Here is a 72089-nt window from a genome sequence, read left to right as displayed (position 1 = left end):
ATAGAGACAATTTACAATTGATTTTAAAGCTTAACTGTTCCCCAGCGGAGTCGCCAAGCTGTCGTAACCGGTTTTCGTCCGGGCACGAATTTATTTGTTTGGCGGGAAAAGTGATGTGAATAAATAGTTTTGAAAATAATTTGGGAGTCGCCATCGGCCTTTTGGGTCAGGTAGGTCGAATACCTAAAAATTATTTTTTTAAAAGAGTTTTAATAAAACACCAATAAAAAAAATAAACCGATCTGCGTTTATAACCAAAAATTCATTCTTTTTAATAATAAAAAGGGATTCGTGGTCGGTTACGTTTAGGGAAGGATTAGCACCCCTACAACGCCCAAAATTGGTACTTTTTAATTATAAATTGTCTCTATTATTAAAATTTTAAAAATTCAAAAATATATTTAATTTATAATTCTATTATTATAAAATATATTTATTTATTTAAAAATATCTGAAAAGAACTTCTAGGTGCCTTAAGACAGCTCTTTTCTTTGATATTGATAAATTTTAAATTATATTGTTTACTTTTTAATTTTAAAATATCAGAATAGGACATCCAGTTGTATTAAGACTGTCCTTTTCTTCGATATTAAAAATAAATATTTAAAAATTACTATTTATTATATATTTATGGATATAAAAATATTTAACAAAATAATAAAATAAAAATACAAATACTACTAAAACAATATATTTAAAAACAATAAATGAAAACATATAAAATAATTGACTAAATTATAATAAAAATAAAATTAAAAATCTAATTCATAATTAATCAAAATTATAGGGATTTAATATGTTATTTCCTTATTTTATGTATTTGGTGACTAAAATAAAATTATCTAAAATTCGGATATTTAGAAACAAATAAATTAAAAATATAAACTAGGGATTAAAATATTATTTATTAAAATTAAGGGATTAAATCTGTAATTTATCCTAAATATATTATTTTAATATGAAGGACTAAAATAAAAGAAATTAAAATTCGAAGACTGAATTAAAAATATTATAAATTTAATTTAGTGACTAAAATGGAATTCTACAAAACCTGAAGGGTCACGGACGGGGTTTACTAAAACGCACAGTTTCACTATAAAACGGTGTCGTTTCATCTCGGGTATAAATACCCTATAACCGGCTTCTCCCTTAAGCCATTTTCTCATTTCTTCATTTCTTTTTCTCTCTCTAATAGAGAGAAAATTTTTCTCTCCTCTCTCTCTTCAAACTCCGCCTGGAGGGAGCCTGATTACAGGCCGGTCGTCGTATCCCGGTGTCGACGACCACCGCCGGCCACCGTGAATGGTGGCCGGAATTTGGAAAATAGCTTAAGCGAAGCCCTATTTCTCCTTAAGCACAAATCTAACTTCTATTTCTCTAAAATCCCTCTCAATAGCAGTAGATCTAAACAAAACCGAAGGGTTCTACCTTCGCTTAAACGGCGGTTTGGCAACGTTTGGCTTCCGAGGGCAACAAAGGCTTCAAGGGTAAGTCTCCTTCTTCTCTTTTTCTTTGGTTTGCTGCTGTGGTTGCTATTCGTTGTTGTTGTATCTCTCCCTCTGTTTTTTTTCTTGTTGTTGGCTGTCTGTTTTGGTTATCTCCGATTCTTCCTCCTTTTTCTTCCTTTTTGTTGCAGGTGTGATCGATGGCTTTTATAGCCATCGATGATGTGGCTCTCGGACTGGTCAGAGGAATGAAGTTTGGTGAGTCACCGAGCTACATGGTGACTCACCATAGAGCTCGACATGTGGAGGGGCAGTTGGCTTCTAGAGGCTTCTGGCGAAGCGGCGACTTCGTGGCATGGCACTGGCAGCTGGCTGAGACGCCGACGTGGGGCGGCTGGACTGCATCAGGGCCTTTGGATCTACGGCGGCTGGGACTTAGATACAAACCCTAAATGGGTTTAGGGTTATATATTTGGGCTTTTGGGTTGGGCCGGATTTGGCCCGTTTGTAATAATAATTAATAATAATATTAGTAATAAATAATAAAATTAGTAATTATAATAATAATAATAATAATAATAATAATAATAATAATAATAATAATATTTAAATGAAAAAATGAGTATCTTCATTTCTGTTTTTAGTTTTAACTCAATTCAATCTTCCAATAAAGGCAGCGCAGAGTGACTGGGGGGTAAGTTTCGAAGCTTGTCCGAGGTTTTGTGCAAGGAAAGTATTGTCCATAGAGTAACTTGTCCCCATACCTCGAAGCAAAACGACGTAGTTGAGAGGAAGCATCACCATATTATTGAGCTTGCCCTTGTTTTGTTAGCACAAATGTCTATGCTTATGCGGTTTTGGGCATATGCTATAGTCACGACTGTTCATCTTATCAACATACTGCCTACAAGAGTATTATAGGGCATCCACGATTTGAGAAGTTATTTGCTCGGAAACCTGACTATACTATGCTGTGATTTTTTGGGTGTAGGTGTTTTCTCTATCTACGGTTATTCCAGAAGCATAAGCTCGAGTTTCTATCGCAGGCGTATGTATCTCTTGGGTTTAGTCCTCAGAATAAAGGGTTTTCAGTGTCTGGCACGTGATGGAGGAGTATATATCTTATGACATGTGGTGTTTAACGAGACAATATTCCTATTTGCTGTTGAAAATACTAGGATGTTAGTCATATAACATCGTGCTCCGCAATCGTCCTCTATTGATGTTGTTACTGACATTGCGAGGTTATGAGTGTTATGTTTGACTTGAAATCAAATTTGGCAAGTTGAAAAATTCATCTTTGGCAGGTGGCCAACTTTGCACATGGGAATTTCATCTTGGTTGGTGGCCAACTTATTGGAAAATTCATCTTGGTTGGTGGCCAACTTATTGGAAAATTCATCTTTGGCAGGTGGCCAACTTTGCATATGGGAATTTCATCTTTGGTCCCTAAAATATTAGGTTATTTATAAGTTTAGTCCTTAAAACTCAACTATAAATAGGCTTAAGTATTTCATTAGAAATCATCCCAACAACAAGTTCCCTCTTCCTCTTGTTTTCTTTATTTTCTCACTTTGGGAATTCTAAATAATTTCATTTGTTGTAATATTTTGTTGATAGTGAAGTTATCATCCGGTGTGGTACCTGAGGAGTAGGCGATATTCTCATCAAACCTCATAAATTTGGTGTGTTCTCTCCTTTATTATTTTTTATTCGGTTTTTATATTGTGTTTCAATATTCAATAGTTTGACAGGTTTATCCACTATGCAACATTTGGTGGTTTTGATCTTGACATTTTAGTTCAATTTTGAAACTACGTTCGTGTGAGAAATAACCCGGTTTCCTCAATAATTGGTATCAGAGCTTCGGTTGAGGTTATCCTGGTGGTCCCGTTGCTGAAAAAGTACAGTTCGTGCTATTGAATATTGTTCGTTAAAATTAAAATGCCAAAATACGGATCAGTTGAGATATCAAGCTCTTCATCTGGACCGGTGAGGAGGGTAATGTCAAATACAAACTTTTTGATGGAGTTGTTCGATGGATCCGGTCATTTTAGCATGTGGCAAGGTGAGGTGTTAGACGCTTTATTCCAACAAGGTCTAGACATCGCCATTGAGGAAGAAAAGCCCGAATATATGGAGGAGAAAGAATGGGGAACAATCAATCATTTGGCGTGCAACACGATTCAATCTTGTCTTTCCAGGGAGTAGAAGTATGGCTACAAGAACGAGACTTCTGCAAGTAAGATGTGGAAAGCATTGGAGGAAAAATTCTTAAAGAAAAGCTCTCAGAATCATCTCCACATGAAGAAAATATTGTTTAGATTTGATTATCAACCAGGCACCAATATGAATGAACACATCACTGCGTTTAATGAGCTAGTGGCAGACTTATTGGGCATGGATGAAACCTTCAAAGATGAAGATTTGGCTTTGATGTTGTTGTCATCTCTTCCATATGAATTTGAGCACCTTGAGACAATGTTACTTCATGGTAAGGATAATGTTGCCCTTAAAGATGTAACTATTGTTTTGTATAGTTATGAGCTCAGGAAGAAAACCAAGAAGGAGAGCAAGTACGAAGTAGCGGAGGCCATGGTGATAAGAGGTCGCTCAAAAAGTCAAAAGCCAAAGTGGAGAGGGAGATCAAAGTCAAAGTCCAGACTGGGAAAAGATGAATGTGCCTTTTGTCATGAGAAAGGCCATTGGAAGAAAGATTGTCCGAAGCTGAATAAGAAAGCAAAAGCTGCTCCAGATGCATGTGTTGTAGAGCATGATGCAAATGACTCTGATATATCATTGGTTGCTTCATCAACAACATTCCATTCAGATGAGTGGATATTAGATTCAGGTTCTACCTATCATATGTCCCCTAATCGGGAGTGGTTCTCTGATTTAGTAGAACTAAATGCATGAGTTGTTTATATGGGCAATGATAATGCCTGTAAAACTATTGGGATAGGTTCAATTCGATTGAAGAATCAAGATGGATCAACCAGAGTTCTAACTGATGTCTGGTACGTGCCCAATTTAAAGAAAAATCTCATCTCGTTGGGAGCCTTGGAATCTAAAGGCTCAGTAGTCACTATGAGAGATGGAGTTTTAAAAGTCACATCTGGTACACTTGTGATGATGAAGGGCATCGGGAAAAATAATTTGTATTACTACCAAGGTAGTACAATTATTGGAGCAGTTGCAGCAGCTTCCGGAGGTGATAATTTGGACACAACCCAGTTGTGGCATATGCAGTTGGGACATGCTGGAGAGAAATCCTTGCAAATTCTGGCAAAAAAATGATTGATGAAAGGTGCAAATGCTTGTAAATTGAACTTTTACGAGCATTGTGTTATGGGAAAGCATAAGAGAGTGAGGTTTGGCACCACTATACATAATACAAAAGGTATTGTGGATTATATTCACTCAGATGTATGGGGTCCTTCAAAGACACCGTCTTTGGGAGGAAACCATTATTTTGTAACTTTTGTAGATGACTTTTCCATAAGAGTTTGGGTGTATCCGATGAAGTCTAAAGATGAAGTGCTCGAAAAATATGATCGAGAACCAGACTGGTAGAAAGATCAAATTTCTTAGGACGAACAATGGAGGGGAATATAAAAGTGACCCATTCTTTGACGTTTACCATGAGTATGGTATTGTTCGACACTTCATTATTAGAAATACACTACAACAAAATGGGGTGACAGAGCGTATGAATCGAACACTATTGGAGAAAGTTCGATGTATGTTGTCTAATGCTGGGTTAAATGAGACATTTTGGGCTGAGGCTATGACATATGCTGGCCATCTCATCAATCATCTACCATCATCAGTAATAGGAGGAAAAACACCATTGGAGGTATGGTCTTAAAAATCTGCTACTGGTTATGATTCCTTACATGTATTTGGATCCACTGTTTATTATTATGTGAATGAATCCAACCTTGATCCGAGAGCAAAGAAGGCTCTCTTTATGGGAATCATCCATAGAGTGAAGGGAATCCGCCTTTGGTGTTTAGACACTAAGAAGATAATTTGTAGCAGAGATGTTACATTTGATGAATCTGCCCTAGTAAAGAAGGAAACAAATAAAGTTGTCCAGACAAGTAGCACTTCGCAGCAGGTGGAACATACTCCAAAATAGGTGGAGTTTCAGTAAAAAATGATCCCATAAATTGATGCAGCTGATTCTTCAAATACAATAGAAGAATCAGAATATGAAGAGGTTCAAACCCAAGAACCATTGAAGACACCAAAACCACTAGCAGTTACAAGGCCAATGACAGAAATTCATAGACCTGCTCGATTTGTTGATATGGTGGCCTATGCTCTTCCAGTTGTTGATTATAATATCCCTATCACTTACCAAGATGCAATACAAAGCTTGGAAAGTGATAAGTGGAAAAGTGCCATGGATGAAGAAATGTAATCTCTCCAAAAGAACAAAACTTGGAAACTAGCACAATTACCGAAAGATAAAAGAGCAATTGGATGCAAGTGGATATTTGCAAAGAAAGATGGATCTCATAGCAAGAAAGATGTTCGCTACAAGGCAAGGTTAGTAGCTAAAGGCTACGCTCAAAAGGAGGGAATCGACTACAATGAAGTATTTTCCCCTGTTGTGAAACATTCCTCTATTAGAATATTGTTGGCCTTGGTAGCATAGTTGAATTTGGAGCTAGCTCAACTTGATGTAAAGACGGCTTTCTTGCACGGTGATTTAGAAGAGGATATCTATATGACTCAGCTAGAAGGATACAAAGATGGTGGTTGTGAGAAATGGGTTTGTAAGCTGAACAAATCACTATATGGATTGAAGCAATCTCTGAGGCAGTGGTACAAGTGATTTGTTACCTTTATGAGGAGGAAAAAGTACACTAGAAGCAAATATGATCATTGTTTGTATTTGAAAAAGCTCAAAGATGGATCTTTCATTTATCTTCTCTTGTACGTTGATGATATATTGATCGTTTCGAAGAGTCAAAAGGAGATAGATAAATTAAAGGCTCAGTTGAATCATGAGTTTGAGATGAAAGATTCAGGTGAGGCCAAGAAGATTCTTGGTATGGAGATAAGTAGAGATAAACAGAGAGGGAAGCTTTGTTTAACTCAGAAGCAGTATCTGAGAAAGATATTACAATGTTTTGGCATGAATGAAAATACCAAACATGTAAGTATCCCACTAGCTTCTCATTTGAAACTTAGTTCTCAGTTATCTCCTAAAACTAATGAAGAACGAGAGTATATGGAAAAAGTTCCATATGGTAATGCAGTTGGGAGCTTGATGTATGCAATGGTGTGTACGCGTCCTGACATTTCACAAGCAATTGGAGTTGTGAGCAGGTACATGCATGATCCTGGAAAAGGATATTGGCAAGCTCTGAAATGGATTCTACGGTATCTCTAGTAAACCATGGATGTTGGTTTAGTGTTTGAACATGATGAAACAGTTGGTCAGTGTGTGGTTGGATATGTTAATTCCGACTATACTGGTGATTTGGATAAGCGTCGATCAACTATTGGGTATTTGTTTACTCTTACTAAAGCCCTAGTAAGTTGGAAGTCTACTTTGCAATCTACGGTGATTTTGTCTACTACAGAGGCAGAATACATGGCAGTTTCAGAGGCTGTGAAGGAAGCAATTTGGCTTAACGAGTTGATAGAAGACTTGGGAGTTGTTCAAAGTCACATTAGTCTCTATTGTGACAGTCAGAGCATTATTCACTTAGCAAAAAATCAAGTCTAGCATTCAAGGACTAAGCACATCGACGTGAGGTATCACTTTGTGTGGGAGATATTTGAAGAAGGAAATATTCTACTTCAAAAAATTACGACAGCTGAAAATCCTGCAGATATGATGACCAAGGTAGTAACAATAATCAAGTTCAATCATTGTTTGAACTTGATTAACATCCTGAAAGTATGAACACCTTCGGGTTTGTGGCGCTTGTGAGTTCAATTAGAGGCATAAAATCAAATTTGGGGAGTTGAAGAAGTTGAGTAAGCTTGGTAATTTCAATCCAAAGTGGAGATTTGTTATGTTTGTCTTGAAATCAAATTTGACAAGTTGGAAAATTCATATTTGGTAGGTGGCCAACTTTGCACATGGGAATTTCATCTTGGTTGGTGGCCAACTTATTGGAAAATTCATCTTGGTTGGTGGCCAACTTATTGGAAAATTCATCTTTAGTAGGTGGCCAACTTTGCATATGGGAATTTCATCTTTGGTCCCTAAAATATTAGGTTATTTATAAGTTTAGTCCTTAAAACTCAACTATAAATAGGCCTAATTATTTCATTAGAAATCATCCCAAAAACAAGTTCTCTCTTCCTTTTGTTTTCTTCATTCTCTCACTTTGGGAATTCTAAAGAATTCCATTTGTTGTAATATTGTGTTGATAGTGAAGTTATCATCTGGTGTGGTGCCTGAGGAGTAGGCGATATTCTCTTCGAACCTCGTAAATTTGGTGTGTTCTCTCCTTTATTATTTTTTATTCGGTTTTTACATTGTGTTTCAATATTCAATAGTTTGCCGGGTTTATTCACTGTGCAACCTTTGGTGGTTTTGATCTTGACATTTCAGATCAATTTTGAAATTACGTTCGTGTGGGAAATATCCCGGTTTCCCCAACAATGAGCACATTGTTGTCTAATGAAAAATCATCAGGAGAAGTCAATACCCACTATTGGTTTATGCAATGGTTCTCGGACGTCGGGTCAGGAGGATAATGAGGTGTTACTTGAAAACATGGAGCCTGTTGATGTTAATTTACCTGTTGAAGTAAATAATCAACCCTCCAATACATTTGATCATATGGTTCCTACGATGAAAGCTTCTCAAGAAAGTTGATGTTGCACACTGCCAACGTTGATGCTGGGAGTTCGGCTACGAACTGCCATCCTATGATGACAAGGAGTAAATGTGGCATGCACAAGCTGAAGTTGTACACATTCTACTTTGATGATAAGCTACTTGCGAACATCCATGAGACTTTAAAGTCTGAAAATTAGAGGGCTACTGTTCAGGCAGAGATTGATGCTTTGGAAGAAAACGATATTTGGGAGCTTGTTAAACCACCAGAAAGAAGGACCATAGTTGGTTGTAGGTGGCTCTTCAAGTTAAAAAGGAATCATGATGGTTCCATTCTTAAACACAAGGCCCGCTTTGTTGCAAAGGGCTATTCTTAAGTGCCAGACCATGATTTTAGTGAAACATTCATTCTAGTGGTGTGGTTCACAATGCTAAGTGTTATATTGGCTCAAAAGAAGTGGTCTTTGAGGCAGGTCGATGTGAACAATGCATTTCTCAATTGGTGTCTCGACGAGAATGCTTATATGCAGCAGTCGCCTAGCTTTGTGCGGTGTGCGAATGACGGTTCTAGGCTTGTGTGCAAGCTAAAAAGGGCAATAGATGGGTTACATCAAGCACCCAGGAATTGGAATGACAAGCTAAGAGAAACTCTTGTTCAGCTAGGGTTTAAGGAATCTTGAGCTGATACTTCATTGTTTGTAAAGAATGACAATGGTGTATACATGTATATGTTAGTATACGTTGACGATATTGTCATCACATGACAATCTGATGAAATAATCGGCACTGCAATTCGGTTTCTCAAGGACCTTGGTGAGTTAAGTTACTTCCTTGGCATTGAAGTGAAACGAAATGAAGATGCTATTGTGCTCAGTTAGAGGAAGTTCATTATGGAACTTTTAGAGAAAACCAACATGTTGCATGCAGCTTCGACTCTAACACTTATGGTAGCAGTAGTGAGACTATTTCAGAACTCAAGGAAGCCGTAGTAGGATGCTTATACCTATCAAAGCATTGTAGGTAGCTTGCTTTACCTTTTCCAAACACACCTGAATATTACGTTTAGCGTTAACAAGGTTGCACAATTCATGCATGCACCTTGTGAAGAGCATTTTGTAGTTGTAAAACGAATCCTACATTACCTAGCTAGCAGGGACAGTGGATTATGGTCTTGTCTTCTCGTCGCGTACACCTAGATTTCAGGTCACAACCTTTTCTGATGAGTATTAAGGTATTAACTTGGACGATCAGCAGTCAATCTCATGCTACGGCGTGTTCGTTGGTGGATGTTTAGTTTCATGGGCTTCCAAGAAGCAGAAAATAGTCTCTCAGTCGACTATAAAGGCTGAATATTGATGCATACCAGATGCAATTGCTGAGGTAATGTGGGTGGATGCTATTTTGGCTGATCTTGGGTTACAAATGTAGTCTACTTCGATCGTGTGGTGTGATAATACAAGTGTGGTTGCTCTCTCTACAAATCTAATGTACCATGCTCACACTAAGCATGTTGATTTGGATGTCCATTTCATCAGAGAAAAGGTCGTGGCTAAGCAGCTTCAAGTGAATTATATTCTGGCTGATCAACAGCTGGCAGACTGGTTAACCAAGCCTTTATCTAAGGCGTCCTTTGAAAAGTTACGTGAGAAAGTTTGTGTGATGCCTTGTTAAAAAAAGAAGAATTAGACAATATATCGACATTGTGTAGCTTCAGTTAATCCAACATATAAGAAAACACAGGACGGTCGATGCTTGAACTATATCTTAACTTGTATGGAGCAAATATGATTGAGAAATTGTGTCCGCCAAACTCGAAACAATTAGACAATACTATCTCAACATCAGGTCTTTCTTTCTTTGGTCCAACAGGCACATTTGTGTCTTGCATTAGCTATGTTTGTTGGCATACATAGGATATTGATATTAATAAATCAAGGGGAGAAGAGAAAGGAAAAGACAAAAAGTTTGATTTAAAAAGATCAACAAGTGAAGGGTCATCGAGAATGAATTTGTCAGAATGGTCTTAAGTTTTTATTGTGGGGAGTGATACAATTTAATTTAAAAGATCGGATTTGAAAAACAAATAAATTTGAAGTCGCCTTCAACTAAAATTTTAAAAGTCCAATTCACCTCTGGTGATGTATTTCAGTTGATCGTAAGAGCTAACAGAATGGGTGAGCCCACTCTACTCTGTCAAGTGCACCAAATAACCCAATGATTTGGCCAATCAGTCAACCTGCTTTGAAGCCTAATCGGTGGCTCGTTTTGATTGTCCCTTAAATGAGTTCAACCGAGCCATTGATTTGAACCATAGAGTCGTCTAGTCAAGCCATTGAGCTGAGACACTAAGCCATATAATCGAGTCATTGCATCGAGTCCCTGAACTGTCTAGTTGAGCTATTGAGCTGACACTAAGTTCTCTAGACAAGTCCTTGAGCTATTGAGCCAAGTTGAACTGTACATCACATTGACTTTAACTATTTAGTACGTTAATTTTTATAGATAAGTTGACTTTTCACTTTAACTTCTCTTATTTGACTCGTTTTATTTGAATATCATATGGATTATCACGTTATTAATGTATAAAATTATTTTTATCTATTTGAGGATATCCAATCAGGGATTTGTATCAATAGAAGTGTGTTATTGTCTCAAAATTGAAGGTGAATAATGTTAAGTCATGTGATTAAAGTCAGTCCACCTTGAACTTTAAAGTGTTTCATGACTTTCATAAGTGTGATACTTTACTGGTCTGACTATTACATGATATAATATTGGAGTAATGGATAATTAATTGGTATGATAACATTGTTAGAATAAGTTAGCACTAGTGGTTAGTTTGTTAATTAGTTAGGCTATTGCTGATTACTTTGGGTATGGGTTATAAATATTCATCAATGTAATAGGTTTGAGAACTCAAGATATTCATTTTCATTCTATCAATAAAAAAAATTTAATGTGTTTGGCTAACATCACTTAACTCTAGTTGCTCTTCAATTTGATTAAATACTCAGGCCATTGACCGTTCACCATCCGACCACCTATGTCTCTTTTCTCATATAGTATGATTCGCTAGTGATACTGGCATTGAGGTTTTTGTCACAATCCTTATCCACGCTGTTGTTTTTTTACTCTCTTTGCATGTTGTCGTCGTTTTGCTTCAAACGTTGCTTTTCCTCTCCATTTTTTTATTGCCGCTGCTACCGTTCTTTTCAATTGACGATTGAGTTATTTTCTCTCACGCCATCCTTGGCATAAATTTTTTCAGATCGGTGGAGATTCTTCAATGTTGTTTGTTCAAGTTTCGGTGACAATGCAAATTTTTTGTCATTTTTGTGAGGTTATCCATTGTTCATTAATCTTTATATCTTTTCTTCAATTTTGGCGTATTTTACTACTAATTTGTAGTTGAGGTTGGATTTTCGATTGCTTATGTTATTGCAGTTTTCTAGTTGGTTGTTAGTTTTGGTTGTTAGTTTTTCCCTCTACGTGTTCTTCTATTCATGTTTTCTATCCCTGGTTTCAATTTTGTTTGTTGTGGTCGTCTCTTCTTGAATGTGATTCAATCAAGCTTTAACTTGTTGAGGGCTATTGGATTAATGTAGTTATTGGATGGGAATTGAACTGGTCTCGTGTTTCCCTTTAGTTCTTTCGTTGAAGATTAGTTTTGCTAGTGGTTATTAATGGAATCTGTTGTGGAAATCAATTTTTTAGTCATAGTTTTAGTTTATATTTGATTACTTTGGTTCTCTACTACTCGTGTTAATCGTTCATATGTTGAGTCTGGCATCAAATGAGGCTTTTGCTTTGTTGGATTGTATCAGTGTTGATTTCTTATGCTAGTTGGTGTTCATATTTGTTTGTTGATGCTGGAAACAAAACTGTGTTGGTTCTTCACTCAAGAGAAGATAGTTTAAAAGGCTTCTTACATTGTCTGTTTTCTTCCACTAGTTAACATGGAACTTGATACTTCACAGCCAAGCATCCATTGTAAAGGAGAAAAACTCTAGGAAGAGTATAGTGTTTAACAGCCTAAATATTCATTAACCAGACAAAATAGGGTGATTTCTTGCCCAAATGAGGCTTCAGATTAAACCCAGGAACATGTAGCTTAACCGCCCTTCTTCTACCAAAAAGAAAATCTGAATAAGTAAGAAGATGAATAGTTTTGATTCATTCCGAATGAAGAATGAGAAAAAATGGTAAGTGAAGAAGAACAAAAGAAAGAACACCTTTGATCCTCGGTAAATCACCTAGAATGTATATAAAAGATTTTTTGGTTCAAGATTCAACTCCAAAGAAGATCAAGAACTTGAAGAAGGAAGGAGAATGTTAGAAATGGAATATTTTCTCTTCTTGTTTATGAAGGTCAAGCAGATTGAGAAAGCAGGGAGAATGTTAGAATAATTAGTGTAGACATCAATTTTTTCATTATTATTATATATTATTATTATTATTATTATTATTATTATTAAATAAAAAATTACATAGCCCAATTACATTCAAATCCCAGACCCAACCAGAATCGGCCCAGACCCAAATGGAAACCCTAAACTGATTTAGGGTTTTAGCTAGGGTTTCTAAACCCCTAGCACTGATGTCGCCGCCTCAAGTTTCCAGAAGATCCCAGTTGCTGCCTCCAGATGCTTCCAGCCGCCCCACGTCCTGCTGCCGACGCTACCACTGCCACGATGCTTCACCAAAGACTCCAGAAATAGCCCCACGTTGAAGCTATATGGTAAGTCACCGCATAGCCATGGTGACTCACCGAAGTTTCCACTCTTTAACCAGTCCGAGAGGAGCGCCGTGGTGGCTATAAAAGCCACCGTTACCTGCAAAATAAAGGGGGCAGAAAATCTGAAAGAGGACAGCAAGAACAGAGAACAAAAAACAGAGAGGAGACCAACAGTCACGGAGCAACCAAACAGAAAGCAGAATACGAGAACAAATCAACACCCAATAACCAGAAAGAAGAGGAAAATGAGCATCTTACCATCATAAAAGCCTCCAAACCGTTTGGAACCACCGGAATCATTGTAAAACCGAAGGTAAAACCTTCGATTTATTTTAGATCTAGAACGATCTAAAGCGTTTTAGGACAAGCGAAGGCCATATTCGGCCTTAGGAGGTCGAGATCTACACTCTAGGGTAATTTGGGAATTCCGACCACCGTTGGTGGCGGCCGGCAGTGTTGATCGACGCCGTTGGTGGTGGCCGGTGACAGAAAACTAGAGAGAGGCGAGAGAATTTTTCATTCTCACTCAGTTAGAGAGAGAAAGTGAAAGAGGAGAATGAAGAGAATGGCCCTTAGGGCCGGTCATTTGGGTCTTATATACCCCTCCCAAACGGCGTCGTTTTGGGTAGGGGTACATGCGTAATTTTTCACGCATGGACAAACCCTTCCCGTAGCCATTTGAGTTTTGTAACTTTTATTTTAGTCACTGAATCAGATATTAGACTCTTTTTAATTCGGTTTCTTAATTTTAATTCTTATTTATTTTAGTCCTTTATATAAAATAATAGATATTTTAAGTAAAATAACCGACTTAGCCCTCATAATTTTATTAATAAATATTTTAAACACCGAATAACATGTTTTAATTTCTTTTAATTTGATATACGAATTTTATATAATATTATTTTAGTCCTGAAAATAATTAATAGATAAAATAGTATGATTAATCCTTGTAATTTTAAATAATTAATAATTAATTAGGTATTTAATTTTATTATGTTATAATTTAGTCACTAATTTTAATTGTAAGTTTTTATTATTTTTTATATTTAGTTTTAATTTTATTTATTTTACTCATTATTTATTTATATTTTAATTTTATATGTTTAAATTATTATTTTCATAATTATTTTATTATTGTTATCTTAGTCATGTAAATATATACTTATATTCTTTTAAATAATAATGTTTATTTATTTTCAATATCAAAGAAAATGGCAGTCTTAATACAACTGGATGTCCTATTCTGTTATTTTAAATAATTAAACATTATAAAAATTATAATTTAGTTTTATTTAAATTATTACAATTTTAATATTTATTTTTATTTATTAATATCGAAGAAAAGAGCTGTCTTAAGGCACCTAGAAGTCATTTTCTGATATTTCTAAATAAATAAATATTTTATTTATATTTTAATAGATTTTCTTAAAAATTATAGTAATAAATTTGAAAAAACAGAATTATAAATTAAATATATTTGAATTCTTAAATTCTATTATTAGAGACAATTTATAATTAAAAAGTACCAATTTTGGGCGTTGTAGGGGTGCTAATCCTTCCCTAAACGTAACCGACCACGAATCCTTTTTTATTATTAAAAAGAACGAATTTTTGGCTAAAACGCAGATCAGTTTATCTTTTAATCGATGTTTTGTTAAAAACTCTTTTAAAGGATGATTTTTAGGTATTCGACCTACCTGATCCAAAAGGCCGATGGCGACTCCCAAATTATTTTAAAAAACCATTTATTCACATCACTTTTCCCGCCAAGTAAAAAATTCGTATTTATTTAATTTTTAATTCTTTTATTTCAAAATTTTTATTACTTATTATTTTCATAATATTTATTATATTTTTAATTATTTTATTTTCAAATATTAAATTTCATTATTTATTTATTTGTCTGAGGTTTGAACATTTCTCCTCACACACAAAACTTGCATTGCATAACATAAGCTTTCTAATCAAGCTTGTCCCTTTTAAGTGGGAGTGAAAGCGACGTCTTCGTGAGAATTTATTCTCCGTGTCAGACCTAGCAAGTAACTTTCGGGGTTCATATGCTTTATGTCTTCGTGAGAATTTATTCTCCGTGTCAGGTATAGAGAAATGTGTCCCCTCGAATTGAACTCGATCCGCTTAAGTCTGTAATGGACTAGGATTGAGGGTTGATAACCCAAGGGGGCATCAACAAGGACAGTTCGAGTACCTTTACTCTTAGAACCAAAACCCTGCATATAATGAACCCTAGAAATTCTCCTAATCTAAGACAGTACTGAACCTCTGTCTGTAGGTATACACAAAGGAGAAATAAGCTCTAGCTTTTAATTTATTTTATTTCCTTTTCTTTTTCCTGAATAAATGCATGCGAACTAGAAATCATGCGGTTAGATTAAATTTTCCAAACAAAGCATGGAACTAGAAAGCATGAGATTAAGATTTATACCTTGATAGATATATTTTTTCATTAGTTGGTACTAACTATTCTATTTTTTCATGCATGTTACTTTGCTCTAAACTTGTTTATATTGATTTCTTTTATTTACATTGTATGATCATGGCATAACCAAAAGGTGTTTCCTTGAAAGACTGTTCATCATATTGGAAAGAAATCGTAAATGGACAAAAAGTTTTATGATCAAACAAAAATATGATGCAACAATGGAATGGCATCCTGAGGGAACTCCGAAGATAGAGGAGAGCTATGCACCTAAAGATCATGTGTCCATTAAGAAGCAAGAGGAGATACGAGAAATAAGAGAGCAGATGTCCAAGATGATGGATAGAATATCTGTTTTGGCCAAAAGAGAAGAGATTCCTACACAGAAAGAAAGAGAGAGAGCTCAATGAACCTAACTCTGCAATGTCAGATGCATAAGGGACTTCTGATCTTAACCAGTTTGAGAAATTACAAACAATCATCATTCGTATTCACAAGTCATCTGGAAATACCAAAGAAATGATGACAACTGTAAAAGCTCCTAGAGAAGAGAAGAAATCATGTAACCTGAAATCATCAAAGTTTAGTCTGCTCCTGGCATCTAAAACTCAAGTTTAATCTAAGACAAAAGGCGGTTCTCATGTTGATGCTATACCTATATCATATAAAGAGTTGTATGAGAAGCTACTGGAAGCACGAGAAGTGGATCCATATTATATAAAACCGTTCCAACCTCCATATCCGAATTGGTATAACATCAACGTTTATTGTAAATATCATGTCGGAGCTCAAGGACATACCATTGAGAATTGTCTTGCCTTCAAACGTCGAGTCCAAAGTCTTTTGGATCTGGGAATCTTGCAGTTTATGATAAATGATCAACCTAGTTTGGTAATTGAAGATCCTGCCAGATCAACACCAAATGTATTCAAAGGTAATAGCATTAGTAGGGATGTCCAGAAGGAAGAAGATTTGCTGAGATTCGAAGCCCAAATACGTCATTTGAAGATTGAAAATGATAAATTGAGCACCAAAATGGAAACCATACATGAAGATTTCCATAAGGTTAGTCAAGCCTTTCAAAATGCTGGCATAGGAAACACCCCAGAAGAGTGGATAACAGGGGTCACCAAACTGAAAAAGAATTGCAATATAAATGAATGAGGAGCCAAGAAGTTTTCTCATGATTTACGAGTTGCAGAAGAAAGACTCAATACAACTGTCATGGAATCGAGAAAATATCAAGTCAACAATCAAAGGTTGAATAGTGCTATTACCAATAGGGAAACATCATATCAGATCCATCAGCATGAGATTGATACTGAATTAAAAGCCACTATCGACAAGAACAAGACATTGAAGAAATGCTTAGATGATTATGGAGATCTTGTACGAGAACTCTGTAACCATAAAGATTCCCTTACAAGGGAAAATGAGCAACATTGCCTACAACTCTGGGAATTAACACAGAAGATGAATGAAAAAGACATTGTCATAAAGGAATCTGCTGTTCAAGCAAACAATGTGGCTCATAAGCTGGTGGACATAGCTGGCTTCGCAAGAGAATTAAAGCAGATTGAGAACTCCACACCTGAGCATGAGTGGAAGTTAGTTTGGCTTTTAAGGGAAATAGAGAAGTTAGGAGTGAAAGCTATCCCCTACATGTAAAAGTTTTGTTTGATGTACCGAAGCTTTTGTGTTCAATGAATTCTGTTCTAAGATGATCACTCTTGAATAACATCTTTTCATACATGTATTTACATTTTGTATCTGTGCATTTTCATTTTGTATTCTTACTTTTTATATCTTTGAATTGCACATTTTGCATTTTTATTTTTGGAATTTATGCATTTTCGCATTTACATTACATTTTTTATTTAAAGTATTGTTATATACATTAAATATAAAAACATGTAAGTAATTAATGAAAGGTTTTGTAATAGTAAAACCAAGGTCATTCATTCATTTTATTTTACCATCATCATGAAAACAATGGAGCAATCGTATGAGGGACTACAAGATCAGTGGCCAGAACAATTGATAGGGTTACCTCAGGATATAAGGAAAGAAACATCAGATTCAGTACCAGATGGATCAAATCAAATTAGTTAGAGGATGACATCTAATAAAGAAGAGATAACTGCTAAAGAGCAACCATGCTATCAGAATGAAGAGTCAAGAAAGATAACATACATTGGGGCACCCCACTCAAACCCAAAGAATAGCCTCATTAATTATTCACAATATGAGGAGAGATTCGAGAGGATGGATGAAGGAATCAAAAATATGAAATGTGTTGATACTTCCCACAAAGAACTAGAAGCAAGAGAGATCAGCTTGGTTCCACACTTGGTTATTCCCCATGATTTCAAAATGCCAAATTCTGAAAAATATGATGGCACTAGTTGTCCCTTAATCCATTTGAGAATGTTTTGTAGAAAAATGGAAGGATATTTAAGTTCTGATGATTTGTTAATTCACTCTTTCCATGATAGCCTCGTTGGCCCAACAATAGTCTGGTACAATCAGTTGACCCAAGAACAGATCAAGAGATGGGTAGATCTAGCTGATGCATTTTTGGGACAATATCGGTATGTTAAAGGCTTAGCTCCAACACGTATGGATCTTCGAAGAGTAAAAAATAAAACCAATGAAAGATTTCAAGAATATGCCTTAAGATAGAGAGGAGTGGCAGTACAAGTTCAACCTCTCATGTTAGAAGAAGAGATATCACATATGTTTCGGGATTCCATTCCCGCTCCTTTCTGCGAGTTAATGCTGGCAAATCCGACGAAGAAATACAAGAATCTTATGACAAGTGGAGATTTAATTGAGAATGTAATCAGTGAAGGAAACTCAAAATTCACATCCAATAGCCCGATTGATCAGAGAGCTAAAGTTGGTAATATGAATTAGTATCACATCCAAAGTCCCCGCAATTGCAAAAGAAAATGAGCAAATAATTGTGAACCTGAAAGGGGTAATACTTTGCAAAATTCTTTCATTCTTCAATAAAGAAAGGAGAAAAAACATTTTCAAGCAGAATAGTCTCAAATGAGGAAGGTCCTTGAAGCAATTGTTGCTTATTCTACCTCTGTTGTAGAAAAGGAATGAACGAGGCCAGAATAATGAAGCACTTCACATTTTTGAAGGCCAATAGTCCAAGAAGCCAGAAAGTCTGGAGAATTGAATTTGTGACACTCTCCTATGACATTATTAGTAGCTCCTCAAGAAATATTATCGTTTATCTCATGCTGAAGGCGATAAGCATCACCAGACAGATTATTTTCCCCAACCATCAATTCATGTTCTCTAGAAGATTACATCATAGAACCATGAACAAGTCACTACCTGCACTCTGGTTATACCGTGATACTGGTTCAAGTCTTGATGTATCATTGCTGCCTCTTCCATGCCGATTATTTTCCTTGATAGGATTATATCCATTATGTCCTTCAGAAGATTACTGAATTTGAAATTGAGAACTTATGGCACATAATAAGACATTGGAACAGGTTATACACTTGTATGCTGTATAGGATTCCAAAAGTTAAGATAACCAGTTTTACCATCAACTAAACCTTTCCATGGTTAAGGAAGAGTGGGATATGGCAGTGTGTATTTTGGAGCAGCAGAAGAGACAGTCATTTTGGCAGTCATTGCAAGGAAATGCACCAACAAAAATCCTCGAGTCCATGTTGATGGTGTTTAGTGCTTCCATTAAGGTTGTTACACGGGATGCTACCAACAACAAGGTCGAATCCGCCAAATCTACTCATCAATTGCTCCAACCGAACATCATTCAGTTCTTGCACATCTGTTTTCAAAGATATGCTAAGATAGTAGAATGCGACCTCTGCATCACTGATCCCAGAAAAAAAAAAAGACAGGACATTGATATCACCGGAAAACATGTCTCTAATAGCTCCTAATGTATGGTTTTTAGGGAAGCCTAGAAGCATTTACACCTCATCAGGTTCAAGTGGAGTAACTTTATTCCTTCCAACCCATACCAGATTCCATTTTCAGCACTCATCAAGAACATACTTATTAACACTCGAAGATGGCTCATCGTCATAAGCTTCAAGAGTCTTACGTATCCTTTCTGTCAATTTGGCACTTCCTATACATGTTTGTAAACAGTTCAACTTTGTTCTTGGATCCCAAGAAGGCCATTATTTCTTTTTCAATGGAAAAATATCATGTATAGTGCGTGGAGAAAACAAGATAAGAGGAAATTTGTTCTCAATTGGCAGATTATGAATATAGCCCCTTTTCAGTGTAGCAGCATGAAAATACTTCGAATCTATAAATTCTGGCTCTACATCGAATAAGTAATATGATATTCCAGTCCAAACATTAACTGGAGCAAGTGCCACGTTCTCGTAGTAGAAATAAGGAGACCCAATAGCATCTTCTGGAAGTGTTCTTTGAGTTATCTGATCTAATTTGGTATGAACCCCAAAACCAATTATTGGATTTGAAAGATGAATTTGCTCATAGTAGAAATAAGGAGACCCAATAGCATCTTTTGGAAGTGTTCTTTGAGTTATCTGATCTGGTTCGGTAGGAACCCCAGAACCAATCATTGGAATTGAAAGATGAACTGCATGATCGTCTTCATTAAGAAGCTTCTTTTCGAGCTTCCTCTACTTCTTCCTTTTCAAAAATAATATCCCAAGTTTCGCCTTTGCTTGTAATTGGGATCATTGCATAATGACTTCTTATCTTCTACCATAAGAAGTGCGTCAGTAGCCTTAGCCATTTGATCAACACATATAAAATCTGTCAATTCTGCAATTGATGAATTTGGACCACATCTCTCCATGGTTATGGAAGCCTCAACCTCTGAATATCTTGTTTTTGTCAAGTATAACAGTTTATTCTCCTCATCAGAATTCAGGATTTCCTCGATATCAGAAGTGTCGAAACGATTTTTTCCTTAAAGCGGCGCTAAACAGAGCCCACAGTTCCTCCACGTTCAGCAGGCCGCCATGTTGATGGTTTTCTTCACTCCGACCACTATAGGATCGACCAGGTTTCCCGAGCAACTCTCAATGTTTCGGTCTCAACCCGGTGACTCAAATCGGACTCCAACTTAATCCCAGATAAACCGAGTATCTACAAGAAGAACTATCAATATCTGTGAAATCATCCTGAAAGATCGCTTCATAATCAGATGAGTTGTTATCAGAAACAACATGTTGCATGGGTGTGGATTTTTGATGAGCATGTACCATTGTATATATAGTTTTTCCAGTACATCATATTACTGTTCGCATAAATTAGTTTCTCTCCCACATAAAAGTATATTTCAGAGATGGTCTTCACTGAAAGATGATAAGCCACTGTGTCAGCCTGGAACGGATTACCAAGCTATTTTTACTGCTCTGTCTGATTAAATCCCTCCAGATACAGAAAATGGTCACCTCATTCAGAAGATACATATCTCAGACGTTTTTTGTCAGAATGATTAAGTACTTCTTAAGTTTATGACAACAGGAAGAGAATTTCTCCAGTTACTTGACAACGCTACTGTTCAACAACACCAGAATGAGAATATTCAAGATAAATAGATTTGGGGCACGAATAAAGCCACAAATACCCATAACAGTGCATTGTCAAAATTGGACCTCATGAGGATCATGATATTCCAGTCAAACATACATTGAGAGTGAATCGGAAGCAAAATATTGAGGCATCTCAAAAGCCCAATTCAGACAGATCCAGAGGGACATCTTGAGGGCCCATTTCAACTAGAAATAAAATATTGGGGCATTTTGAAGGCTCACAGCAATATGAATATTTGGGCATTTTGAAGGCTCATCTCAACAAGAAATAATGTGAACACACTTTTAACATCTGTATCAACAAATGTTGGGGCATTTTGAAGGCTCAGATCAGCAAGAAGCAAATGCTGGGGCATGCTGAAAGCTCATTTCAATCAAAATTAGGACTGTTGATCCATTTTGAACACTTGTATTAGCTAATGTTGGGGCATGCTGAAGACCCATATCATCCTGTGTCAAGATCATTGACTTGAACAAATATTTCCAAAAAGACATAAAGATATGAAGAATGAAAATAGTGAAACAGTGACAGTCGAGCTGATTACACATAATTGCTTCGTTCATCAGGCAGTTGTATTAGGGTCCTGTTGTTGAACAAATATTTATGCAGCAAGTATAGTTTCAAATACCCAATCTTCTTAAAACCATATGTCACCTGATAGCGCGATCTTTGCTACATCATAGTTGCATGAATAAAAATGATCCCCAGGAGACTACTCGATCCAGGGTTTAGTTCCTCGAGATCTCAGCTTTGAATTTGGCCTTTTGTGTGTCGTTGATAATTGAAAATATTTCTTTGAGATTCCTGGCAGTTAGTTTCAACCATACTGTTGGGATTATGAAACTATTTTACACATCAGTTTTTGCTTACTTGATGACATTGAAAAGGGAGACTCAACTCACTTATATTACTGTTATTCCCGTTGTTACTGGGGTTATCATTACCAGCCAGACTGAACTGAATTTTTATCTATTTTGGGTTTTATCATGTGCGTTTCATCCCCAGCAGCAAGAATTCCATGGATATCTTTCTATACATGGATCCTATAGCTGAAGTATTTCTACTTTCTACAATACTCATTACAGAATAAAACGTGATCAGTATTACACTTGCCCTTGCCCGAGATGATATCAAGATCAATTAGTGTCTCCTATTCAATTCGACACCAGCACATTTTGTGAATTTGACCAACTTTTTTTGGTCATACCAGTATTTCACTTGTATTCCCATTGATTTTTGTTCTCAAGTGGTTTTGTGACATCATACAAAAACTTTGAACACCATGCAAAGAGCTTTATTGACCAGCAATTCGAGCAGAAGCCTCAGGAGATGAAGAATGTGTTGTCAAATGTTTTATGAACCAGTGATTATGGTGCTGAACCAATGTTGCAATCATATGGTTTCCATTCATTGATCCAAGATGAAGTTTGTCTTCTTCAACCCCAAGATTAGAAGTGAGATATGATGAAGATTTCTTTCCACAGAAGGAGAGCTGAAATTTTGACAACAAGAAACTAGTGGAGCCAACTAAGGTTTAACGACAAGTTGTTGTTAAACATCTCGACATGATATGGTCCAAGTTGCCTTATTCGAGATCTGATTATATGTGGAGACATGAAAGGAATTGGAATAAATTTTCCTTGTGATGTGTTTCAAGAGTTAAATTAGAATAGACTCTACTCTCCTAATTAATCCCTGCTGAGTCAGATATATCTACATCTACACTCTTCAAAGATGATAGATTCTCTTTTCAAAGATGATAGATTCTGTTTTTAAAGATGATAGGTTCTGTTTTCAAAGATGAAAGCTTTATTGGATTTCTACACAAGTCCAGACAAAGAAAACCGGTGTTACCAAAGACAAAATAGGGCATCAAAATCCTAGTTCTGATTACAGCAAGAGTTCCACAAATGAAACATTTCTTTTAAGACTTACATGAAGCAAAGAAGGCACCAAGATACAAGTTGATCAGATGATTCTGTAGAAATGCAAGCTTGATAGCATAAGTTTCTACACTGATATCCAGAGGTAACCCTGGCAATAAATGATGAAGTGAAGGAAGACCAAGTTCACCACTTTGAAGTCAAATGAAGATTGCATCAACATTCATGCATTCATAAGAATATCATTTACACAATAGACAATGCATTACATTGATACATCTGAGTGCATTTAAACATGAAGTTTTACAGATCTTCGGAAGAACAAGAAGATTCATGGTAAAAAATACCTTACACGAAGAAGGTATTCAAAACCACAAATACATGAATCATGCAAACATCTGAAGAAGAGATGGACGCAATCCACAAAAATGAGCATTATCTTGAGATTGGGGCATGTTACCCAATCAACATGTTATTTTGAAAAATAATGAGAAAACGATTTCCATAGTTTCTCATTCAATCTTTTCTAAAAGTGAAATTGTTGAAAAGTAAGAAAACGATTTCCTTAGTTTTTTTACTTAGTAAACTATTTCCCACATCTGTAAGTCCTGCAGTGCATGATGCTTCCAAAAACCCTTCGGGAGCTTTTTGATGTTGTTATTTTGAAAAATAATGAGAAAACGATTTCCATAGTTTCTCATTTTATCTTTTCTAAAATGAAATTGTTGAAAAGTAAGAAAACGATTTCCTTAGTTTTTTTACTTATTAAACTATTTCCTACATCTGTAAGTCCTGCAGTGCATGATGTTTCCAAAAAGCCTTCGGGAGCTTTTTGATGTTTTCAAAACCTTAGGGTCATCTGTAAGTCCTACAGTGCATGATGTTTCCAAAAAGCCTTCGGGAGCTTTTTGATGTTTTCAAAGCCTTAGGGTCATCTGTAAGTCATGCAGTGCATGATGTTTCCAAAAAGCCTTCGGAAGCTTTTTGATGTTTTCAAAGCCTTAGGGTCATCTGTAAATCCTGCAGTGCATGATGTTTCCAAAAAGCCTTCGGGAGCTTTTTGATGTTTTCAAAACCTTAGGGTCATCTGTAAGTCCTACAGTGCATGATGTTTCCAAAAAGCCTTCGGGAGCTTTTTGATGTTTTCAAAGCCTTAGGGTCATCTGTAAGTCCTACAGTGCATGATGTTTCCAAAAAGCCTTCGGGAGCTTTTTGATGTTTTCAAAACCTTCGGGTCGTCTATAAGCCCTTCAGTGCATGATGTTTTCAAACATTTACATCCTACTCAAAAGAGGCCAAATGAAAAAATTATTGTCTTTTTCATCTTTGCTCTATTCTTGTTAACACAAGAATGAGCAAAGAGGGGTAGCTGTAGACATCAATTTTTTTCATTATTATTATTATTATTATTATTATTATTATTATTATTATTAAATAAAAAATTACATAGCCCAATTACATTCAAATCCCAGACCCAACCAGAATCGGCCCAGACCCAAATGGAAACCCTAAATTGATTTAGGATTTCAACTAGGGTTTCTAAACCCTAGCACTGATGTCGCCGCCTCAAGTTTCCAGAAGATCCCAGCTGCCGCCTCCAGATGCTTCCAGTCGCCCCACGTCCTGCTGCCGATGCTACCACTGCCACGATGCTTCACCAAAGACTCCAGAAATAGCCCCACGTTGAAGCTATATGGTGAGTCACCGCATAGCCATGGTGACTCACCGAAGTTTCCACTCTTTAACCAGTCCGAGAGGAGAGCGCCGTGGTGGCTATAAAAGCCACCGTTACCTGCAAAATAAAAGGGGGCAGAAAATCTGGAAGAGGACAGCAAGAACAGAGAACAGAAAACAGAGAGGAGACCAACAGCCACGGAGCAACCAAATAGAGAGCAGAATACGAGAACAAATCAACACCCAATAACCAGAAAGAAGAGGAAAATGAGCATCTTACCATCATAAAAGCCTCCAAACCGTTTGGAACCACCGGAATCATTGTAAAACCGAAGGTAAAACCTTCGATTTATTTTAGATCTAGAACGATCTAAAGCGTTTTAGGACAAGCGAAGGCCATATTCGGCCTTAGGAGGTCGAGATCTACACTCTAGGGTAATTTGGGAATTCCGGCCACCGTTGGTGGCGGCCGACAGTGGTGATCGGCGCCGTTGGTGGTGGCCGGCCGGTGACAGAAAGCTAGAGAGAGGCGAGAGAATTTTTCATTCTCTCTCAGTTAGAAAGAGAAAGTGAAAGAGGAGAATGAAGAGAATGGCCCTTAGGGCCGGTCATTTGGGTCTTATATACCCTTCCCAAACGGCGTCGTTTTGGGTAGGGGTACATGCGTAATTTTTCACGCATGGACAAACCCTTCCCGTAGCCATCTGAGTTTTGTAACTTTTATTTTAGTCACTGAATCAGATATTAGACTCTTTTAATTCGGTTTCTTAATTTTAATTCTTATTTATTTTAGTCCTTTATATAAAATAATAGATATTTTAAGTAAAATAACCGACTTAGCCCTCATAATTTTATTAATAAATATTTTAAACACCGAATAACATGTTTTAATTTCTTTTAATTTGATATACGAATTTTATATAATATTATTTTAGTCCTGAAAATAATTAATAGATAAAATAGTATGATTAATCCTTGTAATTTTAAATAATTAATAATTAATTAGGTATTTAATTTTATTACGTTATAATTTAGTCACTAATTTTAATTGTAAGTTTTTATTATTTTTTATATTTAGTTTTAATTTTATTTATTTTACTCATTATTTATTTATATTTTAATTTTATATGTTTAAATTATTATTTTCATAATTATTTTATTATTGTTATCTTAGTCATGTAAATATATACTTATATTCTTTTAAATAATAATGTTTATTTATTTTCAATATCAAAGAAAATGGCAGTCTTAATACAACTGGATGTCCTATTCTGTTATTTTAAATAATTAAACATTATAAAAATTATAATTTAGTTTTATTTAAATTATTACAATTTTAATATTTATTTTTATTTATTAATATCGAAGAAAAGAGCTGTGTTAAGGCACCTAGAAGTCCTTTTCTGATATTTCTAAATAAATAAATATTTTATTTATATTTTAATAGATTTTCTTAAAAATTATAGTAATAAATTTGAAATAACAGAATTATAAATTAAATATATTTGAATTCTTAAATTCTATTATTAGAGACAATTTATAATTAAAAAGTACCAATTTTGGGCGTTGTAGGGGTGCTAATCCTTCCCTAAACGTAACCGACCACGAATCCCTTTTTATTATTAAAAAGAACGAATTTTTTGTTAAAACACAGATCAGTTTATCTTTTAATCGATGTTTTGTTAAAAACTCTTTTAAATGATGATTTTTAGGTATTCGACCTACCTGATCCAAAAGGCCGATGGCGACTCCCAAATTATTTTTAAAAACCATTTATTCACATCACTTTTCCCGCCAAGTAAAAAATACAAAAACCGGTTACGACAATTAGTACTAGTGGTTAGTTTGTTAATTAGTTAGGTCATATTCTGTGGGGCATTGCTGATTACTTTGGGTATGGGTTATAAATAAACATCAATGTAATAGTTTGATAACTCAGGATATTCATTTTCATTCTATCAATAATAAAATTCCTTCTATGTGTTTGGTTAACATCACTTAACTCTAGCCGCTCTTCACTTTGATTAAACAATCAGGTCATCAGTTATTCACCATTCGACCACCTATGTCTCCTTTCTCACAAACATGATATGTTATTTGAATAATTGATAGTAAATTACTAAATATCCCTAACTAGTGAAAAAAAATTAAAAGCTAAAAACACTGGATGGATAAATTATAGGTCTGCATGCTTAATAATTTTCTTATTCTTGACCTATAGATATCTAGTGTGCCCTTGAGCCAAGGAAAATGATTAAATCGTCCTTATGGATCAAAATTATATAAAAAATACATTTATTAATACCTTACCATAAGTATCTATACTCCCAATAATGTATTAATATCTACCTTTTGGTTTACACCTTTTGCTCAAAGATTTAGCCCCTTTGACAATCTAATCCTTCATTCTTTGCATTTGCGCAACCAAAGTCCTGATTCTTGGCATTTCTTCATGGTTCTATTTCAAAATTCAACCAATTAAAAAGTGATATTGGACAAGAACACGCCTTATACCAAAAGTTAAGTGCCTATTAGGTAGAAGTAACTTTACATTGTTTATATAAAGAACTTTTGTGTTAAGCCGATTTCATAATCCTACTCTAGAACTTTTGTATTTATTTAGAACTCATCAACTGTTTTAGTAGTTAAATAGAGTATTGTTTTTTCTAGAGGTCTTGACTTCAAGCAGTTACGTCTGCAGGGTGTGTGTGTGCATTATCGATATTTAAGAAAAAATTTAAATATATATAATCTTTTAATTATCTCGTACTATTAAAGAAACTTTATTATATCATAAAAGAGTAATAAATCCCTCATGAAAATGTCTCACAAACTCTATCATGCCTGCTATATTAATAAATCTAGTTCAAAGATAAAAAAAAATGATTGAAACATAAAAAATATTGCCTTACGTTTGAGTAAACATTCTGAAATTAGTCAATATAGATGGAGTTTGAAGGATGGATCCGAGACGAAGAAAAACTACTACAAAGCTTTGCTTTACGTTTCTTGGATATTATTCATATATTACATTAACAGAAAGTATATGGGACGTACAAAAATTGCCCCTCCAAATATATATTTGGATAATAAATTGCCTAGAATTAGGTTCAAGTTTGGAAATTCCAAAGAAAATATTCTGGATTTAAAATCTCATCCTCTTCACAGTCGATGCTAGGAATCAATAATCCCAGAAAATCACTTGAAAAGTCATCCAATTCAGGGAATATCCCATAACCCGAATCCTTTTTCAAAACATCCAGAAACGACCCGTCAACAGCCAACTCACCGTCCAACCTTGCGGTCTCGATTGAAACCGACGACGAAGGGGATTCTGTTTGAAACCCACAGTTGTACTGCTCCGAGTGGGTCATCGGAGGCTCCGAGTTGGCAAAGCGTGCAGCGACGGCTTGGATTTCCGACGTCGTCAAAGACCTTCCACCGGCTATATCCGGTGGGTTATCTGGGAAGTTGAACTTAGCAGAACGGCCGCGTAAACAGAAAAGAGCAGCGTCGAAAGCACGCGCCGCCTTCTCGGCGGTGTTATAAGATCCCAACCAAATCCTTTCCCGACTGTTGGGTAGTCTGATCTCCGACACCCATTTCCCCCATTTTCGCATTCTAGCTCCCTTGAATCGGGAACTGCTTCTCTCGGTCTCGGTCGCATGGCTCTGGCTTAAGTGTTGTTTCACCATTGTTGTTTTTTCTTTCTTTCTATCTTCGAAATTGCTTAAGATACTACTGTAAGAGATTTGATGGGTTTGGTCTGAGAAAATATGGGAATTTGCGGCTCAAATTTATACATGGAGCAGCGGAGGTTGGGGAAGAAGTGATGATAGATACTCTGACTGGAGAGTGGTCAGTCAAAGAAAGTGAAGCGCGTTCGATTTGGATTTTAGAAGCCGTAAAAACGCTAAATGACCGACACGTGGCGAACGATTGTAACTATTACGTTTGAAATTTGCACCACGTGGGCATTGTATTACTCGTGCCCAAATTCATCTACAGCCGTTTTATTTCTTTCTTTAGGATTACTTACTTTAGAGTCCCTAAACTATGACTAAATTTTAAATGTCTAAACTTTAAAATATGTCCATTGAATCTTAAATTAAAATATCGTCACAGCTAAATCTATCTTTAACCTTTTTATGATAAGTTAATGAATTATCCAAAGAAGGAAATAAACTGCTACAAATAAACTTGTCGATAGTCGTTTTCGTCCGAGTGTTGTTTCTATATAATATAATAATATTATTATTATATAATATATAGTAGCATTATTATTATTATTATATTTACAAAACCCGAAGGCCCAATATTACAAATCCGGTACCCGTTTACAAGTCAAAACCCTGAGGCCCAAATTCAAAGAAAAGCCCAACAGTAGATCCAGGCCCAACAGAACCTGATCCGGCCCAAAGAGCCCAAAATCAGCTGCTAGGGTTTCATCACATTCTCCTCCAGCCGCCAGCTCATCTCCACCGTTCGATCAAGAAGAAATGGAAGGCCCAGATCGATCCAGCAAAAAACCCTAGGGTATCATTAACCTTAGGGCCTATTCCTTTTGTCGTCTCCAGGTGCTCCAACCGCTCGATGCCACGACGCCACCGCCTCGCTAGAAGATTCCAGAGACGCCAGGAGAGCCGCATAGCGCATCATCTCTAGGGTGAGTCACCGCCGTAGGTCCGGTGACTCACTGGATTTCATCATTACAGTCGAGCTCCTGAAGCCTATAAAAGGCAACCATCACCTGCAAAACGAGGAGATAGAGCGAGCAAGCAAGAACACGAAGAGAGAGAAAATGAGCATTTATACGAAACAAAGAAAAAAAAGAGAGACTACCACAACGATCCACGACCAGCAATAAACCATGAAAGGAATAGGAAAAGGAACTTATCCAAGGTCATTGGAGCATCCGCGCGCCTCCACGCGTCGCCGGAAAAGACGAAACACCGAAGGTAAATGGCTAGATCTACAAAGTTCGGTAGTGTTTTAGGTAAAAGGGAGGTCGGATTTGAGTTGAGGGAAAACGGGGCTTCATTTTGGGTGATTCTGAGTTTTTCGGCCACCGTGGGTGGTGGCCGGCTGCGGTGATTGGTGTCGGAACATAGCTGCCGACTAGTTACCGGCCATCCCTCTGGTGGTATGTTTTAGAGAGAGGCGAGAGGATTCTCTCGTTTAGAGAGAGAATAAAGAAGAGAAATGAGGAGATAATGACCCTTTTGGGCTGGTTTAGGGGCTTAAATACCCTCCCCGAACGATGTTGTTCTGGGGAGGGGTGTTTGTGTAATTTCTTTAACGGCTAAATTACACCTGTGATCCCTCTGGCTTTGTAATCCCACATTTCGGTCACGAAATCAGGTTCTTATGTATTTTTAATTTTGTCTTCACATTTTATTTCATTCTTTTTTAGTTCATACTTATGTTTATACATATTTTAGGTAAAATATCATATTTAGTCTTTATTATTTTTATAATTTATATTTTAATCCCTAATTATTATTATAGGATTATTTACTCTAATAGTACCTAGATTTCAAAATATTTTGAATTAAGGCCATAAGTTTTTTTACTCTTCAATTTAATCCCTTTAATTTTAATATTTAATATTATTATAGGATTATTTATATTTTTGGTACCTAAAATATAAAATATTTGCAATAGTAACTTATAATTTTGATACATTCATCATTAGTTTCATTATATGTATTTATGTTATATTATTTTATGCAATAAGTCATTAAAATATTTCCTTAACTTATTAGGAATATATTTTTAAATGGTTATTGGTATAAAATATTATTCCAAATGCTTTGTTAATGGGATTATAAATTAAAATTAAATACAGATTTGTAAAGTTTATTGCAAAGATAAATTAATTAATAAACACCGGTATCAATTTTGGGCGTTGTGGGGGTGCTAATCCTTCCCTACACGTAACCAACTCTGAAACTCATTTTTTTTGGTCAGCAGACCCCTATTGTGTTATTTTAATATTATTCTTAGGAATTTTATTAAAATAACATAATATTTGGTGACCAATCACACCTTAATAAATGATTGGTGGCGACTCCTCAAAATGGTGTTTTATCTGATTCAAGGAAGAAAAACACTTACTTTTTGAGACAAGCTACACTTAGGTGTACTATTTGTTTTTTTTTTTGTCGTCAGGCAATAAATGTCTCGACAGCTTGGCGACTCTGCTGCGGACTTTTTTTAGAGAGTCAAACCACCAGTTAATTAATTAATTAATTATTTTTGCAATAAAATCATAAACTTGTTTTAACCTCTGATTATTTTTATATTTCATACTAACTTGTTTTTCTATGTTTTCAGATTTAATTATGGGTCTTTAGGATAAATTTACATGATGTACATTATTTTATTTGTTTATGCTTTTCCTCACCCACTGAGCACTGCATTCATGACATAAGCTAAAACCTCACTCTTATTCTATTTAGCTTGAATGAGAAATTACTCCCTCATATGGTTTTCACCTCTGTATGGTATAGGGGACCATTCCTTGAGCTCACACCTTATGTTCCTCGTGTGGTGTTCATCTCCATATGGACATAAGGAAGTGTGCTCTTCAAATTGAACTCGATCTGAAAATCTGTAATGGACTAGGATTGAGGGCTTGACAGTCCAAGGGGGCACCAACATAGGACAATTCGTTGACCCTTTTTACCTTAGAGCCAAAAACCCAGCATATAGTAAACCTAGAACTTGAATCTAGGTGGATCCTGACCCAAATGAGTCTTGTAAGTTTAATACACAAGGAAAAATATGTTGAGTCGTTTATTTACTCATTATTATTTTATTTTCTGAATAAATGCATGCGAACTAGAATTCATGCGGTTAGGTTTTTTTTCCAAATAAAGCAAGAAACTAAAAAGCATGAGGATATGATGTATTTACAGATAGGATTTTTCATATACATTTTATTTTGGGTTTAATTTGTTTATATTAATTTCTTTTGCTTGTACTGCATAATCATGGCATAATGAAGAGTGTTGATTCGAGAGTGGTCATCAAAGTCAAATGTTTTCATTATGTACAAAGGGTTTCATGATCAAGTGAACTATAACACAGTCAAGGATTGATATCTTGAGGAACTCTTAAAATAATGGAAAGTCATACACATAAAGATCCTGTTAGATTGGTACCAAAAGCATTTTATGGTAAGAGCGTAAATAGAAGCATTCAGAAGGGAGAAAGTTTTCATGAAGCTCAAGCCCGTTTTTGGAAAAATGAAAACAAGAAATTGAACACAGAGGTTGAAGTCATGCTTAATGATTTTCAAAGAATCATTCCAACCTTTGAAAATACTGGCTTTGGAAATACTCCAGAATAATGGAAAACAGGGATTATCAAACTAAAAAATGATGTTGAGCACTGGAAAATGAATGAAAAGATACATGAAGATCGAGCAAAGAAATTCTCCTCTGACTTACAGATTGCAGAAGAAATGTGCAATACAACCATCATCAATTTGGGAAAATGTCAAGATGAAAATCAGATATTAAATAAGGTTATAGCTAATATGGAAACATCATATCTAATCCATCAACATGAGATTGAGGCTGAATTAGAAGCAATTAGAGCCAAGAACCACACATTAATAAAGATGGTAGAAGATTATGGAAATCTTGTAGAAGAACTTCTTGAACACAAAGGCTCTCTTATGAAGAAAAATGAGCAACATCATCTACAACTCCAAGAGATGACATGTAAGATTCAAGAAAAAGATGATGTCATGAACAAAGTCTTTGTCTATGCAAGAAATGTAGCCTACAAGATGATAGACTTAGTTTGTTTTACAAGGGAATTGAAGCAGATGGACAACTCAACTCTGGAGCATAAATGGAAATTAAATTGGCTTTTTAAGGAGATAGAGAAGTTAGGACGAAGAGTTATCCCTTATATGTAAAGATCTTTTGGATGTACTAACAACCTTTTGTGTTCAATGAAAGCTTTTTTTAAGATAATCACTCTTGGATCACACTTTTTCATTCATGTATAGCATAATTTGCATTCTTATTTTTCATATTTATGTTCACATTTTGCATGGTGTTTTAACATATGTCAATCATGAAAAATGGGAGTAATCTATGAAGGATTTTATGAATCAGTTTTAAAAGTGCATTCAAGTCATTTGGGGCAAGTCTTTAAAAGATTGAAAGTAATGAATGGAATATCAACGCAAGTGAGCAGTATTGAGAAAATTCAAATGCAACTAGTAAAAACCCAACAAAAGATGATTGATCAGGCAGAAAAGTTTCAGAATGAATCAAGAGAACAAATGATCAAGTTAATGGACATGGTGAATATCGTGATTCATGGAGAAAAGCCCTTAGAGAATCTAGTTATAAAGAATTTGGATGAGATTATAGACACCAGTGTTGTAACCAAGACAAGGAAGATAAATGATCGTGAACTTGTAGAAGAACATGGAAGTCCAATATAAATCCAAGAATCAATTGAGCTATCATCAAAGAAAAGAAGTATGAAAGAGGATCAAATGCCATTGAAGAAGGCTAAAAAGAGCAAGGAGGAAAAAAGAAGGACACATCTTATTCCAATTCCAATCTCACATTCAGAATTGTTACTCTTTCTATTTGAAAGTGGCCTTGTGACACCCATTCCTCCTAGTACTTACTTGCGCCCGGAGTATCAAGATGTCAAATATTCATCAATTATCATTCAGGAGATTTCAGTCACTCTACAGAAAATTGCATAATTCTGAGATTAAAAGTCCAAGATCTTATAGCAGAAGGGCTACTATGTTTTGAAGATGGGAAACCTAAGCTCCTTAGAAATTCAAAATTGGTCAAGGAAGAGAAATCTTCAAATCATTGTCTTTCTTATAATGTTGGTCAAGAGTCAAACATTCAAAGCAAACATCTTGAGGGTCTTCAAGAAAGAAAAGCAAACAATTGCAAAGAGACAATGAGGTCAAAAGAGCTTCTACCCAATTTTCCTTTAGTTTCATGTAGCAAGTTATATCCCAAGTTACTTCAAGCCCAGCTTATTGCTCTATGTATAGCTAAACCTTTGTTGCCTCCTTACCCAAGTTGGTATAATGAGAAAGTCTCTTGTGAATATCATGCGGGGATTCAAGGACATTCTATTAAGAATTGTAGTAACTTCAAACGACGAGTCCAAGATCTTCTAACTCATGGATTTATAGAAGTGGATGTTAATAATCAATCTATTTGATCAAAAAATTGGGAGTTAACTCCCAAAATGAAGTTAGGATCAAAGCAAGTGAAGTTTATGCAACATATAGCATTGAGAATGAAAAAAGGCAAAACTAAGATAGTAAAAGTAATTCGAGACTGGCTTATAGGTTTAAGAAGGAATGGGGCAGATACAACTCTAAAGACACCTCAAACACCTATATCATATTTTCTGAAAGCAAGAGAGGCATGGGGCAACTTAGAGAGTCTGTTAAATGCTACCCCAACCATAATGAGTGCTCAAAACTAGGACAAAACTGTCATCACCAAGGAAAATTGTTCTGGAACTAAATTTAAGCCCAATTTTCAGTCAGGGAAGGAAAATATGATGGAAAACATAGAGATTGGTGCGTCTGAAGGTCTATTCAAAGAAGTTACTCAAGAAATAATCACAAAATAGGGGATAAATGCGGACAATTATCCTGGTCTGATTACACATCCAACATCTAAAGAGTAATGGGGCAGTTATATAAATAAGTGGAAGTTGTTATCTACCACTATAGTACCTTTCATTTTCAACATATTGTTTGAACATGTTTTGTTCCTTTCTCCGCCTTTTTGTGTAATAAATAAATTTGTATTGCTTTTAAGGTTATGAGCATTGAATCAATTTTGCAATCTTACATTTCTTTAAATATCAACTAGATTAAAAACTCTTTATAATTAGAGTTATACATCTTTGACAAATTATCAAGATTGAAAACTGGTAAAACAAGGACCTTGAACTTACCTCAGAAGAAATATACCCAAACAATGTACCCTCTTACAAAAAATGAGATAGCCTTCTCCAGTGTAAGGAATTAGACAAAAGGCTTGGTATTTACATATATGAACGTACAACATGGGGTATTTTTTGTGTAACATTACAAAACTGGCTAGACTACTTTTCTATTGATGATGTTAAATGATGAAATCTTTACAAATCTGGTCTAAGTCAGTTGCTTGGAAATTGAACTCTAACGATGAGATTTTCTAACTTCTACCAAAACACTTAGACTATAACGGATTTTTCTTAACAAGCTTAAAAGCCCTGGCTTTATGGATAATTATCAATTAGCCCAATGAATGCTAATGTTAATAAAGCTGAATTCAGCTAGCCAAAATAGCAAAAGGTTACTAAACAATAAGTTGTTGTAAGGAGTTAAGAAACACCTGTTATAGTCAACCTCACACGTGCACACAGAAATTTTGTTTTTAGATCTATATTTTCACACTACTTTGGTTAAATGGAAGATTTCAGAGAACTGAAATAGAGGTATTCTAGAAAGTCTAATAAATGGTTGTGCTAGTTACGTCATTTTATACACATCCAGTTAAAATACCAAGTCAAGAAAGTGAGACATGTGGCAATGTTCATAAAGAGTGAGAGAGGAGTGACATCTTCAAAAGATGTAACCATAGAAAATAGGAAATCCAACCTGAAACCAACCCATAAATCTTGATATTTTTCAAAGAGCTGTTGATCTTTTTGATATTCTGTGAACTTATGCTTATGATTTGATTCTATTGTGAACTTGTAAGGGGAAATATTTTACAAAATTCTTTCATTATTTGAAAAAGAAAGGAGGAAAAACATTTTTAAACATGACAGTCTCAAATAAGAAAGGTTCTTGAAGCACGTTGATGCCTATTATACCTCTATTAGAGAAAAATGAGCAAGACTAGAATGATGAAGCACTTCGCATTTTTGAAAACAATTGGTCTGAGAGATCAAGGAAGTCTAGAGAATTGAATTTGTAACACTCTCTTGTGACATTATCAACAACCAGTCAAGAAGAAGATCATTACCTCATTCAGAAGAGACATATATCTCAAACATTTATGTCAGAATAATTGATCAATTCTTAAGTTTGGGACAACATGAAGAGAATCCCTCAAGTTACTAGACAACGTTGATGTTTAGTAACACTAGAATAAGAGAATTCATGGATTCGTCACCAAAAAAGACATTACATCTATACAAGGGGGCATTATCAAAGATTGAACCTCGTGAGGATCATGAGATTCAAATTAAACAGACATTGAGAATGAACCTTACAACTTAAAATGTTGGGGTATACTGAAGGCCCATTTTAACTAGAAATAAAATATTGGGGAATTTTTGAAGGCCTATTTCAGACAGAAATGATCTATGTGAGGCATTTTGAATGATCACATCAGTATGAAAATGTTGGAGCATGATGAAGGCACACATCAACAAAAAGCAAATGTTGGGGTATGTTGAAGACCCATATAATCCTTTAGAAAGATTATTGATTTGAGCAAATATTTCCAATGAAACAAGAAGGTATAAAGAATGAAAATATTGAAACAGTGACAATTATTATCATGGTAATTTCACCTACATTGACACTGACAAGCCAAAGTATCCTACTTGTATTCCCAATGACCTTTGTTCTTTGATGTCCTTGTGACGTAATACAAAAGCTTTGAACACCATACAAAGAGTTCCCTGGTTGAGAAATCTGGGCAGAAGCCACAGGAAAGGATGAATGTGTTGTCAAATGTTTCACGAACCAGTAATTATGGTGCTGAACCAATGTTGAAATCATATAGTTTCAATGTGTTGACTCAAGATGAGGATTGTATTCCAAAACCCCAAGAATAAAAGTGGGAAATGATGAATATTTCTTTCTAAAGAAAGGGAGCTGGAATTTTAATAACAAGAAACTAATGGAGTCAACTAAGATTGAATAATAAGTTGTGGTTAAATATCTCGACATGATATGGTCTGAATGGCTTGTTCGAGATCTGATTAAATGTGGAGACATGAAAAGAATTAGGATAAATCCTCCTTGTAATGTGTTTCAAGAGTCAAATTAGAACAGATGTTGATATCCTAATTAATCTCTGCTAAATTTTGATATATTCATATCTACATTCTTTAAAGATGATAGATTCTCTTTTCAAAGATGAAAGCTTTATTAGATTTCTACATAAGTTCAGGCAAAGAAAGCTGGTTTTATCAAGGACAAAATGGGGCAACAAGGTCATAATTCTGAGTGTGGTAATAGTTCCATAAATGAAACAGTTCTTTTGAGACTTTAATACAAATAGAGACAAAGAAGACACAAAGATACATGTTGATCGGATAATTCTTCAGAAATGCAAGCATGAGTTGCTACACTAATATTTGAAGACAACATTAAAAAGGAAAAAGATCAAACTTTGGAGTCAAATAAAGATTAAATCGACATTCATGCATTCATAAGTACGTCATTTGCATAAAAGATCATACATTACATTGATACATTTGATTGCACTTGCATAAATACATTTTTTTCACATAAAGATGCAGGGACAAAATACTTTACGAGTAGAAGGTAGAGTTCAAATCCCAAGTACATGAATCATGTTGGAAAAACATATGAAGAATAGATGGACGCATTCCACAAAGGAAGCATTAATTTTGGGGCATATTACCCAACCAACAAGTTGTTTGAAAAATGAGAAAATGATTTTCAAAGTTTCTCATTTAATCCTTTTTGAAAAATGAAATTTTTGAAAAAGTAAGAAGTTTCTTACCCAGTAATTTATTTCCGACAAATTTGTAAAACCTTCGGGTTATTTGTAAAACGTACGGGTTATTTGAAAACCTTCGGGTTATTTGTAAATCTTTTGGGTTATCTGTAAGTCTTTTGAGCTAGATGATAAGTCCTTAGGGCCATTTGTAAGATCTCCACAAATCTGATCTTCACGGAAGAGTAGTGAAGTTCATCATTTTCAACCTTCACGAAAGAGTAATGAAGTTCATCATTTTCAACCTTCAAGGAAAAGTAGTGAAGTTCATCATTTTCAACCTTCACGGAAGAGTAGTGAAGTTCATCATTTTCAACCTTCACGAAAGAGTAGTGAAGTTAATCATTTTCAACCTTCACGGAAGAGTAGTGAAGAAATACAAATTTATCCTTCACGAAAGAGTAATGAAGTGATTCAATCTAGCCTTCACGGAAGAGTAGTGAAGCAAGATTATATCAAAATTCGATCTCCACGAAAGAGTAGTGAGTGAATTTCAATTAAAGCATGAAATCTACTCGACGAAAACTTCTTGTCTTTTTATCTTTGCTCTATTCTTGTTAACACAATAATAAGCAAAGAGGGGCAGCTGTCGATAGTCGTTTTCGTCCGAGTGTTGTTTCTATATAATATAATTATATTATTATTATATAATATATAGTAGCATTATTATTATTATATTTACAAAACCCGAAGGCCCAATATTACAAATTTGGTGCCCGTTCACAAGTCAAAACCCTGAGGCCCAAATTTAAAGAAAATCACAACAGTAGATTCAGGCCCAACAGAACCTGATCTGGCCCAAAGAGCCCAGAATCAGCTTCACATTCTCCTCCAGCCGCCAGCTCATATCCACTGTTCGATCAAAGAAGAAATGGAAGGCCCAGATCGATCCAGTAAAAAACCCTAGGGTATCATCAACCCTAGGGCCTATTCCGACCACCGTCTCCAGGTGCTCCAACCGCTCGATGCCACGATATCGCCGCCTCGCCAGAAGATTCCAGAGACGTTAGGAGAGCCGCACAACACATCATCTTTAGGGTGAGTCACAACTGTAGGTCCGATGACTCACCGGATTTCATCATTACAGTCGAGCTTTTGAAGCCTATAAAAGGCAACCATCACCTGTAAAACGGGGAGACAGAGCGAGCAAGCAAGAACACAAAGAGAGAAAAAGTAAGCATCCAAACGAAACAAAAAAAAGACTACCACAAAGATCCATAAATAGCAGTAAACCACGAAAGGAAGAGAAAATGAATTACCCAAAGTCATCGGAGCATCCACGCGCCCCCACGCGCTGCCGAAGAAGACGAAACACCGAAGGTAAACGACTAGATCTACAAAGTTCGGTAGTATTTTAGGTAAAAGGGAGGTCAGATTTGAGTTGAGGGAAAACATGGCTTCATTTTGGGTAATTTTAAGTTTTTCGGCCACCGTGGGTATTGGTCAGCTGCGGTGATTGGCGCCGGAACATGGCTGCAGGCTGGTGACCAGACATCCCTCTGGTGGGATGTTTTAGAGAGGCGAGAGGATTCTCTCGTTTAGAGAGAGAATAAAGAAGAGAGATGAAGAGAGAATGGCATTTTTGGGTCGGTTTAGGGGCTTAAATACCCTCCCGAACGACATCGCTTTGGGGAGGGGTGTTTGTGTAATTTCTTTAACGGGTAATTTACACCCGTGATCCCTCTGGCTTTGTAATCCCACATTTCGGTCACGAAATCAGGTTCTTATGTATTTGTAATTTTGTCTTTACATTTTGTTTTATTCATTTTTAGTCCCTACTTATGTTTATAGGATTATTTACTCTAATAGTACCTAGATTTTAAAATATTTCGAATTAAGGCCATAAGTTTTTTTACTCTTCAATTTAATCCCTTTAATTTTAATATTTAATATTACTATAGGATTATTTATATTTTTGGTACCTAAAATATAAAATATTTGCAATAGTAACTTATAATTTTGATACATTCATCATTAGTTTCATTATATGTATTTATGTTATATTATTTTATGCAATAAGTCATTAAAATATTTCCTTAACTTATTAGGAATATATTTTTAAATGGTTATTGGTATAAAATATTATTCCAAATGCTTTGTTAATGGGATTATAAATTAAAATTAAATACAGATTTGTAAAGTTTATTGCAAAGATAAATTAATTAATAAACACCGGTACCAATTTTGGGCGTTGTGGGAGTGCTAATCCTTCCCTACACGTAACCAACTCTGAAACTCATTTTTTTGGTCAGCAGACCCCTATTGTGTTATTTTAATATTATTCTTAGGAATTTTATTAAAATAACATAATATTTGGTGAGCAATCACACCTTAATAAATGATTGGTGGTGACTCCTCAAAATGGTATTTTAAAGGAAGAAAAACACTTACTTTTTTGAGACAAACTATACTTAGGTGTACTATTTGTTTTTTCCGTCGCCGGGCAATAAACGTCTCGACAAAACTATTGTATTATTATTTACATTCTATATTATATTAAATCTTTTACCTATATATGTTTCCAAAAAATATTACCTATATCTTCTATTAACTATATTGCTTATACTCTTTAGGATCCCTACATAGAAGATATATAATTTCTTTTCGAGGTCTTAGTGACCTATTCATAGAATTATAAAAATTTTTGTTTAATTTTTTTAGGGTCACATTTGATGACGTCTCGACTGATCAAGACAATGCTTATTTATTATCTTGTCGATATTTCTTGCTTTGGATCCTCGAATTGGATTTAAATACACAATTTACTTTCAGATATAATTTTCTTACGACACTTGACTATGATTTATGATTGTCGGTAGTCTTCCCTAGTTTGATCTCATGTCGTTGTTTGTTTGTTGATGTCATCAAATTTATATGTATTTATCTTTTGTTCTAATTTTTTAGATGAATTTTTAACATTTTCTTTGTATAATCCTTATATAATATCAAGTGACTAGTTTCTTATGTTAACGACTATAGAGATATGTCCTAATTATATATTCATATAATACGAAATATTATTTTTTAATAAAACTAACCGCTTTTATTTTTTAAAATAAAAATTCTATAAATGTCATGTTTAGTTAAATTACTCAATATGTTAAATTTTGTTTTAAGAATTTTCTTATTAAAAGTGTGATTGCATGGCAAATATACCCCTCTCAACTTGTCTAAATAGACCGATTTAATAACTTACGAGTATTGAAATAGTAAATGAGCATTTTGACATGAAAAAGTTTGCTTATGTGCATTTTTAGAACTCAACGTTTTAAAATCTTCTTATGCCTTCAAAACATCACCTAAGAAGATTTTAAGTGTGTTCCAAATAGTTGCATTCTGCTTTGGTACTTTATTTATAGGTTCTGAGGCAAATTGAATTGTATATTTTGTAATTTGTTTCTAAGGTATTTATACTCTATAAATAAATGTCAATATTTTGTCAAATTATTCAAAAAAAAAATTAAATAGTCAAAACTAATACCGATATATTTAGTATCGATATTTTTTAAGGAGTATCAATATTCAGATAAGAGATGTTACAATCATCATGAGAAATTTTAATTGAATCTTACAAAGTATAATATTTTTTTTTGGTGAACTACAAAGTATAATAATTGAATATTTTAATGAGCATATATGTTTTTGGACCCATAATATGGTTGATCTCTAAATTATTTTGAAATTCAATCTCTTTTTTTAAAGTTAATGAAACTCAGAGTTTTATATAAACGCTGATATTATTGTATTTAACTTAAGTATTGAAATTTGATTTTAAATGAAGCACTATTTTTGATTGATTATGAATGATAAGTGTGAGATATTTCACGTGATCAGCAATTATAATGGTGCAATGTAACATCTTAAAATTATCAAATAGTCTGTATCAAATTTAAGATGTTATAAAAAATAATATTAATGATTTTTAAAGTTATTTTATGTTTGTATAATTAACAGGATCAAATAGAATTAAAAGATCTAAATGGTAAAGTACAGTATTAATTTAACCTGGTATAGTTGTAAAGGCACTAAATTACAATATTAATTCTTTAGGGATAGAATAAATATTCATTATATTAGTTCAAAATTTCTAAGCAACTAAACAAATAATTTTCCTTTCTAGAGACCAAGGCCCTTGTCTACCCTCTACCACAATCTATAAAATTGAACACGTAAAAAAAAGATAAACAGTATTTTATAATTAAAATTCAATTAAAAAAGATAAACAGTTATCTATATATATTCATTATCTTTTTCATTCGATTTAATTTAATATTTTCATTCCACGTACTTTACTCAAGAAATATGAATATTTGGGATTATGAAAAGATTTTGTTATAAGATTAGCTAAGCTGGCACGTGTACATTCTTTTTCATCATACCTAGTCAGTTAGATTCAATCACTGTCGTCATAGATCTTAGGACAAATAACGACACATCAACCAAATTGCGGCGCTGTAATATTTTATGGCCCTAATCTCATTCGTGGATTTTGGAAGCTTGTAACAACGATAACACAAATATTACAATTTAAATAAAAAAATTCATGTTTTTTTTTGAAATAACAACAAAACCTAAAAAGGAAAATGCATGCTACGAAATTAGAACCTAAATCTTTGAAAATCCTTATTATTAGGAAAGGAAGATGTTGAAAGGGTTTGAAAGCAACCCAAATCTCTTATATCTCTTTGAAATCCAAAACTTAGATTTGAATGATGCGTATTTTTTGTTGAATTTTTATTTTATTTTATATTAAAATTGTATATTTTAATTCATGTATAAAAAATACAATTATAATTATTAAAAAAGGAATTATGTCTCCATCTATGATAAATTTGGCTAAGAATGATCAATCAAAGGCAATAGTATGTAGAAGAAGTCATATCAACACTGTTCCTAGTGCTGCTCCTTGTATTTCCACACGAGGATTTTTTTTCTTTCTTTTTTGGATCGCGTTTCATCATCAAGCCTGTGAATAAAGTTGGATATTGGTGAAGAAAATAACTACAGAAAACAATCAATTCGAGTTTTGGTTGAGTAATTATAAATTTGACTTCCAGTGACAAAATAGTGTTGCCTAATTCAGATTTCCCACGTGTCTTTTTCACCAAAACATTAATATCCTCCAACTGTTCAATCTAAATTCACGTGTCTAGCCTTTTTTAATTCAGATAGTTTGGACCTTTTCAAACAAAATCAGGTAATTAGTTTGTTTCTTAAATATTACACTAAAACATTTAACAGATAATATTATTAATTATATTTTAAATTTTCTACAATATTATATGTTTTGATCATTCTTTTTTTAAGGTCATAAAATATCATTTTTATTGATAGTTGATATTAGAGAATAACAGTTTTTTAGAGCATATGCGACGGTTCACTCTTTCTAACATTGATAATGAAATTGTAGATCCAAATAGAACACTTATAGATATAAAATAAAGTACAAGAGTTTGAATTTTAGAATTCTCTAATGATTCTAAAAAGAATTGCAAATGAAATAAAAAGAAAATATAAAGGAAAATAAACAAGGATATCGCAACCTCCGTTATTAAGAACTTGCAATTGAATTATAACACCAAAATTTCAAAGAACCATGACAGCTTCACCTGTATTTAGAGAAAGGATTTTTATCCATGAGAAAGATGAGAATGAATATGATATAGCTTCAGGTATTTCGAAACCCCATCACCTTTAAGCTTGTGTAATACTTAATTTTTGTCCGAGTTTCAAATTTAGTTGAATAGACCCATTCGTTTGGGAATGCTAGAGAGCCCACTCCCACTGACCTTGGAGAAAATGAAACATATCAGATAATATCTTTGAAGAATCTTACAATATCTAGTGTGATCTCCTCTAAATGGAAAAGATCACTATGCTAATCGATTTGATTAAATAAGATTAGATGTTATTTCTTTAGATGGGATCTTATATTATTTTGGAAATATTAGTCGTTGATGTAAATAATATTACCATATCTAGTTGGTTGTTGTTGGAGGAAGTATTTCATGCTTAATGTATAACTTGTTTCGAGGGCTTAGCTAGAACCAATCACCTTTAACAAAGGTAAAGGAAATGTAAATAAGAAAACCTCAAAAGGTAGGTTTTTACAAAAATTAAGCTCACTAAAACTCAAATATTTACAAGAAAAAGGAAAATAAGAATGATAAACTCTTCTCTTGTGTTTGATTACTTGGATAGGTGTTCTAATCATTCTTCAAGTGTCTTGAACTTGTATTTATATGTTGAAATGTGTTTGTGGTTGTTTCTAGCCGTTGGGGATGAAATTTCATGCAAAATAAAACTACCTAGTACAGGGAGTATCGATACTCCTTTAATGGGTATCAATACTTCATTTAAAATTTTTAAATAAACTAGCCGTTACTAGACGTTGGGCCTGACCAGTATCGATACTATGTTCATGGTATTGATACTACTATGTAAAGTAGTATTGATACTCCTTTAAGTATCGATACATATATTGTATTCTAGAATTTGAGCTATTTGAAAAACAACTGATAGTATCGATACTACCTAGAGAGTATTCATATTTCTCTTACCTTTGGTATCGGTACCACATGAACAATATCGGTACTGTTCATATAGTATCGATACTGTAAGAACAATATCGATACTACATTCATGGAAAACTGTTTTTGCTCAAATTCTAGTTTTACTGGACTTTGAATTATTTTTGAAAACATTTGAAAACTTTGAATAGATTCAATTCAAGTCCAAAAACATTTTGTCTTAATTTGTTTTATCAAAACATAGTTCAATAGTACATGATGACATGGCAGATTCACGTGGATTAAATGTTAATGTGGCATGCCCATGTGTGATTCAACGTCAGTACTTTTTTTTGCAAATTAATTAATAATTATTTTTTACTAAATTAATAACAAGCAATCAAATATTATCACGTGGAACATGGGATTTTTTTAATAATTAGGAACCCCCAAAATTATGCAACTCATGGGATTTTATGGGTCTGGTGGATTAAAGGCTCAATGTCTAACCACCAGTCCAACTCAATTGGATTTTATTGTTATGCTAATAACAATATTTAAAGTTCATTGTAGCCATCAAAACCACAACACAAGCACTTTATAAACTTTTATTTTAAATTTTTTTATTAAATTTAAATTACATTGTAACATTCTCAATACCGGGTTAGTGACTAAATTGTAAAGTTTCATAATTTGGTGATTAAAGTAGAATAATTGAATAGTTCAATGACTTATATGGGAAATGTTATGTAGGGTTGAATTGAAAAGAATGAAGAATATAAAGATAAAATGGTAAATTGCAAGGAAATAATTTATGTTATGGATATATATTAAGCCACGTGGGTTGAAAGGGGAAGAAAAAACTAGCTTCCAGAGTTCATTCTCTTCCTCTTCTTCTTCCTTCATGCGTGAGAGACAAAACCAAAGGTGAGTTTCTAGTTAGTTTATTTCTTGTTGAATTTAAGGTTGGTTTATGATCATTAGATGATAACTAAGCTTAAGGAAAGCTTAAGTTATCTTAAAATCAAAAGATGATGGAGTTAGGAGAGATTAAAGATTAGGAGTTCTTGAATGAAATCTTGAAATAGAGTTCATAATTAGAATTTGAAATTGGATTTGACTTGTCATAAATCTAATTAAGGAGTATGAAGTGTTAGAATTAGGTTTAGAACTTGTTGGAATTTGAGTGTGATTCTTGAAATCTATGTGGAGGATTGGATTTTGAAGTTAAAGAGGTATTGAATGATCATTAATTGGTTTAAGTAGGTGTATGAAAGTTAAGGATATAAAAGGGGTTGAAATATGGTATAATTGAGATAGAATGAGGTGATTTTCATGATTAAAATGTAATTATGGGTTAGGGTGTATCGGTACCCATTCAACAAGTACCGATACATCAGGAGTAAAATGCAGAAAAATATTAAAAGGGTACCAATACCTTCAGGAGTGTATCGATACCCCCTTGAAATAGAGAAATTTCGAGTGTAATTTGGGTATCGATACCTAGGCAGTGTATCGATACCCCCTTAAAATGAAAACTTCGAATGCAATTTGTGTACCAATACATAGGTAGTGTATCGATACACACGTTAAGAGATATATTGATACCCTATAGAGTGTTTCGATACCTACCTTAGTCAAGAATGAAATTTACCTTTGTTTTAGCCTATGAAATGAAAGATTAGAGTATATCAATTAGAATATTGATATGGATCGATGTATGATTATGTAGATAATGAACGTAATTCCGTTCTGGAACAATCGAAGAATTAGGATCGATTCAAAGCAAGTAAGGCAAAAGTGAGTCTATGATATTGGTACAATTTAATGAAAATAAGACTTGTGATAAGTATATTTCCTAGATTAATTTCATAGTCTAATAGTTATGAACATGCATACATTATAATCTTTATTAAATATGCATAAGTCATATATGTTTACATATGATTCTCTATATGTTATATGACTCATATGATTGTATTCAAATACTTGTGTTATAGGATATGAGATGGATGGTGATATGCACATATGAAATATGCTAGAAGAAAATATATATGTGATTACAATGGAATTGGTATAAGTACATGTTTCTATGAAGTATAATATTAATGCCCATGTTATGTAATATGAGAGCTCTAGGTATAGTTGACATGCCAAGAGTCGAGACTTTCATAGGTCCTTCGGGACGTATTCATAGTTATTTCGGGACAAATCTCATATGCCACTTAGTGGGACTTATACGAGCTGTGGTGACAGCAGATGTGCACAACCTCTATGTACTCAAATACCTTAAGTTTTCAGTATATACATGGGCCTATAAAGAACATGAAAAATGAATGTATTGCATTATATGTTATAATATTAGTATTGGTTATAATGAATCATATGAAATGAAATGGAAACATGAATGATAGTGATGATTTTATTTGAATATTACATTACATGCTCATATTCATAAGAAATGCATTATTATAAGTTTATGCCTCACTATGTCTATGACTTAACGTGTAAGTGGTTTACACGTAGGTACAGAAAAGCAAGAAGATCAATCTTAGAAGCTACAGAGCAGCATATCACAACTTGAAGATCAAATCAGAAGCACCTTACACAATATGTGTGTTTATGTAATATATGGGTTGGCATGTAAATAGTCATATAGTATGTATGCTCTGATCAAGTTGTATTTTGAACTTATCGATGTAAATATAGTTTTTTGTTAATAAAAGTTTAAATTTACTATGGTTTTTATAAATGTATGTGTTTTGAAAAGTCAATGTGACACCTCGAATTCTTATTCGAGTCGGATATCAGTTGGAGTGTTACATTTAATGGTATCAGAGCTATGGTTTAATCGATTCTCGATATAAACCAGAGTCCATAGTGTCTTAAAAGTGTACATTCCAACATAGTAGTAAGAACTTCTGATTTGATAAGAGTAATGAGTATGATGTTTAGCTAATAGAGATATTTGGTTATGTCTTATTAGATGTCCAGATAAGATAGCTCCCGAAGTGAAGTGGAAGATGAGATATTAGCTGAGAGCAGTAATTCACCTGCCCTGGCCATGCAAGGTGAAGAACATGCACCTTCTGGAGTGTCTATAGATGATCAAGATGTGTTCTTTAGAATGTTGGACGTGGTATTGACGCGTTCTAACCTCCTGCTACTTCAACTCCGAGAATGAATATTGCGAAGGAGTTGAAGGGTTTAGGAGCTCCAGAGTTTCGAGGTAAAGCAGAAGAAGGTCCTATTAATGTGGACTTTTGGCTCAATGACATGAAGATCATGTTAGAAGGACTCCACTGTTCTTATGTGGAGAAGCTAGACGGAGTAGTCTCCTTACTTCGTGGGCAAGCGAGAATTTGGTGGACAAATGTCACCATAAGGATGACTAGTAATCAAGTAACATGGTCTCTATTCTTGGAAGAGTTTCGGCATAAGTACATAGGAGATCAATTCATCAAGAAAATGAAGCAAGAATTCCTGAACCTAAAGCAAATAAACCATACGGTGTATGAGTGTGAGTTCAACAAACTAAGTAGCTTTGCAGCAGAATTGGTGCCTATAGAGAAAGATGCATGTGAATAGTTTATAGAGGGCTTGCGCCCGAGGTTGAAGGAGATATTGATTGTACTGAACCTGTCTTTATTCCAAGAAGTAGTAAACCATGCCAAAGCTCTAGAAATAGCTAAGAATGAACGGTTTGGGGAGCAGAGAGCCCAACCATCCAAAAAAAACTTGAGCTTCATCGAGTTCTGCACCGCCCAAGAGAGGTAGAGATTCTATCTTTAAATCTCAAGCGAGATCAGAATTTGTGGCATCCTCTGCTAGAGGATCAAATCAGATTAGAGCTAGACAGACTCAATCTGTAGGGTCTGGTGAGGGGTGAGCATAATATAGTCAAGTTAGACAGTGTCAGATTTGTGGAAGAAAGCATAGTGGGATATGCATAGTTAAAACTGGAGCTTGTTTCCGATGTGGGGAAATAGGGCATTTCATGAGAGACTGTCTTTTGAGGGTCGGAGAGAATGCTCAACCGAAAATATCTGCTTCAATGTCTCAGAGGGGACGAGGTAAAGGTAGAGGAATATATTTGACTGAATCTTCTACTCAACAGGAGGTACACTCCACTGCTCGAGTGTATAACCTTAAAACCAATAAAGACCGAGATGATTCAGAAATAATAACATGTACCTTTTTACTGTTGGATAAATGTGTTATGGTATTGATTGATCCGGGGTATACCTATTCATACATTAGTAGTAAGTTAGTGAAAGAATTGAACATTTTATTAGAAGACACCAGTAATGAGGTTATAGTTACGAATCTGTTAGGGCACAGTGCTCGAGTTAATAGAAGGTATCGAGGGTGTCCCATACGGATTCAGGGAATTAAATTCCTTGCTAATCTGATGGAATTACCCTTTGACGAATTTCAAGTTATACTGGGAATGGACTGGTTATACCGTTATCATGCAAATATCGATTGTAGATTAAAAAGGGTAACGCTAGTCAACTCAGATAGAATGGAAGGGGTAGTATTCAGTGAAAGATGAAATCCATTGGCAAATATTATCTCAGTGATGTCAACAAAGAAGCTATTACTACAGGGATGTCAGGGTTTCATGGCAAACGTATTGGATACTAGAACCAATGAGAAAGGGTTATAAGCAATTCTGATTGTTAGAAAGTTCCCTGATGTTTTTCCAGTAGAATTACCGAGATTACCTCCAGATAGAGAAGTGGAATTCCAGATTAAAATAATGTCGGGAACTGCACCTATTGCCATGGCACCATACATAATGGCTCCAAAAGAGTTGCAAGAGTTAAAGATATAATTACAGGAGTTGTTAGATAAAGGATTTATAAGACCGAGTGTCTCGCCATGGGGAGCTCCAGTATTGTTCGTCAAAAAGAATGATGGGTCAATGCGTCTCTGCATCGACTACAAACAACTCAATAAAGTAACCATTAAGAATAAGTATCATCTCCCTAGGATCGATGATTTATTTGACCAGTTGAAGGAAGTTTCGGTCTTCTCTAAGATTGACTTGCGATTAGGATATCATCAATTGAAAGTTCAGGAGAGAGATATCCCAAAAATCGCATTTAGAACGAGATATGGCCACTATGAGTTCATTGTGATGCCCTTCGGAGTTACAAATTCACCAACTGCTTTCATAGACCTGATGAATCAAATATTTCAACCTTTTTTAGACCAATTTTTAGTAGTATTCATCGATGATATATTGGTATATTCAAAAACAAAAGAAGATCATAGTGCACACTTGAGAATAGTTTTGCAAACTCTACAAGATAAGAAGTTGTATGCCAAATTATTGAAATGTGAGTTTTGGTTGAATGAGGTAACGTTTCTTGGGTACGTGATTTCTACGGAAGGAATTCGAGTTGATCATCAAAAAGTAAAATCCATTCTCGAATGGGAGGTCCCAAAGAATATATCGGAAGTTTGAAGTTTTTTAGGACTGGCCGGTTATTATCGAAGGTTCGTTAAGAACTTTTCGATGATAGCCTTACCTTTGACCAAGGTGATGAGAAAATGTGTGATATTTGTGTGGACTCTCGAATGTCAAGAAAGTTTTGATATGTTGAAAAAGATTTTGACAGAAGCTTCAGTATTAGTTCAACTGAAATCTGGTAAAAACTATTTGGTCTATAGTGACATGCCCCATAATGGCTTGGGATGTGTATTAATGCAATAGGGTAAAGTGGTAGCATATGAATCGAGGTAATTAAAACTGCACGAGAAAATTTATTCGACGCACGATTTGGAGATGGCTGCAGTAGTGTTCGCTCTAAAGATACGGTGTCACTACTTGTATGGTGAACGATGTTACTTGTATACAGATCATAAGAGTTTGAAGTACCTTATGACTCAGAAGGAGTTGAATTTAAGGCAAAGGAGGTGGGTGGAATTTCTGAAAGACTATGATGTTGTAATAGATTTTTATCCTGGAAAAGAAAATGTGGTAGCGGATGCTTTAAGACGAAAGAGGTTTACAGCCTTATGAGCCTTGGATACTAGGTTGTAATTAAATGATGATGGTGCTTTATGTGCGGAATTAACCCTTCAGCCATCATAGATAGATAGAGTTAAAAAATTGTAAGCTAAAGATGAAAAGTGTTCAAAGAGGTTACAACAAGTAAAGAATAGAGAGCTTACTGATTATGAGATCAAAGCCGATGGGAATTTGTACTATCGAAGAAGACTAGTAATTCCAGATGATGAGGAGCTGAAAAACGAGTTGTTAACAGAAGCTCATTGTAGTGCATTGACGATGCACCCTGGAGGAAACAAAATGTATATAGATCTCAAGAGCCGATATTGGTGGCCGGGAATGAAAATGAACATTATGGAATTCGTATCCAAGTGTTTGACTTGTCAGCAAGTCAAAGATGAACATCAAGTTCCGTCTGGATTGTTGCAACCAATGTTTATTCCTCAGTATAAATGGGAGAATGTAACGATTGATTTTGTGATGGGGTTTCCTTTAACTCTGAACAAAAGAGATTCAATCTGTGTGATCGTAGATAGATTGACTAAGTCAAACCATTTTATTTCGGTGCGAGCTGATTTCTCCATGGACAAGTATACCGAGTTGTATATCATGGAGATTATACGGTTGCATGGTGTACTTGTTTCGATAGTTTCTGATCGAGATCCTAGATTTACTTCAAGATTTTGGAAGTCATTGCATGGAGCATTGGGAACTCGATTAAACTTCAGTACAACGTTTCATCCTCAGACCGATGGACAATCCGAGTGAACTATCCAACTCCTAGAGGACATGTTGAGAGCCTTTGTGATTGAATTCAAAGGTTCATGGGAAAAATATTTGTCACTTGCCAAATTTGCCTATAACAATAGCTATCAGTCGAGTATTAAAATGGCTCCCTATGAAGCTCTATATGGGAGGAAGTGTCGTACACCTTTAAACTGGTATGAGCTTAAGGATCGAGAAGTTTTGGTCCTGAATTGATTCAAGAAGTGGAAGAAAAATTTCACGTAATCTAGAATAATCTCAAATCTGCAACATATAGACAGAAATTATATACAGACCTAAAGAGGAAAGAAATTAAATTTCAAGTTGGAGATAAAGTGTTTTTAAAAGTGTCCCCATGGAAGAAGGTGTTGTGGTTTGGTCGAAAAGGAAAGTTAAGTCTTTAGTTTATTGGTCCATATGAGATCATTTAGAGAGTTGGACTAGTGGCATAACAATTAGCTTTGCCACCTGGAATGGAGAAAATTCATAATGTTTTCCACGTTACAATGCTTCGTAGATATATATCTGATCCCTCCCATATTGTTACCCCAGAGGAGATAGAGGTTCAGCCTGACCTAACATATGAGGAAGAACCGGTCCAAATACTAGCTCACGAGGTTAAGCAATTAAGGAACAAGACTATTCCACTGATCAAAGTCTTGTGGAAGAATCACAAGATAGAGGAAGCAACGTGGGAACGCGAAGATGATATAAGGAATCAGTTCCCCCATCTCTTTGCGCAATGAAAATTCGAGGATGAATTTTCTTAAGGGGGAGATTTGTAACATTCTTAATATCAGGTTAGTGACTAAATTGTAAAGTTTCAGAATTTGGTGATTAAAGTAGAATAATTGAATTGTTCAAGGACTTATATGGGAAATGTTGTGTAGGGTTGAATTGAAAAGAAAGAGGAATAGAAGGATAAAATGGTAAATTGTAAGGAAATAATTTATGTTATGGATATATATTAAGCCACGTGGGTTGAAGGGGGAAGAAAAAACAAGCTTCTAGTGTTCTCTTCGTCTTCTTCTTCCTTCATGCGTGAGAGACAAAGCCAAAGGTGAGTTTCTGGTTAGTTGATTTCTTGTTGAATTTAAGGTTGGTTTATGATCATTAGATGATAACTAAACTTAAGGAAAGCTTAAGTTATCTTAAAATCAAAAGATGATGGAGTTAGGAGAGATTAAAGATTAGGAGTTCTTGAATGAAATCTTGAAATAGAGTTCATAATTAGAATTGGAAGTTGGATTTGACTTGTCATCAATCTAATTAAGGAGTATAAAGTGTTAGAATTAGATTTAGAGTATATTGGAATTTGAGTGTGATTCTTGAAATCTATGTGGAGGATTGGATTTTGAAGTTAAATAGGTATTGAATGAGCATTAATTGGTTTAAGTAGGTGTATGTAAGTTAATGATATAAAGGGGTTGAAATATGGCATAATTGAGCTAGATTGAGGTGATTTTCATGCTCAAAATGTAATTTTGGGTTAGGGTGTATCGATACCCATTCAACAGGTATTGATACATCATGAGTAAAATGCAGTAAAATATTAAAAGGGTACCGATACCTTTAGGAGTGTATCAATACCCCCTTGAAATAGACAAATTTTTAGTGTAATTTGGGTATCGATACTTAGGCAGTGTATCGATACACCCCTTAAAATGAAAACTTTGAATGTAATTTGTGTATCGATATATAGGTAGTGTATCGATACACACGTTAAGGGATGTATCGATACCCTATAGAGTGTACCAATACCCTATAGAGTGTACTGATACCCTATAGAGTGTACCGATACCTACCTTAGTCAAGAATGAAATTTGCCTTTGTTTTAGCCTAAAAAATGAAACATTAGAGTATATCAATTAGAATATTTATATGGATCCATGTATGATTATGTAGATACTGAAAGTAATTCCGTTCCGGAACAATCGAAGAATTAGGATCGATTCAAATCAACCAATGCAAAGGTGAGTGCTTGATATAGGTACAATTTAATGGAAATAATACTTGTGATAAGTCTATTTCCTAGATTAATTTCATAGTCTAATAGTTATGAACATGCATACATTATAGTCTTTATTAAATATGCATAAGTCATATATGGTTACATATGATTCACTACATGTTATATGACTCATATGAATGTATTCAAATACTTGTGTTATAGGATATGAGATGGATGGTGATATGCACATGTGAAATATGCTAGAAGAAAAGATATATGTGATTACATTGGAAATGACATAAGTACATGTTTATATGAAGTATAATTTTAATGCCCATGCTTTATAATATGAGAGCTCTAGGTATAGTTGGCATGCCAAGAGTCGAGGGTTTCATAGGTCCTTCGGGACATATTCATAGGTCCCTCGGGACAAATCTCATATGCCACTCAGTGGGACGAGCTATGGTGACAGCAGATGTGCACAACCTCTATTTACTCGAATACCTTAAGTTCTCAGTATATATATGGGCCTATAAAGAACATGAAAAGTGGATGTATTGCATTATATGTTATCATATTAGTATTGGTTATAATGAATCATATGAAATGAAATGGAAACATGAATGATAGTGATGATTTTATTTGAATATTAGGTTACATGCTCATATTCATAAGAAATGCATTATTATAAGTTTATGCCTCACTAAGTCTATGACTTAGCGTGTAAGTGGTTTACACGTAGGTACGGAAAACCAAGAAGATTAGTCTTAGAAGAGACAAAGCAACATATCACAACTTGAAGATCATATCAAATCATAAGCACCTTACACAGTATGTGTGTTTATGTAATATATGGGTTGACATGTAAATATAGTCATATAGTATGTATGCTCTGATCAAGTTGTAATGTTTTGAACTTAGCGATGTAAATATAGTTTTGTGTTAATAAAAGTTTAAATTTACTATGGTTTTTATAAATTTATGTCTTTTGAAAAGTCAATGTGACACCTCGGATTCATATCCGGATCGGATATGGGTTGGGGGTGCTACATGCATACTATCTAATTAAATTCATATTTTAAATAAAAATAATAGTTTAAAATTTATAAACTTTAAAAGAAAAAATATTTATTCTTTTATTTTAAATTTATTTTTTTATTAAATTACATACTCTCTAATTACAAATAATTTTTATAATTTAATCTTTTAATACTTTTTTTATAATTAAATCTTTTAATTTAATTTAATTTAGTCTTGTGACTAAAATTATTTATTATTTTTTCTTGGTATTAGTTATTTTGGACATAAGATTAAATAAAAAAAGTTTATAAATTTAAAATTTAATAAAAAAATTAAAATAAAAGATTAAATCATTTTATTTTTATTTAAAATGAATTTAATTATAGAGTATGTAATTTAAATTCAATAAAAAATTAAAATAAAAGTTTATAAAGTGTTTGTGTTGTGGTTTTGATGGCTATAATACACTTTAAATATTGTTATTAGCATTACAATAACATCTAAGTGATTTGATTTTTGTGGTTGGGCATTGACTCTTTCATCCATTAGACTTAAGTTCAAATTCCATAGGTTGCATATTTTGGAGGTTTAATCCCACTTTATTAATTTAATTAAAAATCCTATGTGTCACGAGGTAATATTTGATTGGTTGTTATTAATTTAGTAAAAAATAATTATTAATTAATTTACAAAAAAATTTGATGATGTGACATGACCACGTCAACATTTAGTCCACTTGGATTTGTCACGTCGTCATGTACCATAAGATGGATAAGCCACGTCACCATCTCCGTCCACATGTACGTGCTTGGTCAGCATTAAGCGTTGAAAATGAAACGTTGAGTGGTCAAATGTGTCAAAAAACAATAAGGGTAAGTTTGATAATATTGTTAAACGTTAGGATTATTTTGTTGCATTATGCTATTTTTATTTGACCCAAGTCTGAAATTAACAATATTGTTGATGATTCAAGTGACTGAAGTGCAAGGATGTGTAAACACATACACGTCCATGGTTTGATTATTATTATTATTATTATTATTATTATTATTATTATTATTATTATTATTATTATTATTATTATTATTATTATTATTATTATTATTATTATTATTATTATTATTATTATTATTATTATTATTATTATTATTATTATTATTATTATGTTTTGTAGTTGGCTATTTTTCTATTGGCGGCGACATAGCGTTAACGGTTTGGCTTTAAGTGAGAAAGTTGTGGAGCAAAAATGGGTGTGACTAGATACTTTCCGCCAAATTTTGCTCTAGAGTTGAATCGAATAAAATGTTATCCAGGTATTTTATTTATTTATTCATTGCATGTTTAAACTTATAGATTAATTCTATATTAAAAAAGAACATGCTTGAACGTCTAGAAATGCATGCTTAAATGCCATAAATGAATAAAATTATATCACATGCTTATAAGTGTTATAATTCCATGAATAGGATTATAGATTTTAATTTTAAGTGTGACATGAAATTTACATGTGATAGCTTTATGTATGCATGAAAGTATGCCTTTAAATTAATCTTTAAAGGGTAAGAATAAATTAAATTACACCTTCATAAAATTTAATGATTAAGATAATCATTATAGCACAATTTATATTTTTAATTTGTTTTGTTACAAAACACATTAATATAAGGAAGATATATTGTGCAAATCTTAAATGATTGACTAAAAAGTAGTGTGATAGAGTGAGAATACATGTGTAGGATTGGTCGTGGGATCGAGTCTCACGGTGGGCAATTCATAATTGGAGATCTCCCACGGAAGCTGCTCTCAACCTGGCGTTGGGGGCAACCTACTATCCTACCTCCCCTTACCCCATTACATATGAGAATAACCCCATTACATATGGGAATAGGGTCAGTTAATTTTTATTAAGATAAAACTTTTGACCATAGTAGTTGCACTATTTGCAATCTATTCAATTTTATTATGTGATTATTGTGGTAGACAAAGCTATTAAAAAATGGTAGCTATTAAGGGTCTGTTTGTTTGGTTGTAATTGATTTTCCGGAATTTGAATTACTGGAACTGGAAAATGAATTACTGAATTTGAATTCTGGAAAATGAATTAAATTTCTGGAAAACGTTTTCCGGAAAATATTTTCCGTAAAATGAATTACTTTTTTCTGAAAAACATCTAGAAAACGTTTTATGATGTTTGGAAGATGTTATTTAAATTTTTTTTCCACTAGTTGAAGAGTTTTTTAAAAATTATTTATTACAAATATTAAATATAATAAATAATATTATTTATCATAAAACTTAATATTATTATTTTAAATATTAAATAATTTATTTATTATTAAATATTATTTTTATAATTTTATTAATAAAAATAATAATTTTTTTATATTTTAGTGAAATAAAATATTATAAATTATATGAATTATTTATTAAAGTAATAGTGTTATATTATATTTTAAAAATATTAATTAGTATATTTTAAATATCTTTATTAAAATATTATTTAAATATATAAATAATATTATTCATTATTAAATATATAAAGATTTTTATTATATATTATTAAAATAAAAATATAATATCTTATATTATTATAATATAATTGATTATTTTATATAATATTAAAAATATAATATTATATTATAAATATTAATAAATAAATAATATTTTGATGAAAATGATATTAAAATATTTTATTAATATTAAATTCATAAAATAAAATTATTTTGAGTATTTATTCTTTGAAGTGAAAAGTTCAGAAAATGACTTACGGAAAATGAATCCGTAAGTCATTTTACATAAAACACAAATGAAATTTTGTTATTAGGAAAATAGATTACATTCCGGAAAATCAATTACGTGAAACAAACACGGAAAACATTTTCCGAAAAAAGAATTACGTGAAACAAACACGAAAATTCGAGAAAAACCAATTCCGTAATTCCAATTACGGAAAACAAACACACCCTAAATTTCTATTATTATACTCCTCAAATTGATAAAGGAAAAGTGATTGTCTATCAATAATATTTCTAATTTTTTTATTCATCTTTTGATGACTTAGGAAAAGACTGAAATTTCCTTTTAAAGAGATAAAGTCATAATTGATAAATATTTTTGAAAGTATTTATAATAATTAGTATGTTAATCGGGTACCCGAAGTGTCAGGTACTCGGATCTTCGGGTAATTGATTTCTTGGCCCATGTCCCGACCTAAATGTTACAGGTACCCGGTAATCGGGTACCCGGATACCCAGTTTTTTTAATTATTAATTAAAAAACACACATAAATTTAAATGTTCGAAACTTCGAATTAAATAGTCAAACATCCAAACATAAAATTTAAAAGTTCGAAATATAAAATCTAATAATTCATAATATAAATAAAACATAAAAGTTCATGGCTAAATATATGAGTAGATATTTTGATACTTGAATCATGATCATGGTTACAATTCTTCATTTGTCATTCTCCTTCCCTACAAGCAATTCTTTTATTAGATATAAATAAACCATAAGTTTAATATATATAATATTATTAATAATTAAATATATAATAATATAATATTATTTTATATATATATATATATATAAATATATAATCCTTAACTGGTACTCGGGTAATCGAGTACCCAAAAAAATTCAATTTTGTGACCCAGGTTAGACTCGGAAAATGTCGGGCCAGGTAAAGTTTTTTTTAGAAAATTACCCCTTCTTTTAGGTTTGGGTCGGCGAGTCAACAAGTCGGGTCAACCGGGTCGGATATTTTTGAACACCCCTAGTTAAAACATTGAAAAATATATACACGTGGAAACAAAATTTGATTATAATTTTATGTTTAAATTATAATTTTCTCTATTTTATTGGAGTAAAATTCAAGAAAAAATATTTATTTATGATATTAATTTAGTTAGATACCTCAAGGTTAGAGAATGTAGGGGTAATTGGAAATAGTTCTCTATCCTATGAATGATAAAGTGTGAGGGTGTCTAAAACGAAGCTTTGATTTCATGCTTTGTGTTGTAAATCATATAAGTTTACAATTTATATGTTTGAGAAAGATTCTTTAAAATTGCATGAAACTATGAGTATTTTAATCCTCTTAGTTTAGAAATCTTGAACGATACATGTGAAATTATAGTAGGTATATGTTTATCTAAGTAGAGCAACTTTTGTGAAAGCTTGTGAAAAATTATTTTAGTAGCTCTACTTGAAGCATGAGATGTTAAGCCTTGACTTAGTCAAACAAGATGTTGAATTCCTTAGGTATCTATCTTTTTTAAAATCATTAAATAGATAAAATTATTTATTCTTTATGTTTTTATGTGACTCATGAGATAACATGTGAATGGTTTAAAACCAATTCTAGGATGATAAGAGAAGACATTAGTTTGTAAAATAAATAGATAGTACTCAAGTTGAAGTACGAGAGAATAAAAGAGGATTATATTAATCTCTTAACTTAAGAGCCGAGGGAATTGGTCTTAAGCCCATTTGATTGAGGAATTAATAGATTCATAACCTAGGTTTGGGTGGTCCTAGTGAGACAGACTAAATGGATTTTATGTTATTAATGAGTTCATAGCCTAGGATTTGGGTGGTCCTTATTGAGATAGATTTGATGAATTTATCAAATTGATAGAATGAACTATTATATGTTCTTAATAATCCCGTATCCCAGGTTTTAAATGGTCCTTGTGAGACGGACTTAATGAATTCATCAAATCATAAAAGTGAGAGGTTGAGCTTTCTAATGCTCTCAATGATTTTATATCCCTAATTTGGGTGGCCTATATTGAGATAGACTTGATGAAATCACCTACATAAGTGTAAAATATTAGCCACCTTCTATGAAAGATATTGAGCGATCTTTCTAAAGCACTTACTAGCATCCCGATGTATATTTGGCTAAATCTGTTGATCTATTGCGGAACTCACTTGGTGAAGAAGTTAGTCGTGTGTTATAAGTTTACCCTTATTTTAACAAGTTCCAGATTCATTCACTTGTTAAGAAAATAATTGCTCCTTCTACTATATATTAGTTCCAGATACGTTCTGTAACCCCCTAGACCCGGCCTATGCATTTTGGTTAAGTCTAGCAGATTACATTAAAGATTTTGAAAGACATTTTTCCAAAAACATTTTTCAATAATTTAAAATCATGTTACAAATAACCTTTATATATAAGTATATAATAATTAACGATAAAAACTAAATTCGAAATATAAAACATGAAAGATACCAGGTAAAATGTTACATAAAATAAATCCGGAGCATCGAAAATCAAATATCAATAACAACAACAGAAAACGTCATAAAACGATAAATACTTCAGAAATAAGGTACATGTCACCATAATTAAAAACAGTTCAGAAAACAGAATATTACAACAAAATACTCTAAACTAAATGTACCAATCCTCTAAGTGCCTGATACGGAGTGTCTATCTGAATGTATCTGAAAGGGGTAAAACAATTTGAAAAGTGAGCTAGAGGCTCAGTGTGTCCCAACAGTGCAGAAATAAAAACATACAATTATGATTTTCAAAACCAGTGCAGATCACAATCATTAAAACATCATAGGAGTTTTTAAGTTAAAAACTCCGCATCGTCCTCCAACCGAATGCCATGTGCAGATCCCTAGAACTGCACAACCTAAGGGAGTACCTTGGGGCCTGCGAGCCTACCCAAGAAAATTCCCGGGGCCACAAAGGCTTACCCAAGAAAATCTCAGGGACGCAGAGCCTACCCAAGGCTCGACTTAGGTCCATAAGGAATTACCAATCGGTGTTGAACCTATCCGAGGAATTACCAACAGCGATTGAACCTGCCAGAGTCTTCATACCAGAACCCAGAGTACCCCGTAGAAAACATTTTTCAAACGGTAACCAGTAGTAACAGTAATTCAGAGTTCAGATAGATTATCAGTTCAGTAATCCAGTGTCCAGAAATCATAAATCGGGCAATCATGCTTTTCATTTCAATAAATCCGGAATCAAGTAAATCATTTTATATACAAATCAGATCAAACGTTATATTTCAAATTAGACAAAACAATCATGTGCACATGAGATTTCAAACAGATATTTAAAACATTTATACTGCACATAAGGAACACACCTCGATAACAGGATCAGTCCGGAAAAATCTATTGAGTATCAGCTTCACTAGGCTCTTCGACTGAACGGGAACCTAAGTCATATCAGAACATGGTTATATTTGGAATAATATTCTAAACAGAATAACTAACAGGGTTGCAGAAGTATACGAGTATTCACGGCTTCTCGTGGACAAGCGGATCGGGAGGAACCGGGTCGAGTAGTGAAATAGTCTAGAGATCCCCAAGTACCTTTAACATAACTATAATTAGTCCTTCACCATTCTGTTCAATCAACTAAATTAAAACACTTAGATAAATATGATTTTTCAGGTTTACGGGCTAAATCGGAGGCTTTCGAGTCTAAATTTGACCAAACCGATTGCGGAATTGGAATCAGTATAACGAAAAACATAAAATATGACTTTTTGAAAATTCGAATTCTTGGTCAAAGTCAAAGTCAACGGGTTTGACTGACAATTTGGAGGCCTTTGGGTTCGAATTTATCAAAGTCAAAGTCAAAGTCAACAGATTCGGGACGTCGAAAAATATCAGAATGGGTATACTCGAACAAAATCAAAGGTCGTTTAATGGCCATTTAAAGTCGGTCAAAGTTATGGGCAAATGTGCTCAAAAGTCCACAATCAACTATTACGAAAATAACCGTTTTTTTAATAATTACGAAAATATCAACCTTTTCAAAATAATTACCAAAATATCACTTTTTCAAAATAATTACCAAAATATCACTTTTTCAAAATAATTACCAAAATATCACTTGTTTAATAATATTTACGAAACTAACACCTTCTTAACAATATTTACGAAAATACCACCATAACCGAAATTAATTACATATTAGTCACTCTTTTCAAACTATTTATCAACAATCCAAACCAACACCAACTATAACATGTTTTCAAGTTAAAACACTGCAATATTATCAAAATTAAATGATTTGACTTTACCTATGGCGGACAGACGAAACAAGACGGTTGTTGGAGTGGCCGTAATTGACAAAATTAAAACGACGATCAGGGTTTTGGGTGTCTATTTCCCTTCTCGATTCGGCCTAACTATGACCGATTTCGGAACTGGGTTAGTCGGGGTTGGTTCGATGGTCGTTGCTGAGACTAAAGGACATGACGGTGTACCACACCACCGATCAGAGGAGACAAGCCGAATAATGTCGAGAGTGAGCTTACTGAACAAATTCAGTTTTGGGTTCAATGCACGAGAAGAGGGTGTTTTTGCAGAATAATAATACACCCAACAATTAATAATACACCCACCAATCAATATTTTAATAAAAAGAAATCAACAAATGGCATAGTGGTTAGCCATTACCTGCCACTTAAATTTTAAAATATTTAAAACCCCATAACCCCCATTATTGAAATCTTAGTGCTCTATATTTATTCTTAGTGCTATAATATATATATTATTATATTTTTTTGTGGCTAATATGGGGCAGAGTGTGACACGTTCATTAATACTTAGGCGACTAGTTTTGTTGTTTCCCTTTTCGTATACCGAATTTCCTACTTATTTGCATTAGTGAGGGATTTTTAGTAATGCAAATACTAAGGTTATTTTTAGGGTGTTGGTTACCCTTTATATAGGCATTGGTTGGAGTAGGTAAATGCAAATTGACAATTTTATCCCTCTACCACTCCTATAAATGGGATAGTACCTCTCCTTAGTTGAATATACAATTAATGGTTTTGGTATTTATTTTCTGGAAAAATTCATGTCAAAGAGAGCAGCACAAGTGGGTTCTACTTTCTTACTTCGGGTGTACGAAGATTGAAAGAAGTGTTAACCTTGGGGGGCAACATCCACTTTCGGGATTACACTAATTCGGATGAAATTACTTCTAAGGTAGTGGCTTTCATGCTATGACACAATAAATTGTTCTATTTGTCTTCATTATTTCATTAGTATTGGTTAGTCAATGCGAACGGTTTGATCTTGCAGTAGTACTATTTTCTAACACTTCACATCTTAGTAGAGGAAAAAACACTCCTGCTTTATTTGATCTAATAAATAAAGTGACCAACAATGAAGTTATGGCTAATGTTGAAAAGAATGAAGTTGATTTGTATCTTGAGTATGGATGTGTAATGGATAAAGGTGACCACTTTGAATCTATAAGTTTGTGGAAGGATCAATCTTTGAAGTTTCATATTCTGTCAAGGTTAGCAATCGATGTTTTAGCAATTCCGGTAATAACGGTGGCTTCTAAGGCTATATTTAGTGCAGAAAGTCGCATAATTGATTCTTATAGAGCTCCACCATCTCTAGAAACCGTGTAAATGTTGATTTATAGTAGAGATTGTTGTCAATCTCTCTATGGAGTGAGGAGAAAGAATAAAGTAAGACTATTTAATATTAATCATATTAACTGATTTAGTTTCTTATTATAAGATATTATAACTATTTTTATTGACAGGATAACTATGTTGATTAAGCAAAGAAAATTATTCACCTAGTTTTTGTAGTTCAGTGATTCCAAGTTACAATAGATGGAGTGAAGAGATGCCGATTTCCTTATTTTTAGGATTGATTATGTATCGTTGAACTTTTTTCAACAATGCTTTTAATATGCTAATTTGATATATTTATGGATTATTACTATGACTTTAATATGTTAGTTTGGTGAATTTGTTATTTGTGACTTTGATTTTAACATGTTAGTTTGGTGTATTTGTGGATTGTTAGTTTGAAATTTAGACTTTGAAAGTGCTTCATACACTATTTTGATAATTTTTTGGTTAAATTTGTTAATTGATGTTTATATTAAGCTCCATATAGTATTATTAAATTTTACTTTTTGTTTTAAAAAAGATAAAATTTCCAGTGAGCTTAACGAGCAACGAGTTGAGTTAAGAAACAAATTTTTTTAACGAGCACAAGTCGAGCACTACCCAACTCGCGATTGACTTGCTCAATTAGCACCCCTAATTATGTGTGGATTAGTAATCTATTTCTATCTATCCAGTTGATTAAGATTTATCTATGTTCTCTAAGTGAGGCTTCTAAGGAACATAAGTCTGATGTTTTTTCAAAGGATTGTGACATCAAATTCACTGTTAAGATTAGTTATTATCTAAGTATCTTCGTGGAAGGAAGTGTTGAGATTGAGGCGTAAAAGGGAAATTGAGTTGAGGATGTCTTTTATGTGTCGACATTAAGATGATATCATTTTGACTCTGTTCATGTTTTTTTTCGATTTAAAGATATTAATTGAGATTTGATTGGTTCTAAAAGGAGAGGTTTGTTTAGATTTTGGACTAGTGATAAAAGATGGAATTCTGATGAGTGAATGTATTATGATGGTTGAAATTCCATAATGGGGTGTTTGGTTCACAGAAAAGATTATTACCAAATGGAATAATCTTTTTTAGAATTGTTGGTCTAAAAAAGATTATTACTAGGGAATAATATTTTCCAATAGTAGCATTTTTTTGGTTAACATGGAGGGAATGTTATCAACTCCAAATTCTTAGGTAATAGACAATTCCCAAAACTTTGGACAAGAATACCCCTAGACTAATGAATTATTTTTAGAATGGTCCTTCTTAATTCGTATTTTTTGTGCTTTACTCAAAATTATAAACATAATAATAATATGCAAATAGTTTAATTTAGTAAAATATTAATAAATTTGAATATTTAAAATTATTTTATATTTTTAATATTCAATATATTAATTATTTGTAATTTTATGAGGTGAAAATTAATATTATTGTAAAAATATAATTATTTAAAATAATATTTAACTTTAAGATATTAAAAATAGATCTTATACATTAAAAATAATATCTTTGTTCACTCAAGACCATAATATTATTCTTTTTCATATTATATTATATTTTTATATAAATAAATATGATATTTATGAAAATTATTTAAAAATATAAGTTTAATATACTAATTATATATTAAATGTATTTTTCCTCAAAAGTTAGACAGTTTAACGATTAAAATATTTCTACAAATTTTCATTCAAATATTTATAATTTAATATTAAAGTTTAACTTTAAAAAAATTTAAGAAAAGGATAATTTGTTAAAATATGCATTCAAGAAATCTTATATGATCTTATATTCTTCCAAGCACTATAATTTACATTCCTACTAAACAAACAAACAAGGTAATACAACATTCTCATAGTAATATTACACTCTAGTAAAGTTATCCTAAAGGTAATCTTATATTATGTGAACTAAACACCCCATAAAGGTAATCGAAGTCGTTACCCAAGCTACTTAGAAAAGCTGATGAAGATGAGTATCACATATGTTGGATTCAGGTAAATTTTGAATATAAAATTTCTTTTAAGGAATGGAGAGTTCTCACACCCCCAATTTGGGGCTAAAGTTTTTTCTCAATGTACTTAAGGACCAAAATTCTAATTTTCAGACTTTTGGGAAATATTTTGTAAAACTTCAAGAGTGTATTAAATTAAATTGAATTTTTATAAAATATTGGAAATCAAAAGGCAAAACTCAGAATAGTTTGGTGAGTTATGTGGTAATTTACCTTTTTATTTTCCTAAGACACAAAAAACGAATTTGCGTGTAAAAAAAAATTTAAACTCGTGACCTGGAGGATACCGAGCTAAGTCTTTACCAATTAGACTAAGGTATTGTTTCTATTAAAACAATAATAATAATAATAATAATAATAATAATAATAATAATAATAATAATAATAATAATAATAATAATAATATAAAGTATGTTATGTTCCCAACCCCAGGAATGTGTGAGATTAATTCTCAACTATTTTAAGAATTCTAGAGAATTTCCCCAAACTTTAGTCGTTCACCGCCATGATCTTCATCATTTGTTAGTCCATTATTGTCATCATCAACACCATCAAAACCTCCGTTCACTCCGACCAAAACCCAACCATCCACTCTTCGTGAAAACCCATTGATCGTCGCAAAAGATGCTTTAAATGACCATTGAAAAAACAAGGGTTCTCCATTGTTTTTCATCAATTCATCGTCGACTAGCCGCTGACGAGTCTCACCACTCATATTAAGTGAACCAACTTGAGATTTCACTTCTTTCAGTACTGAAGGTGCTACCTCCTTTTTCATTGTCGCGAGAGATGAGCAATGATGTATTTGATACGGCTTCTCCAATGCTCTCCATCGAGAAACAAGGCTAATAAGTAGCTTAAAATCACTTGATCATAATTCTAGAAAGTTTGGTTGTGTTCGACCACCGTAGCTTCCGCACGCGGCCAACACATAAGACCCGTGAGTGTGGGCGTCGTCTGCCAGCTTGGGGAGTTTTTAGAACCGGTCTGATCTAGTCTAGATTGTCCGACTTAATCCAAATCACTTGAACTAGACCTCGTCGTTTAAGTCGAACCGAGTCAATCTGAGCCATCTGAGTCGAGCTAAGCCGAGTTGAGCCAAGATGCGTTAACCAAGTTAAGCCACCTTGATCGTCCTTGATCATTGATCGGTCGTTAACCGTAGTTGACCAACTATTCACTTTTCTTAGAGAATTCATATTTCGATGTTTTCAACGTCTTGAGCCCGTTTTTAGGTATGTTTCTCTGAATTTGAACCCGGTAAGTTATTTTTCAATAATTGACCTTTAGAATCGATCTGATTTTTCACGTTTAAATTATATTTATGATGTGAATCATTTTGACATGTGTATGAGATGTTGAGATATGTTGATTTCAAGTTTTAGAGAAATTGAAGGAGTTCTTAAGGTCGATCGAATTAACTCGGAATCTAGATAATACTTTATTACCTTATGTATGTTTTACGATACGCTTTGGTAATCGATTAATGTAAGTTTGAATGCGATAGATCTTGTGCTTATCATTGATTGTTTTAAACTTGAACTAAATACTGTAAACGAATAATATACTAGACAAAACTCAAATGATTCGTATAAGGAATTGGATGATTGATATGTAATTTTCAAGTTTTGTGATTAATTGATAAAATAGTTAACCTCGAAACCATAAATTCTTATTATTTTCATTAAAAATTTTAATGTTGGGAAATACTTAAATAAAAAATACAAAAACATCCTTAAGATGTAAAAAGGACATGGATTGACTCCGATAATATAATTGACTTGAGAATTTGTATTTGACCCGATAGAATTATTGGTTTACTTGTTAAATTCCTGACTTGTTTTGGAAAATCCTAGTTATTGTTTTCAAACCTCAAAGATTGTAAAATACTTAGAATTTATAATTCTCGAATAAACACCTGAAGACTAAATTACTAGAAGTAATGCATATGACTGAATTGAATAAAATGACCAAAATATCTTTAAACTCTAAAATGATCAAAGTACTCTCGAGTTTCCAAATGACCTAAATATCCTCATGACTTGCATTAAGTGAATGTCTTTGGATAAATTATGTAAAATATTGATAAAACCTAAAGTTATATCGCCTCCAAAGTATATTGGTCATTCTTGATATTGATACAATATTAGAATAAAATAAATATTGCTTGAATAAATGTTCACCTCCTTGGGGTACTTTTTGAGAAGATAATATGTTCAACTGTTTAATGCAGTTACTACTAAGAAAGGAATATTCGAGAAGTGACTCTATCTAAATACTTGGTAAATATTGTGTTACTAAGGTCCGGATAGTTTGATGGGACTTGGAAACTTAATAAATCGTTAGAAATCTTGAATAACTCAACCACCATTTTACCTTCATTAGATCGATTAACCAAATTTTTCTTAGATTCAAAATGGCTAAAGAGTACATGTAGGCCTAATTGATGGGAGTACTCATGGTCTATCAAAATTTTAAATATTTTTGGTGTAATAGGCTTTTTAATACCATTCTGATATGTCTAAAATCCTAAATGATTTTGATGTATCAATTTCTAAATGTCCGATTATATATGTTACCTATCAAACCCTTTTAAATAGGGATCTCATTTATGAAATCAGATCAAAAGTGACAAAAGCTTTGTGTTACCCTTCTTGATAATTATCAGATACCTCTAAGAAATAAACTGGACTTTCTATTGTGTTTTATGTGTGTTTGAGTATTTTCTCTAATTTAAAAATGAGACTATTCCATTGAATTTTAAAACTATGATTTTGTTATCCGAAATAAAAATATTATCTCTGATTTATGTTATTTGATACAAAAATATATTTGGTTCATGATTTATGATATTAATATTTTACTATTTTGAGTTGGTCGTTGGAGGAAGTATTTTAGGCTTCGTCTATGACACGTAAGATCTTACCGTAGGCTCTTTTGTTTTATGCACAGAGTAAGTCCTTACCACGGGTCCTTATGTTATATACAAAAGGTCTTACTGCAAGTCTTTATGCCAAATGCAGAAGATCTTTATCAAGTATACATATGGGTGTATGATTCAGGGAAATCTATACTTTTTGTTTTTTTGGATGATGAGTAGTCAGATGATTTTTAAAATTAATCTTTATCGTCTCTTAAAAAGTCTATTTTATTAAAATAAATTATTATTATTTCAAACTATCCATATGCTTTTCTCTATGCACTGATGGAACAAACTAGATTCTCCAACTTAATCTTCGTCGTCTATCTCTGTCTAATTCTTTCGATCCATAGATTTCCCGATTGTTACCTGGAGGATCAATTAATGAATTTCAAATTACATTTGAAACATATAGATGACTGGATTGTCACGAAGGATGTTGGACTTATATTTTGATATAACAAATATTTATAAAATTGATGTTGGACTTAATCAGATGTTTTAAATATAATTCAAAATCCAAAATAACTTGAAAAATATATTTTATAAATTGTTTTATATATAAGAAATGTTTTTTAGTTAATTAAAATATGTTTAAAGTGTTTAAAATGTGTTTAAAGCTTTTAAAATATGAAAAACACTATTAAATTAATATATGGCACTGTTCATGATATTATTCATACACATGTACTATTCATGAATAGTGAGTTTCGAAATTTTGCCCCTAAAACATTTTCAACAGCCCAATTTTCTTCAACGGTCATATTTTTAAGTAAGAGTTTTGAAACTCTCATCAAAGGCCAGTTCACCCCTCTATCGGTGATTTTTTGTTGATCAATCGAGCCTAACAAAGAATTTTATGCTTTGTCATATACCTAGGTGTGACTTGTAGCATTGTATTGTAGTAATGTATTACTGAGTTTTTTTTCAAACCTCACTCTATTACTTACCATTTCAAGTTAAAGAAATTGATTCATTGTATTTATCAACATCAATAATGGGAGTTCCACCGGCTTTGTTTGCAGAGTACGGTACATGTATACTTAGGGGTCATGTATGTCACATTTTGTTTTATATGAAAGTTTGAAGCTTGTTTTTATAATGTGAATTATTGAATTTTGTTTTAATGTATAAAAAATTTAATAATTTATGTTTTTATTTTGAAATTGTTTTATAGTTTTAATTTTGTTTGTCAAAATTTTATTTTCCTTTATTTTTAGTATGAATCACTCTGGTGATCCTAATGTGACACCTCGAATCGAATTGAGTCATCTATATAATAAGAGGGTGTTACAAAAAATGCATTCATTAAACTCGAATTAATCTAAATAGAAAAAAGTATACAGAATTTCAGTTAAGTTGATAATTTTCAAAAACAAAATCCATTCGGTTAACAATTAAAGAAAAAAGTTTGACTAATTTAATTTTGATTAACTCAATTTGATCACCTATCGTGATAAAATTAATTGTTTGAACACCCTAATTATAACTGCACTCGAGAAGTCTAGTATTTGTAGCTTAAATTTGAAACGATCGAATAAGATTTCAAAATAAAAAGGCAGATTTTCACCCCCAAACCAATAAAAAAAAATTAATAACGGGATTTCTAACAATAAGAATTAAGAATAAGTATTCGCGTAGAGTTATTCGAATTGACGAATTATATTTTATAATACAAATTTTATTTGAATTTTTTTTACTCAAATAATTTTTTTATAAAATTTGAATCAAGTCAAGTTATTTGAAATACTATTTAAATTTAATTATAAATATTTATAATATTATGGTAGTATTTTATTTCAATGTAAATTATTTTCTATAATCATATATGGTATACATATATATTTTTTTTCATATTTTTTATATGTGGTATACATATATCATGTAAAGTTGAGAGACTTGACTCGAACTTGAAAATCAATTTACTAATTAATAAAATATTAAGTTATTTGAATTATTCAAGTTCTATTTTATAATTCGATTCTATTTTGAATTTTTTTTAAGTAGAGTCAAATTTATAAAATTATGAGTCGAATCGAATCAAATTTATAAAATTTATTTTTTAATCGAGTTTTACTTACCTTAGAAACAGTGACAATGCTAAGTTTAATATTATTTCCCTTTAAAGTGTGAATTCAAATTTTAATATCTACCTTCAAAATATAATACTTCTCTACTTAATAAAATACATATATTTAAGGTGAGAGTTTGATCGAGTCGATTCGAGTAAAAAAAATCAAATTATTCAAGTATATGAGTCTTATTTTATATATCAAATTTGATTTTAAATTTTCTCAAGTAAGTCGATTTTATAAAATTCAAGTCAAATTTTCGAGTTTTTATTTAAATTTAGTTATAAATATTTATAATACTATGATACTATTTTTTTCATAGTTTAAATGGTCTTTTATAATTATACACAATATATACATATAGAGTTGAGACTCGACTCGAATTTGAAAACGAATTCATTAATTACTAAAAAATTTGAATTATTCGAGTTGTATTTTATAACTTGATTTGAACTTGAATTTTTTTAAATCAAGTCGAGTTTATAAAATTATAACTTGAAGTCAATTTGAGTTGAATTTTTTTTAAATCGATTCGATTAAAAAAATTAAAATTTTCAAATCGAGTCGAGTTTTACTTTATCTTATATATATTATTTTACAAACAAGAATTATATATCCAATATTCACCTCAGTTTATATAACCGCCAAAAACTGATTAACAAACGGTGTATGAATCCGCCAAGAAGGAAGGGGCACAATCAAGCAAAGCAAAACACGTGAGAATTATTATATATTTTACTATATGATGATAATGACGTAGTGGTGTTAGGTGAATGACGTGAAGAATTTTTGTAGTATACTTGTGAATATTTTTATTTATATTTATCTTGATAGTTACATTTAAGGTCGTATCAACAAATTATTTTTTTATTTACGTTAATTTATCAACCTGAATAAACAATTAAAAATTATTTTTCAAGACCCATTTAACAAATGAAAAAGTCGTCACACACAATTTAAAGAGGTCGATCTCGAACGTAATTTAAAATATTTTAATAAATATAAAATTAAACACGTAAATGAATAAACACGATGAAAATATATTTTATTATTTGATGCATAAATTATATAAATTTTAGTTTACACAATTTACTTATTTTAATCCTAAATCTTATAATACAAAATCTGAAAACTTAAACCCAGAAAAACTATATATATATATATATGCTGAAACTTCCGTACGTGAACACTCTCTATGTACAAGACCCATTACATTGGTTACCAATACCAATTTTTATTTAATATCTAATTAGAATTGAAGTGTCATTGGTGTGTTCAAAAGTCTCTTTTAATACGCGTGTTTGTTGAGAATTTTTTTAATGGAATGAGGACCTTTTTTGAAGGCATAAAATAACGACAAATTGCCCATCACAGCCACAGGCACTGCATTGCCATTTGATTAAAAAACAAAAGTACTGCACTGCCGTGGTAAAGGCTTCTTCAATGTTCACGAAGTATGTTCTTTTTGTTTGTGATTTTATTAGTCTTTTTGCCTAAGAATTTGCTTACGATAAAATTCCTTAGTTCATGTAATAGAAAAACAAAATACTCATTTGAAGTATATCTTCAGGAAGACACTTGAAAGATAAGATGTTTTTTTAAGATCGTGTCAAGCCTAAAGAATAACAAACCAACCAAAAGATATCCAGTGATCCAGGCATCAAAGACACTAAAAAAAACATCTTCCTCAAACGGCATGCAACCAGAATGTCAAACCTAATAAAATATAAATTCAAAAGAGGATGAGTGGTCCATCCATCTTCCCGAAGACATCAAATAGCCTGCGCGATTTCTTACCGACACTATAACAAACACTTTATCTCAACAAATATTCTTCCAACACCCTAAATAAATCAATTTTCTAAGAATTTTTGCCATCTGCTTACATATTTGAAATTTGAAAGTTGTAACAATAATCTCTGGATCGAGACAAGTTATTAAACTCAAGATAGTTGATAAAACTATAAAATCCAATGAACCCACCACAAGTTTCATATTACATCAACTAAACTTTTTTCCTTTAAATAAAAATAATAATTGCAACTAATAACTAGAAGAAGAAGAAACAGCTTGACATAAATGATGAACCTGCTGAACAAAAACCCAAAAACCAAAGAACAGCAGACTCAAAACAAGTCTTAAGAACAGATATCAACTACTTTCCTACTGCATTGATTCAACAGCTAAACCCAACCATGACTTTCTGTTTCCGGGCTCCGATGGTGAGCCGGACGTTGAGTTACTTAGCTGGTATGGAGCCTTTGAGGTGATCCTGCAAAACCAAACAGATCAATGAATCAACTCAAAATACTAGGATTTGTATGAACTTTTGGGTAGAAACAGAAATTACATCTCCAGATGCTTACCTATCCTTTCTCTTCTCGAGGAATCGATGAAGGGAAACCCTTCTAGCAATCGGTAAATCTGCAATACACGAAAACTAATAAGAAGCTATGTAAGACAAAGCATAATTCCGTTTTTTATCGAAGAAGAGGATGAGGATTACCGCCAGGAATGGGTCGCTGCTGAGCAGATTGAACGCATTCATGACTTATTGCATTGTTCCTGAGATTAGGAACATCGATTGAGGTCAAAGGAACTCTGATGCCAGATTTATTCGGACTTCTGGACATACTAGAAGTAAACATCGTGTTTGTTTTAGAATTCAGGTTGTTTTGGGAGTTGCACTTGGTGGCCATAAGCATGATTTCTTTAGCTTTATCGGCTGGGAAATCATTGAACACCACCACTTGTCCCCCGTAAAAGATAGTCATCGGTGCAGACTCCATCACAGCACACTTGTTCGAGCTATTAACAGTAGAATCGACCCTTCTCAGAGCATCGTCTGTAGGAGCCGGCAGGGAAAAACCAGATTGTTGGGGGGGGAAATCCATAGATTTCAAACTCCTCGGACCTCCAACATTCCCACCAGACATCTGATCCATAGGGAACAAATTCATGGTCGGTCGGACAATCTCCGGTGCCCCTGTAACATATCCATATCCATAAACAAATCGTCCATACCTCAGACTGTTCTTCAAATCAATACCCTTTTAAGATTCAAGTTTCAAGAACCTAACAGGTAGTGGTCATT

General features: G+C 33.2%; 2 protein-coding genes across 2 annotated transcripts in view; both read right to left on the bottom strand.

Moving 5' to 3' along the window:
* Positions 1-27649: 27649 nt before the first annotated feature.
* On the bottom strand, positions 27650-28271 carry LOC120159276 (ethylene-responsive transcription factor ERF017-like). Its single transcript, XM_039169909.1, has one exon. The coding sequence runs from the start codon at positions 28249-28251 to the stop codon at positions 27667-27669; it is 585 nt and encodes a 194-aa protein (XP_039025840.1). The 5' UTR covers positions 28252-28271; the 3' UTR covers positions 27650-27666.
* Positions 28272-71143: 42872 nt separating this feature from the next.
* LOC120159307 (protein TIFY 10A-like) overlaps positions 71144-72089 on the bottom strand; it is a 1816-nt gene continuing 870 nt past the window's right edge. The window contains exons 2-4 of the mRNA XM_039169929.1: positions 71502-71981; positions 71362-71419; positions 71144-71267 (exon numbers count right to left, since the gene is read on the bottom strand). Of these exons, the coding sequence (XP_039025860.1) occupies positions 71159-71267; positions 71362-71419; positions 71502-71981 (647 nt within the window). The 3' untranslated portion in view covers positions 71144-71158. The remainder of the gene's footprint in view (positions 71268-71361; positions 71420-71501; positions 71982-72089) is intronic.

The sequence above is a fragment of the Hibiscus syriacus genome, unplaced genomic scaffold (assembly GCF_006381635.1).
Source record: "Hibiscus syriacus cultivar Baekdansim isolate YM2019G1 unplaced genomic scaffold, ASM638163v2 tig00111356_pilon, whole genome shotgun sequence".
Classification (NCBI taxonomy): domain Eukaryota; kingdom Viridiplantae; phylum Streptophyta; class Magnoliopsida; order Malvales; family Malvaceae; genus Hibiscus; species Hibiscus syriacus.
This window is presented reverse-complemented; position numbering and strand designations above follow the sequence as displayed.

Excerpts from the sequence above, each read along its gene's own strand:
- LOC120159276 (XM_039169909.1), bottom strand. The coding sequence starts at position 28,251 with ATGGTGAAACAACACTTAAGCCAGAGCCATGCGACCGAGACCGAGAGA.